Here is a 72089-nt window from a genome sequence, read left to right on the forward strand (position 1 = left end):
CAGAGGTAAAACCTTAGCAACTCTTAAATCTTAAATGTTTTCAATGACATTAAAAAGATATGAGCTAGCAGCTACAGTATAGAGCATTTCACCTGTTTGACAAGATACACAGAATTATCGTTATGACCAGCTGATGGTGTTTTTAATTAACCAATCATGTCACTTATTCCCTGGCCATCAGGAGGTTTAAAAGAAGTGATAATGGGAAGATTTTTTTAGATAAAATAAAGTGGATTACCATAACAAAAAGGAATTTTGTTTACTAGTTCAAAACCAATATTACCAAAAACATGGTTACATTTTTGAGCTATGTCATCAGGATTGCTAAAGAATGTTTCACCATCCAAAGATTTGAGCATAGGTCTTGTAAAATCCTTTCTCTCTGCATCAATTCATTAATAACTTTCCATGTGGATTTAATATCCCCTGAATGCCTCTTAAATTCTTCACTGAAATATTTCTTTTTTGCAGATCTTATTAAATGTGTATATTTATTTTTTGTGAATTTACAAATACTATGAGAAAAAGAGCAGAAGGATTTGCAACATATTTTTCATTTCATTTGTTTTTTTCTCTCCACAATTTCAATACATCAACTGTGAACCAAGGTTAATTAAATCTAGTACATTTTTTAGAGGAACTACTAACTGGAAAACATTCATTGAAATGGAAACTAAATATCTTTAGACAATTTTGATATGCAAGATTAACATTGTTCTCCCCATAAATTTCCTTCTAGGAATTACTGGCAAGCACTTCTTTACATTTGGATATATTAGATTTCCTCATTATTTTATATTTTATTTTTTTAATAGTTACATCAACCTTGACTGAAGCAATAATGTTTGCTTGTTTTGTAAGTTAACATCCTTAAGATTAAAAGATTATACCATTACAGCCATCTTTGCTATAGTTTATTAAAAATATAAAAAAAACTTTTCTTAGAAGGCAGGGAAAAAAAAACCCGTGTTCGGCTTTTTACAACAAATGCAAAAGCACTACAACTGTTAGGTAGAACAGGAATAGAACTGAATTGAATGGAGTTTAGGCTGAAAGAAGTCATGACTTTTCCCTGTGTTGTGTGCCATATTTGGGATAAAACCTAATGCATACATGTGCTGAGTTTTTTTCTTTTTTTTTTAACTTGTCCTGTCCAACAGCTAGGCAGGCAGATGAGAGCTGACGGCCTCTAGTGTTGGACATATTTTACTTTAACAAGAGGGGTTATTCATCTTCTGACAAACCAGAGGTATGTCTGAATAAACCCCTTTTGTAATTGAGGCCAAACTTTATTAATTTCAATCATGTTTGAAAATCTTTGGTGTTGGACCGGACGGAAAAGGAAAGAAGGGAAGAAGAGAGAGGGATGTTAGAGAGGGGGGGGGGGGTAAGAGGGTGATAATAGGAGGGGGGGATAAGACCATGAAGCAGCATAAAGCAACAAGTTTACTGGTTGTTTATCATTACGGTAAGGTTCAAATCTAGTAAAAAAAGGGCGGGGCTGTCCACACACACACTCAAATGTTATCAACACACCTGCTGGCTGAAAAAAATGTCCACATGTCAACATGTACACAAAACCGATAGTGATCACACACGCATACTTATGCCTTTGAACCAACTAGTGTGAAATATTTCAGTCATTCAATCATGCAAACTATTAGTGCAAAGGTGAACTAACACCTGTGCTCAGGTGAGTGTTTATGTTTTTCTAAAATGGATGGTGGAATGTGAAAAGAAGGAAGGAGAGTGCCCAGCCATCCCCACACCAAGACCCCCGCCGCAGCAGCAGCGGCAGCTGGAACCCCCAACGCCACATGGCAGCAGGCAGGGAACAACCGCCCCCCGGGCGACCCAGTCCGCCACCCAGGCCAGGGCCAGCAGGGCCGCCGCGAGGCCCCCAGAGCCAGAGAGCAGGGAGGCACGGGGGAAAGAGAGGGGCGCCCCAGCCCAACCAGGAGAACAGCCCCCCCGCCGCTGTTTATCGGTTCATGCCTTTCCAAGACCAAGAAAGCCATGGAACTGCCATGAAAATGTTCTATTACTGACAAAGCAAAAAACAGGAGCCACTGGCTTCTTACTTAACCCTTAGGAATAACAGCAAACGCCTGGCTTTTTGTAGTTGACGTTGGGTGGAGATCAAAGGTAGAGATTATGCTAGGGAGTGACTCATTCTTCTTCAAGCTCAGCTCCCTTAATATTTAAACAGCTTAGTAGTTCTGTCCAAAAAAAAGTGACTGGATTGAATTTTTTACATCCTGAGTCAGTAGTTACGTCATGTGAAGTAACCCAGGAAACACTTGAAAAGAACTTGGAAAAATAGTCACTATACAACATCCCTTTTGGGAATCCTGTTGTCTGAGATAAATGTAATGATCAGTGTCAGCACACATTTATGTCCGGCTAAAGGAGAGCCTCTCCCCTCATTTATCCAGTTACCATGTGAATCATTGTACTAAAACTGACAACAGTAGTAGTCTTTTCAGGGTTTATTAGCATAAAGATTAGAGTCTGTCAAACTTGCTTTGTGAAACAGACCCTAGAAAACCATAGCAAGACAGATGACAATTGAGTTTTACAGACCAAGTATTTGGAAAACAGTTACAAGCAATTTCATTTATTAAAAAAAATGATTCCTGTATGTCATACTTTCTTTTTTCTTGTATTTACTGGTTTTGACCATGTTATCTGTTTTAATAGTTTTAATGCAAAAAATGTAATGAAAGATAGATTCTAGGAGGTTATATTTTAAGACAATAAAACCACTGCTTTTTAGTAAAAGCTTTGGTGTGGCTGACGACGAAAAGCTGCATTACTTGTTTAAAGTGCAAATACATAATAGGAAATAATGCATAAGTGGGTGAAGGAGAAACACATTACAAAGCAAAGGACACCCACCGCCTACTTTCACACCAGTGAAGTCTTAGGAAGTCCAATACAACAGCTTTGCAACTAATTGGCTGTGGGCGGCCGTGGTGCAAAGGTAGGGCGGTCGACCCATGATCATAAGATTGCAGGTTCGATTCCCGCCTTGCACGCCCATGAGTCGAAGTGTCCTTGGGCAAGACACTGAACCCCACCTTGCCTCTGGTGGTAGGCGGGCGCCTGTGTTTGGCAGCGGAGCCGCCACCAGTGTGTGAATGTGTGTGAGAATGTGTGTGTGAATGGGTCTGTGACTGTAAAGCGCTTTGTCCTTGTAGGAAGAAAGGCGCTATACAAGTATACGCCATTTACCATTTAATCTAATTATTTAATGCTGATTATCATTTCAGGGAATCTTAAATAGGATACCTGTTTCCCTGGGGACACTTGGGGGATAAATCTCAATTTCCAAAATGAGCATTCAACACATGTTCCCTTAAATAAATACAAACAAATGAATGATGATTTAATAATTATCTGTATCTCCACTTCTATTTCATCCCATTGAATTCATTCATTCCAATCTAGAAAAGGTATTGATATTTCACTTTTCTATGTTTGAAACACCAATAAACTAACTTTTAAATTACATATTTTTAACAAACTTTGAGGTTTAAATGAGCAAGCTGTCACAAGAGCAGGCAGACGGCAGGATTTTAGCTCCGCCAAAAGTCCAAAAAGCTAAATCAGGGTCAGCAGGCAGGGGTCAATAACAAGCATAAAATCATCCCCGAGGAGAGAAAGGGTAGTCAGGATCCAGGCGAGTCGGGGCAGGGGGCAGAGTCAGATACAGGGTAAGGAGACAGATTCGGTTTAACCATCATGCTCGGTAAGGACTGCAGAATGGCACAAACCTTTTCTTCTTCTTCTTCTTTTTGTTTAAACGGCGGGAGGCACCAACGCCAAGGTGCATTACCGCCACCTACTGTGTTGGAGTGTGAGTCAGAATGGGGGACTACCTAACTACTAAACAAAAAAAAAACATATTCTACTTAACAGTCCAGTCCTCTTAAAAAAAAGAAACCATAACAATTCCGTTGACATTCTGCTCCCCTCCCGAAAGCCTCCTCAAACTGAGCAGCTCTCCCTCTGGCAACCGTATTCTATCATCTATCATTCATATCTTCTTTCTTCGCCATTCAGTTCACAGTGACACAAAATGTGCTCCACTGATTATTTCCTTTTACCGCAACAACACATACCAGTTGGATGCTTCCCTATTAAATGTAATGTATTGTTTAAAGCCGTGTGTCCCATCCTCAATTGTGATATTATGATTTGATCTGTTGTTTAATCTAAGATGCATACCTTTCCCTACCTTATCTTGTACACTGAATAGATGTCGTCCTTTCCTCTCCCTTTCCCACTGCATCTGCCATTCTTCCATAATACGCCTCCTAATGATTGTCCTAATTTCTGTTCTTCCTAATGGAATTTCTATCTCCACACCCCCTTAATGGCACAAAAATACTTCACATTGAACTTCACTCAGTGGTTGATGAATCAATGAGAGTCAGATGCGCGGCATCCAGGAAATGTTTGCTGGGGTTGATAGGAGTTGTAGTGTGGCTATAACTCTGGGGACGGCTCCCGGCGGTGATCAGAGGGGGAGACAGAGCTCTTACTTCTGACACAAACATTGATTGTATTTATTCTTTCATCAGTGTTTTGTAATTTTTAACCTTAATAGTGGGGCTTGCAATGTTTTTCTTGCGTTGCCATTTTATTTTGAAATTGCTATCGAAACTTTGTATTTCTGTAAAGCACTTAAAACTGCATTGCAGGTTAGGAAGTGCTTGACTGAAGAAGTACTTCAGGGTTTGCATTGGTGAAACAGATGTGACAAATCACTACATCGTTTAAAGTCTTGGATATGATTTTGTTGCCTCATCAGTCAATTAAAGTAGAGAAGCAAAGCTATATTTATTGACCTGTTGCAGTTATTTGCATGATATTGCGCAAAACGTTTATATTTGATGGTCTGTGAATTTAATTACAAACATTAATTGGATTAAACAATGTACCTTGACTTCTTTGGACAGATTCTGAAAGACTTTACTGCCTCATTGCTCCTTGTGATGAATTAAAGATCCACTCCAATAATAATTGGGTTTGTGGTGTGTTTTTTTAACATGTGCTTGTAGCATTTTTCTGAAGATGGACAACATATATAAAGAAAAATAGGGAAAAAAATTGTGTATTTCCTTATTCAAATTGGGGTGAATCAGGAGCAGATAAAAAAATGCTGTTGGAATAAAATTCGGATTTTTAAAATTTTATTTTAAAAAGTTTTGGCACGTATCTGATAAACACTGCCCTTTAGAAGCTATCTCCTAGTAAATGTTTTCTCAAAGTTTTTATTTTATTTTATTTTGCCCTTAAAAGCATCATAATCATAATCTGAAAAAAACACTGGGAATACTTTTAGGATAGTTTAAAAGATGACTGGAGTGGGACTTTATATATTAATTAATGAACACATTTTAAGGCTGAGATCTTTAACATGATTGTCACAAAAATCCTTTGTGTCAAAGTTAATTTGTGTTTGTGAAAAGTTTCACTGTGGACTTGTTGAGTTAAAAATGGCGTCAGAAACATTCCCTTAACCCTTGTGCTATCTTAGATGACCCCACCCTTGCATTGACGTGTTCTCCCTACCATGACAAAGGTGGATAAAGGTGGAAAGATTTCATGTAATCCATGGACACCAGTGAGGTTCACAAATCATTGAAGAAAAAAGGTTCAGAGCACTGTCTAGTGGGTCTAGATGACCCAACTCCCAATGTTAAAGTGCCTATAGGATAGCACAAGGGTTAAGTTGAATTCTTGTTTCAAACTCCTAGTTTGATCCCCCACTAAGCCGCCTCTCACTTACAATTTTAAATAGATTCAAATCTGGCTTTATGCTTCCACTCAGCATCCAGCCTGATGCAGTGTCCCTCGGGTGTCTGAATCGGCTCACCAGAGTATTAATCTTTTCAAACTGACATGTCAGTGGAGCCTGTTTCTGTCTGATGTGCATTGATTTCTCCTTTTCACTGGGAAAAGATTTTTTTTTTTGATCTCAGTGAAACTACCTGTATGAGAAAAAAAAGTAAAAAAAAAAATATTTCACACATCAAAAATATACTATAAGATTTTTTTTCTTCTTTTTGATAGAACTCCCACTGATTCTTCAGCTCATTTCTGGGCGAGTGTGAGATTCAGCTTCACCTAAGATGTCTCTTCCATTTGTCAGTGAAAAGTATATCATTCAGTTATTCGTCATGAATTCATGACTCTATGCCTGTTTATTCGGGGGGGGGGGTCTGCTTGTAACTCAGCAATCTTGAAGTTTTCTTTTTACTTATTGTTCTCTCTTCCATATAAGGAGATGATCTGCAGGATTTAAAAAAAAAACTGTCATGTCTCAGCACATCACTGCATAACTTTCCTGAGAGAGGTGGTGGTGGTGTGGGGTTGTTGTTTTCTGGCCCTGAGTCATAACCGCCCCCACCACCACCACCTACCCCCTTACCTCACCCTCCTCCCCAACCGTTTTTTTCAGTTTGGTCTACTTCCTCACTGCAGCACTAAACCTGTTATGGATCTCACAGATAGCGTCAACATGTCTACAGTTTCACTACAAAATGCTAAACTCTAGTGTGGTTTTCTCTTGCAGGACTCTTTTCATGAATTTGACCATTTTGTCTCTCTGTACGTGGGCGAGACCACACTGTGACATATGAAATCAGCAATGCCACCCCCCCCCCCCCCCCTTTTGCTTCATATACTGTTTTTAAGCAAGTATTGAACAATTTTAATCAGGTTTCATTTCTTCCCCAACTGTTCATCCAAATCAATGTTACCATGGGCTTGCCATTCCCACCCAGAACATGTGCTCAAGCATTACTGTGGGACTTACTTTCTGCTACTCCCCTCCCTCACATAAATCTATAAAATCATTTAATCCATCAATTAATAACAATCTTCACAGACTTATTAAAAAATAAAAACATTTTATTTTTGCGGAGATTTTTTTCACTATGACTCATATCTGAAGCAATTATATAACAAAATCATCAGTCAAATTCTAAAATCAAGGATATATGCCACTGCATGGAATTTAATATTAAATTACACTTGTTTTTCAAATTGAGTTTCTGTCAGGATATCGAGACATTCAGTTGTATTTGTCAAGACAGAACAGACCTTTTTCAAACCCAACGTTAAACTTTATGGCTGCAGAGTTTCTTGCTTAGGTGCCGTGCAGCATTCCAGGCAAGCTGAAACATGATTGTAAACGCTCTGTGTTTAAAGGAAATGAGTGGAATGGGTAAAAGCAGGGGAAAAAGGGTCACACTCATTCAACATTGTACTTTAGAAAGCTAAAAGAATGAATAAACGCTTCTACTTCAAGTAATTCAACTCGAGTTTCTTTCTTGCATGTCTTCTTCGATAAACTTTTTAATATTATACCTTTAAACAAGGAAACACAAAATGCCACTTTTAATATGCATTTTTTGTTGAAACCACTTTAGTGATTCTTTTCAACTGAAGGTGCATTTTTATTTTATTTTTTATCAAATGAGCAATAAGTCTTTAATACATAAAGTCTGAGGAGAAAGGAAAGGAAAGACAAGCAAAATCGGTATCACCAAGCCAATATAAGGGCTTATGACATTAGGTTTTCTGTGCTAATATAATCTGAGGGTACTTCAGGGATGTGTTTACAACTCCTTAAAAAAGGAGAAATGTGTTATTTTCTAAATATGTCTTAAGTTTAGTTAAGTCACATTTGCTGTTTCTGCAAGTTTCTGCTGGTCGCTGTGCCTCAAACTGATGTCTGTGTAATGCATGCAGGTTTTTTGCGGGGGAGGAGATGGTTCTGGTTAAACATTCAGTTGCAGCAGGGTGTGGATTTGCTTCAAGGCAGAAAAGGGCGAGGTTTATCCTTCCTGCTGCTTTGTCATTGGTGGACAGGAAGACAAAAATGCCCTTACCTGGTGCAGGTAGATAGACTGACAACAGACGTGACAGAGGTCTTAACAGGATCACCTGGTGGGATTTAGCTGTGTTTTTTTAGACACCTTCGAAGATTTACTCTGCTGTCTTTCTATGGGTTTGTATTTTACACATTTTCTTTCTCCTAACAAGTAAATGAACTGACTTGTTACTGGTTTGTTGTTTTGAGGAAAGTAAGTTATTTGTTTTTTGCTCTTGTGTTTTTTCACTTGTTTGAGTGTAAAGTTAAAACGTTTGATTTCTGGCTTTAAAACCACTGAGCAGTCCTGTAGACAAGCACAGTCTTAAAGGAATAAGAGACCTAATGATGCTTAGAATTTTGCGCCACATGCATTTATTTCACAGCAGCACGGGTCCTTTGGGCTCAAAAGACTTGCAGGATGCAGAGCAGAGGGAAACAGGTCCTGTCTTGTGCAAGGAGAGGCCTGCCTGGCACGCCCTTCAAACACTCGCTGAGACTTGAGCTTGCACTCCAGTGAAACCTGTCTTTTGTTTGTTTGTTCCTCTTAACATATCTGCCAAATCTTCCTTCTTGACAGCAAAGGAACGGCTCCTCTGGAAGCCGTCAAAAAGCTCATCGGAGCCGGCATTCAGCAATTCCTTACCAGTTGTGACGGCACATGAAAACATCCATGTCTTCTATCCTTCATTCCACCGGAGTCTGTATAGAGTGCCACTCAGATTTCAGTGGATTGAAGAGTAAGAAACATGGAATATGTCATCTGGGAAAAGCTTTTTGAAAGATGTTCTTGGTTCCAGCTGTGTGAAAAATGAATATTACTTTGTAGTGACACTTGTGACCTTTCATGTTTCCGGCATTGACTATATGATTCAAGCAACAGTTTGCACAAGCACAAAAAGAAGTGTTATTCTCACCTGCAGTGCGACAGCAGCTCAACAGCCCCACAGTGATTGCACTTAAGAGTCATGACAGGATTGCAGAGTGCTGGCAGCCCCACTTTATGTTTTTTAGGCTGTCACTCGCAAAGGTTATGTCCTCACCACTTCTCCTTGCCCTTGATTTGTCAAGTCAGAAAAATTACATAATGACTCCTAAATTACCAGCTTGCCACATCCAGCAGCAGACTGAGAGGTATAGTGCCAAAATCTACTTTTTGTGTCTCCTCATTTTATGAAGCTCTGACATTGTCAGCGTTGCATTGCATCATTTTTTTTCTTTAGTAATATACATCTTTTTTCATCTCACGGCTCTGCGCGAGCAATTCTTCAGTTTTCCATCAGACATTTTCTGTCAAGTACAATTTCAAGTACAAAATTTTCTGGAGTACAATTAGCGTTTGTTGTTAGCATTGTTAACATACTGTAACATTTTCACATAAATAAAATGGATAAAACATAATGAATAAACTGATAAAGCAACATGATGCCAGCAGAGAATATTTATAGTGGGATTTACATGAATATGAAACTACACTTATCAAGACAAAATAAATTTGTCAAAAAATATAACTTACATTTATTTATATTTCTTTACAACCTTTAAAAGAAATGCACCACATAAGAAAAAAATGTAGGAGGTCAAATTATCCTTGTGCCCTGCAAACAATCAACCTCAGAAGCATATCTCAAAAAGATGGAGCGTGTCTGGCTCTCTCTTAGGCAAGCTTCTGTGATATACACATCAGCCTGCTATTCACCTTCCTGTTAGATACAATGATAACCAAAGGGCTGAGGGCTGCATACATGGAGGCAAAAAATACACGCAGATCTGAGATCAGTGAAGAACTCATTGTCTTTTTCACAGTTAGGGTGTATACCCAAAGGCCACAGTCTACACCATACAGGCCCAAATACAAAGTCACAAGCACAACCACAACCTTTGCAGCTCGTCTCTTTGCTCCACATCTTCCTCCACTTGCGTTACTGTTTCTGTGAAGATCATTCATGTGTTGGTTGTGCTGGTAAAGAAGGACTAGAATAATCACACTGGTTAGAGTCATGAGGGCCATTGGCACCACATCTCTGCTTACTTGTACTGCTCCAAAGATCTCTTTGGACAAATCTGAAGGGAAGCTCACAAAGCAGAATTCTAAATTTACAGCGTTGTTTATTGGACTTGAATCATTCTTGGAGCTTAAAGAGAATAGTATTGCTCCTGAGCTCATAGTGGTGTTGAGCACCCAGAGGAAGAGGAATACAAAAACCAAATTTTGGGCTAACAGTACTCGCACAGAGGCCCAGTAGGATCCAGGAGGAGAGACGCTCAGACATTGGTAAGTACTCAGGAGGAAGGTGAGCCAGATTGAGAGGCCACGAGAGGTCCTGTAGATGAAGATGACCCCTTTACAACCTGCATCTCCGAAGACATTGACCACATGGAAGGAGGCCAGGGTCTCCGTTAGACAGCGTACAACCACCACAAGCAGATTGGCGCAGGTTAGGTGCAGGACGATGGCTTCAGCGGCAAGGAGACGGTTCTCTTCGTAGGACAGGAGAAGGAATGCCATGATTACAAGAATATTACCAGGAACTCCAACAATGGTAAGAGATGCATAGAGCCCTCTACGAACCAAATCGTCTGAAGGCATTCCTGCACAGAAGAAAGGCTCCAAAAAAACAAAGGAATGAGCCATAAAAAAATATTGAAATCCTGCAAAGTGTTAGCAGTGTCACAATTGCAAAGAGTTTGACCCTTACCTGTGAGCAGACCAAACGTAGCACTCTGAAGTGTGCCATGTCACAGACTGCAGTCCCCTTTTGAAGTAGTCAGGTTGTTTGTGTCCTTATACTTGCAAACAGGAGACAGCTGTTGGATCCATTTTGCACGGTCCATTGATTTCTCTTTCCTCCACTTCCAATTACTTGGGATCAATTCAGATGAGTGCTTCTGTCCCCTCACTTCCCAGACAAGATAACAAAGAAGGGAGAAGTAAACATAAATCTAGCCTCAACAAGAGCACATTTACAACACTATAAAGCTGATCAGTGGACAGGATGCTTCCAGTGATATTTTTATTATTAATTACCGTAGATAAGATGAATATTCTGAGTATCATTGATTGGATGAAAAGCATTTGCTTCCTGTGTAATAAAATGGTTTTAGAACGTTTTCATTAAAGTTATTTTTTCTTTTTCTTTAATGTTTTTAAATTTTGCTTTTATTCTTTTTGCTCAGTTTTAAAATACTCCAAAAGCTTGCTGTGTTTATGGTGACAACACTACAGTGCCCCCCAGTGGATAAAGATAAAACTAACTCAAAGCCAGACCCTGTTTTCTTCTCTCTTTTCTTCACAGAGTATGAAAGTTACTACTTTATGTATTCATCCAAAGGTTTTAGTGGAGAATGGCTGCAAAAATGAACTTCAGACAACACACAATCACAAAATTAGACAGATGTGTTTGAAAATTATTATTTTTAATTCTAATAATACATATTTTTTTTATTTTTCCTGAATAAAAATTTGTAAATAATTAAACATATTTAATAATAATAAATGCAAGTTAAAACCTATGTTTGACAACTTTTTTTCTCAAAAGGAAGAGCACTTCAAAACAAACTTAAAAGTACACACAGTTAAAAAAAACATTTAACAGATTTTAAATATCTTTCTGAATTCATATAGTTAATTGTTCGCTTTTCTCTATTTTCCTTTTATTGTTTTTGTCTTCACTTTTGTTTCCTTTGCTGTGTGTTTAAGCCATACACTTCCTTGAAAATCATTACATACTCTGGTATCTCCATATTTTTAATATTGTACTGAAGTTTGGAGAAGCAATTATGAATCTACTATCCTTCCTCTGTATGTACTGCAATAAGGGGATATCAGAATTATTCACCACACTTATTCACTTGGTAGCAATTAACTTTCAAAAAATGTGTTTTTAGAAATAGACGAAGGACGCAGATTAAGAGGAACATTGAATTTAGGAAAAAATAAACTTACAGGATTAAAATAATTCAGTAACCAGAGTAAAACTGTGGAGTGATCTAGATTGAGAACTAAAACTATGTCAAAATATTATTAAGTTTAAAAATAAATACAAAGAAGGGATTTTTAATCTTTACACCAAAACAGATAATGGCTATGGTCATTGGTTGTTGTCGAGGTATGAGCCCCATGGTGATTTTAATGAATGCCTGGAATTAATATTGTGATTGCTGGTGATTGGTAAATCATCAGCAATATTGTTTTTTACATTTTACTTTTTTGTGTCTACTTTGAATGGTATCCCGCTTTAATAAGCTACAGCTTCTGCTTCTGCCTCCTTCTAATATAAAGGCTTTTTTCTAACAAAACAAAAAAAAATGATTATTGCTGTCAGTGAAGGTATTGATTTATTAGCACAGAGTTTATTTTTTATGACATTTTGATACGATTCTCTACTTTTGTCCCGTTTTTTTTTTTACTAATGTTGGACTTTATAAAAGCAACTTGCCTTATTTAAAAAAAACATAAGAAGAAAACTGAGAAAAGTGGTGAATTTTGGAAATAAATGTGATAAAGGAATCATTTTAATTGGTCTGGTAAAGCTGAAAAACTCATTTAAAATCCATAAATATAAACAAGACATAAAAAATCAAATTAAAATCTCATGTCAGAGTAAAGTAGGTCTATTATCAAAGTTCCAGAGCAGCAAAGAGAAGAGAAGGCCTGGAATGCCCTGGGGAAGACATGCTAGAACTTGCCATTTTAATTAGTTCTCTTAACAGGTAAACATGCAAAAAAATACAAGGAAACAAATCGTCTAACGATGATTTATTCCACAGCACGGTCTCAGGAGAAAACGGGTTGTTCCAATAAGTGTTAAAGCATCTTTCATGAAGTTTGCAACTGAGAAACAAAACTGACCAACAGACCCCACTACCATCAGTGGCAGATGTGTCATTTGCAGGTTTCATTAATAAATAAATAAAAAGATGATTATGAGATGTATTTTAATGTTCTGTTGTATCTCATGTCATATCATCAGAAGTTATGATGGGGGCTGGTTGTCCCCTGTGCCACCAATTAATGCAGACAAGCATTATTACATGAGCTTTCTAATTGTCTTGCTCCGCTGTGTCTATTACCGTGTTCCCTGGAAATTCTAGAGGACACCAGTGGGCACCCTGGAACCAGCTGTGCTAATAAAAGCTCCTAAATGCCATCTCTGATTGTTACCCAAGATGTTAGGCATGAATCTCCAGGGGAAAAAGGATTTTAGTAGCTTGAACACTAAAAAAAAGAATAGTGATTCTGGTTAATTAAAAGAAATCATTAAGAAACATAAAAAACTTCATGAATTGTTCATAAATTGATTATTAAGATGTATTAATGCAACTTATTCATTCTTTTCAAACATTTTTAACAGTGAAACCACCTTTAGTTAGTATCTTTTGAGATACATTATTACATGGAAAATTCAATTCTATCCTTGTGTATGTGAAACAAACAAAAATTAAATGTTCCAATCTTTTTACTGTGGAGTCCTGTGAGAACTGTTCCTGTTGTCTCTGTCTTTTTTTAAATAAGACAAAAACAAACAAATCCACTTTGTCTGCTCTCTGACTAAATTTGAGTTTAACTTTTTATTTTTTTTGGTCAAAATTGTAAACTGCTGAGAATGTGTTGTTATTTTTCGGAAGACACTAACACCAACATTTTAAAATGTTCCAAGAACTTTAAATTCGTGTAATGTCGGGGTCTACCTCTTTGGTGTTTTGATTTGAAAAATGTTCTAAAAGCCAATCTAGACAATCACGTGATTCTGTTTTTTTCTCCTAATTGTCCTATGAGACAGTTTGAGTCTTTTTTTTTTTCAAATTAATTTCTTAAACGGGGCTGTCTTTACTGTTAGTCTTGAGGGGCAATGAGGTTTATAAACCACAGTTACCCTCAGAGTGGCTTTGTAATTTTCATCTCAGGTAAGAACCGTTTTTACAAAGTTGACACGAGTTGTTGTTTTCTGTTTTAATTTGATTAAATAATTATAGAAGATCCAATGTTGCATTCAGGGCACTCATAATAAATGTACTCCCTCATCTGCTTTGCAAGTTTTTGTGCAGGTCGCTCCGTCATGGATCTTTGTGTGACTATCAAAGGCGTCTCCTTCCTTTTGCAAACGGGTTTGGGCATCCTGGGGAACTCTGTGGTGCTTCTGGTGTACAGCCACATCATGTGCACCGGACCAAAGCTTCTTCCTGTAGACATGATCCTGTGCCACCTTGCCTTTGCCAACTTGATACTGCTTTTGACTCGTTGCGTACCCCAGACCATGACTGTGTTCGGACTAAAGGACCTGTTGAACGATCCCGGCTGTAAGGTGGTCATATACGCTTATCGCATTGGCCGGGCTTTGTCGGTCTGCATCACCTGCATGCTCAGTGTGTTTCAGGCAGTGACCATCGCCCCAGCTGGACCCTTTTTGTCCAGATTGAAGCTTGCACTTTCTTCCCTGGTCTTTCCAACCTTTGTGGGGCTGTGGCTTCTCAACATGGCAGTTTGCATTGCAGCCCCTTTCTTCTCCATGGCTCCTCGGAATGGCACTGTCCTGCCTTTTACGCTCAACCTTGGCTTCTGTCATGTGGACTTCAGAGACAACCTTTCATATGTTATTAATGGAGTGGCTGTGTCTGTAAGGGACTTTGCATTTGTTGCCCTGATGGTGGGCTCCAGCGGGTATATTCTTCTGCTTCTCCATCGACATAGTCACCAGGTGAGAAAGATACGTCGCTCACACAGCAGTGGAGCAGAGACCAGGGCAGCCAAAACAGTGCTAATCCTGGTGATACTCTATGTAGTTTTCTTTGGTATTGATAATGTGATCTGGATCTACATGTTGACTGTGTCAAATGTGTCACCAGTGGTGGCTGATATGAGGGTTTTCTTCTCCTCCTGCTACGCCTCTCTCAGTCCCTACTTCATCATCTCCTCAAACAAGAAGGTCAAGAGGAAAATAGTGTGTGCAGCTGAGCAAGACCAGCCTTCAGTGGAGACTCAAGAGTCAAATGACAAATGATTCCATCTCTATCTTGGTAGCATACTGACTCCCCTTTGCTGCAGCAGCGTTTTTCAGCATCATTTTATCGATTGATATGGCTGGTGTTCTGACGATCACCAGACCATTATATGACGAGAAGCTTGTGTATTTTTTTAAACAATCGTTTGTTCTGTGGTTGTTTTTTAAGGAAGTTTCAAATTAAAAATGTTAGTGCATAATTGTATGCATCTAAGACTGTGCTTGCGTTTGAGAAATCTTTGTGAGACTTTAACAAATTTTGCTTCAGAAACTGAGAGGGTGAGATGAACCAATTCAAAATATCATTTGGTTTCAGTATTCATCCAAAGGAGTTAAATTGCAACCACTGCCTGTTTCTTTTTTATGTTTTCCATTTATGATTTTTTTTTCTGGGATATTGGTTAAACCAGCATGATCTTCATGATGAATTTAAGACAGCTTGACAACAAAAAATGTCAAGGATCATTTTCTTTATTTATGTAATTATTCTGTGTAATGCTTAGGGAGCCGGTTTAGCTCGTGCTGGCTTTCGGCGCCTTCTGTCCGTGAAACCAGGGTTTGATTCCGGGCTGCTCCCTATTCCCTTCTCTGCTTCTGTGCCGGTCCCAAGCCCCCATAAATTGAGAGGGTTGCGTCAGGAATGGCATCCAGCGTAAAACATTGTCATGGGACTCATCCTCAAAACAGGGGTTGTTTCACTGTGGCGACCCCTGATGGGAGTAGCCGAAAGAGAAAGAAGAATTCTGTGTAATGCTTGCTTTTTTATGTTTGTTTGTTCCTCTGCAGAATTTAGTAAGTCTTGTAAAACCAGTGTTATTACTACATTTAATATCCAAACAGGTCTAATAAAAAAATGCTCCACTAATTATCAATTTGTGTGCCATTTGTTGTTGATTTTTTAGAGGGTTACACTGCTGTCTGTTTTCTTCTCCTAAAGTAAGCTAATTGTTGCCATTCCTTTGAGGACATGAGTATGAACAGCTTCTTTCAAAAATGCACAGTGTTGGCTAGAGTTAAAACTACTTTATTAATTTATGTCGTAAACATGTCAAATGTATTTTGGCAACAAATATTGTACTTTTTTATTAACAGGTGTGTGTATATTTTTAGTCCATGTATACAAATTTGTGAAGTGAAAGATAAGAGATACATATAAAAAATCCCATACACGAACAAGAGTATGTTGATAAAAAGGAAAATAAATCAATGTGGAATTAAATAATCATTTCTGGAAACCGTTCATTTCTCTTCCTGTCTTGCTCTCTATCATCTTTACCTTTGTTTGCATGTGTGATGCAAACAAACAAATGTTTAATTACAAACTTGCTTCTACCAAGGTGGAAGTAAAGTTTTTGCATGTTATTAATGTGATAAGATGACACTTTTAAAGTCTTTGCTAGTTATTGATACTAATAACTATTAGAAGATACGGATATTATTATTTCAACTTTAAGGGCAATAGTGGAGTGGTTAATAAAACCTTCTTTAAACCTTCCCTTGACCCATTGGGCTCAACATCCCTGGTTGTTTCATTGCCATCTTCATTGATTCACTCGAATGTTATTAAGCTGTTGGTTGTTATGGAAGCATAACATTATTCTACAATAAGCGTCCTTTTCTTTCAAGTCTGCTCACTCAAAATTCCTGAACTTCACTTAAATTGTGAACTTCTCTCAACTTTCAAAATGGGCCTTATAGAAGTAGACGGGATTGCTCCTTCATCTGGAGCCTGAGGCTTGCACAGGAGAACTTGTGTCTTGTATAACCAATCTGGAGTTGGGAGCTGGACAAAGAAAGAATTGTACATCAGGACAGGTTACTGACCGGGCGCTTTCAGGTCACCCAGAAAAATCCTGTTTTTACATCTGAGGTGGAGAGTAGGTCTACAAAGAAATGTGTGCTTGCTTGGCTCAAGTGACTCTTCACCACAATAACCTGACTGCTTTCCACTAATTTAATTCACTTATATTCACCTATGAGAGTTTCAGGGAAGGCTTCAGGAAAAGGGACAACTAATAGTTACTCACCCATAAAAACTACAAAATATTTGAAATACTAAAAATATATAAATTTTTATCACTGCAATATATGTTTTTGTACTGGAACTAATTTCGTATGTCGGTGTAAGCTGTGCATATGACAATAAATGAATTCTGATTTTTTTTTAACAATATAGTTACATATATTTGCAAAAATCTATTCCATGCTATAAAATTTCTGTTAATTTTAACAAAACAATATTGTGAAAATACAGAACTCGATCTTTTGCTGTTTTAAAGTTGAGAAGTATTCAAGTAAATGTTTATTTTATTGAACAAGCTTTTTTTTTTTTTACAGCACTTTACACTCTAAATTAAAAATATCCACACAATTTCCTAAATTCTAGTCCATTGAATAAAACACCTCAGCAGATTTGTACAGTACATGCAAAAACTCCTTCAATCATTTTGCAAAACATTAAACACAGTGATTTGTAAAACTCTGCACACATTTTCACACCTCAGATACGGATAACGGTTGTGAGATTACTTACGTGTCATTTTCAGATGACCACACTAATGAAGAAATTGAATAAGCACATCCTCCAGATGTGTGAAAGTGCATGTGTGCTAATTTTAAAAAGGGGCACTTAGTTGTGTTATAAAAGACAGAAGGGAAGTTCACATGTCTTCAACAAAAATGGTAGGAGCTAGAAGAAAAAAATGAGAATGAAAGGGGGAGCTCTAAGAGGAGATGATGGAAGTAGAGGAAGAGGAGAGGGAGGAAGAGAAGGAGGCCCAGGTAAGTGAAGAAGGAGATAGAGGAAAATGCCTGGGAAGAGGAAATGAGATACACTTGAAGAGTTGATAAAACCTAAAAACCGGGAATCACGATCCCCCCCCCCCCCCCCCCCCCCATATACTTTGTGTAAATTATATAAACTCAGTAACAGCTTTTAAACATAAAGCAGTAGAAAACAGTTTGTTGCGTTTGTGCTAACTACATGTGTTGAACAGAATTAGAAAGTCTGTTTTTAGTAAAGAATTAAAAGATTATTATGTTCCCTGAAATGATTATAAAAAGACAGTTGTATAAGAAAGCAAATAAAGAGGTAATACCATCCGCCATTTGGAATTCACAAATATAATAATAATAATAATAATAATAATAATAATAATAATAATAATAATAATAATAAACTGTTTTAAACTATCTATCTATTAATTAATGGGTCGTTTTGTACGTGCCAATAAAAGGGAAATATGGACAACAGTATTTTCTAAAGTAATCGCTGCTTGGTCGCACTCGCACATTTACGCCAGCCAATGCCTCCGGACAACGTGCCGTGACGTCATTACGTCTTCCTGAATGAAGCGTCATCCTTTCTTGTGTGGAGCAGAACGGCGGCCTTTCATCGCTGCTTTCCATTCCCCCTGGTCTGGCCGCTTCATCCCCTGTTTTGTTCTAGCTCTGTTTACAAAACAACTATGGCAGGAAAGTCTCTGCTCTTCGGCGTTTGCACGCTGCTTCTGGTGGCTCTCGGTTTGGAAGTTTACGCAGACGGGCTGGTAAACGAGGACGTTAAGAGAACCGTGGACCTGGGCACTCATTTAGCCAAGATCACTGCGGAGATCGTGTTGTCTAACCAGGGACCTTCCGCCGTCCAGAACTTTATATTAGCGGTGGAGCCTGACCTGGCACCCCGCTTGGCTTACATCGGAGCTTCGGTAAGGAACACGTAAATGACTCAAGTAGGGCCACGAAGGTGTCCTGCAACCGGCTAGTTAGCTTTAGCATTTTAGCTAGCTACAGATCTACATTGTTACGACAATGAAAAATCTAACAGTCCACACGTGTTCTTTATTATTTCAAGTTAATATTGCAAAATAAAAAGCAACAGTCTGTATAAGGCAATTACACAATACGTTATGATTATTGAGGGCATGACAGCGCTCTTGTGCTAGCTTAGTGGTCAAAGGAACTCTGATTCAGAAGTGAAACGGTCGGTAGACGGCTAATGTAGCGTCTGCCAAATGTGGTTTGTTTAGTATTACGTGGCACTCGTACAAACTTTTAGAAATGGAGCAAATATTACATTTACATCGCTAAAGAAGCATGTAAATAGACTTCCGCAGGACTCCACGCTCCTTCAGTGGCTGCATGACACGTATGCGCAGCGCAGCTCACTTCCGTGTATCTGCTGGAGGGCCCGCCCCTCCGTTCTTTGAATGAAACCTCAACATCTGCGCTCATGAACAAAACACCAAGCTGTGATGCAATTGTCATGTTTTATTATTACATAGCTGTGCATCTCGTGGTTAACATTCCTTTCTCAAATAAAAAATAAGCAGAAAAAAGTGCCCTGATATAAACTTGTTTTCACAGGTTAAAGGAGATGAAGAGGAGGATGGCACTCTGGAACTCCAGCAGACGTCCATTCAGGGCCAAAGGTATAACGTTAATTTGCTATTGCTGGTAGTTTATGTTACATCTTTGTTGTCATCTCAGTCAAGACAAGACAAGACAAAATAAAATATCTATCTATCCTTTTATTAGTATATGTGTTTATCCATTTCCTTGTCTGTTTGCCAACAGGGGAGACTTCTACAAAGTGCAGCTGTCCTCAAGTCTGGCTCCAGGTGCACAGCTGAAAGCGAAGGTGGAGATGGCCTTTAGCCACGTCCTCAAGCCGTTCCCCTCGCACATCACCCAGGCCGAGCGCCAGCTGGTGGTTTTTCAGGGGAACCACTACTTCTACTCCCCATATCCCACCCGCAGCCAGACCACACGCGTGCGCCTGGCCTCCAAAACTGTGGAGAGTTACACCAAGCTGGGCAACCCAAGCAAAACTGATGAGGTTATCGAGTACGGACCCTTTCGAGATGTTGCACCATTCAGCGAGGTACATTTCTGACAAGGCACGATATCCGAGTATGGCTACGAGAGCGGCTACTAACATGTAATGTTCTCTGTTCTCAAATATTCAGGATACAATGAAGATCCATTACGAGAACAACACACCGTTTCTCACCATCACCAGCATTGTCCGCACTATTGAGGTGTCTCATTGGGGCAATATCGCCGTGGAGGAAACCATTGACCTGAGACACACAGGAGCCGTCCTCAAGGGTCCCTTTTCCCGCTACGATTACCAGCGTCAGTCGGACAGCGGCATCTCGTCTGTCAAGTCCTTCAAGGTTTGAAGTTTTACACTTTTTGGAACAAGTTACTGCTTTTGTCGTATACTTGCAACACTTTTTCTCCATCCATAGACCATCCTTCCTGCCTCCGCTCAGGACGTCTACTACAGGGATGAGATTGGAAACATCTCTACATCCCATTTGCAAGTTTTGGATGACTCTGTAGAAGTTGAAGTCAGACCTCGATTTCCCTTGTTTGGAGGCTGGAAGACCCACTATATGATTGGCTACAATCTGCCAAGCTATGAGTATCTCTACACACTTGGTGAGACCTTGTTAGGATAAGAAGAAACACTCGGATTATTTAAAAAAACAAAACAAAACGTACAGATCTTTCCATTTTCAAAAACATTTATATGCGTTTGTGGTACAGTCCAAATGAAATTTCAGTAATTCCGCATTTTCCTGTCAAACTGTTAGTTTATTTTCATTGTGGAATATGTCTCTTTAGATACATGTGAAAGTTAACATTTTGTTGAGTTGTATTCAACCCACAGTTGAAGACAAAGCTACAGTGGTTGAGAAGCTGATACCCAACAGCTGTGCAATATTGAAGTTTTTTCCGTTGTTTCTCACTTAGAAACATCTAAAACAGATGCACTTGATAACAAAAAAAACTTTACATCCTAGGTGACCAGTATGCACTGAAAATGAGACTAGTTGACCATGTGTATGATGACCAGGTCATTGACCATATGACAGTAAGGATCATTCTTCCAGAGGGGGCCAAGTAAGTGTTTACAAGCAACCTCATTATTTCAGACTGTTGGTATTTATAAAGCTTTTTTTTTTAATTACCCTTTTCTGTTTACAGAAACATTCATATTGATACACCTTACAAAATTGATCGTATGCCAAACCAGCTGCACTACACTTATCTGGATACCTTTGGGCGACCAGTGTTGGTGGCAACTAAGTCCAACCTTGTGGAACAGCACATCCAGGATTTAGTGGTAAAACCCACATTTCAGCTTACTGCGATAGATGCCATGTGTTCAGTGTTTACCAGTGATTGTATTAATAATTTGATCACTGAGTCTTTATACTTGGTAAATAAATTATTAGCAAAGATATAAAGGTTTTGTAATATTGGCTATTGCTATAAAATATGCGCACAGTTAGACTATTTTTTTATGTCAGGTGTTTTGTAATCATTTTATTATTTAGAAATCGTACTAATTTGGCCGGTTATCCTAATATGAAAATGAGCTAAAGCTTGAATATTAGTCTTCTGTTCTTCATTCATTTTTGTTGCCCCAAGCAAAACAGATTTTTCTTTATTTTAAGGTTCATTATAATTTCAATAAAATCCTGATGCTGCAAGAGCCTCTGTTGGTTGTTGGGGCCTTCTACATCCTCTTCTTCACTGTCATAATCTACGTCCGTCTGGACTTTGCCATCACAAAGGTATGAAGTTAATTGTTAAATGTTTCATATAGACTTGTGTTTTACTTTAACATGTGCATTTAGCCCCGTTTCCTGCTGTCAGGTGTGTTTTTTTTTTTTTCACTCTCCCACATTTCTTCAGGACCCTGCTGCTGAGGTCCGGATGAAAGTGGCCTCCATCACAGAGCAGGTGTTGACTCTGGTCAACAAACGTCTGGGTCTGTACCGTCACATGGATGAGGTGGTCAACCGGTACAAGCAGTCCCGGGATACGGGGGCGCTAAACAGCGGTCGGAAGACGTTGGAGGCTGAACACCGCACCCTTACCAATGACATCAGTACGCTGCAGGCCCGCCTCAAGGCAGAGGGCTCTGATTTGGCTGAAAAAGTGAGTGTTGTGGGTGTAAAGCTGTGTGACCTTGTTATCTTTTAGAAAAGTGTTGCTCATCGCCTTTTTTATTTTATCAGGTGGCGGAAGTGCAGAAGCTGGATGGCCAGGTGAAGGATCTGGTGTTCCGCTCCTGTCAGGAGGCAGAGCGGCTGGTGGCTGGCAAAGTAAAGAAGGAGGCTTACATTGAGAATGAGAAGTCGCTGACCAGCAAGAGACAAGAGCTCATTAGCCGCATCGACAGTCTGCTGGATACCCTTTAAACTGCTGCTGCTGCTCTAAAGAACACACCACACCCACACTTCTACATTTACCAGCTGGTTCAATTCAAATGCAAAGAAATGTGACATATGATCAACTTTTTTTTTTAATCGTCATTTCATCCAGATATGGCTTATTAACATCTCATTTGACTCAAGTGATGGGTTTATCCCAACATGTGCCTTTGTGCCTGGTGATAAACTAAATCACTGCGTACTCGCAGAGCAGCAACATCACAGCTTTAATCAATTTTCACAGCCAGCTCAGACTTAATGCTTCTTGTGTTGTCAAGGCTGGACTTTTTTATTTTCTTTTTTTTTCTCCCCTCTTTTTCACCATGAAATGTTTTTGGTAAAGGGACCGTTATTAGAAGGAGTAACAGAAGTGCCCAAATCTTTTTGGTCTCATGTCTTGACCCACAAAAACTGTATTGTACATTTGAAAGAAGTGTGAAGGTAATGGTTTCTTCTGATCTTACATCTTCTGCCCTTTTTTTTTTCTTCTGGCCCTTGACTGACAGTTATATTTGAAGCTCTGATTGCGGATCAGCACCAATTCTTATTTTTAATGTTCCTCCGTCATATTTTCTACATTTTGTACCATTCAGGTGTTGTTTTTGCGTTATATTTTTGACTGTGAGATTAAAGACTTAGAGATTAAATTGGATGTGAGGAAAGACATGGAAGATGTACAACAAAGATCTAAGGAATGGGCAACAATGTGGAACTTTTTCAAAGTTGAAATAAAGTTTGGAGAAACTGAACTTCAGTTTGTTTTGTCCTATTATCCGTGTGCAGTAACTTTAGTTTGTCAGAAGAGGGCGTGCTTGTAAAGAAAATCACAATAAGAGACTTTGAAAATCTGAGGGCTGGAGCAGACGGCTGAGAGGGATAAAACCAAATCTCATTTAAAGGCTGAAATGAATATAATCAGCACTGGTACCTTTTTAAACTCAGAGGGGACTTTCCTGCACATTGTTGCATTTCTTTAACTCCACCTATCATGCCATCTGCGGGGAAACCTGTCTCGACTGTAGTTTGAGCCCAGGACAAAGATGAAGGTCAGTCTGAGGTTATAACTTTCCCTCAGAGGTCACCAGGGGTCCCGACAGGTCATTTCCTGCTCCACAGTAACAGCCTGGCTCCTTTCACAATGACGGCGTTCACATATTGTATGCAACTTACAATAATCATTCTGAAAATACACAGAAGCGAGAAAGAAAAGACAATGTCCGTCAGTGCCGATGCTTACTGGTGGTGAAAGGCTCCACAATACCATTTTTGTTTGTGTTTGAGTGTAGTTCTTTTTCAGTCACATTCTTATAATTGAAAACACCATGGCGACATATACTTCAACACTACTGTACAAATCTAGTGTGTTCTCTTTCTATATAATCAACATACAAACACGCTTTATTAAGTACTGGCTGGGCAAATCCCTTAGCAATACCTCTTTGCATTTTGGGCCTCTAACAATGCTGATCTAAGGGCTTTTTCACACCTATTCATACTTCTTGATGTTAAAGCCACGTGGACAAAAATCCCTCACTGACATTGGAGGAGAACAAGCGCGATGATTTAAGACAGGGGTCCCCAAATCAAAGCCTCGAGGGCCGATGTCCTACACGTTTTCCAACCAACCTGCCTTTGAAACTCCTTATTGGCTAAACACACCTGATCCAGGCAATCAGCAGGAGATACGGCAGGCTTTCTGGAAAACTAGCAGGACACCGCCCCTGGGGCCTGGATTTGGGCACCCCTGGTTTGCGAAGATGATGCGACGATGGCTCAACAATTACTTGGTACAACCAGGAAATGGGAAACAAACCCTGTTTTCCCATGTGCCAGTCTCAGACTCACCCAACTGAACCATCCAGATGCTAAGTGATTGTTCAAAACGTATTTTAAAATTGTAATCTTTAATTGGCTTTCTTCAAAAACATCTGAGATTAAGACAATTCATAAAAGATCAAATATATTAAACAATTTGTAAACCTCTTCAATGAGCATTTCAGAATGTTTATTATGACTGACAAAGAATTTGGGCCAAAATATTAACCCCTTGACGCCTATTGATACAAATATGCATCAAATCACTTCTGCTCCAAACTTAACTTAATTTAGCATCTACTTGAAAGTAAAGCAACATGAAGTTCAGTGTCTTGCCCAAGGACACTTTGACACATGGGCAGGCAGGCAGGGAGGGAATCAAACCTGCAATCTTCTGATCAGAGGTCAACCATTGTCTCTCTACACCATGGCCACAAGCAAAATTGCAAGTGATTTATATATATATATATATATATATATATATATATATATAGTTAGAAATAAGTTCAGGGGTCAAGGGGTTAAGCGCTGTCAATGTTTCCAGCTCCTGAGCAAACAGATGCATTGTCTGAGTAATTTAGTTAACTTAAAATGAAATGTTTGCACTGTACAAATACTATGGGAAATCAAAGTTAACCACACATACAGCTGATCATTCACACTTGTGAGCAGATCAGATGCTGCTTATTTCTTGTTTTCAGAGGTCTCAATCAACCCATGCTACTTATTGTAATCCAGTTTAAATGCATCCTGGCTCACACAGAGACGTCATTGAAAATGAAGACTACAGGCTTTTGTCCCACATCGTTTCTTTTCTGCATTTGTCTCAGCACATGGCTGCTGTTTCATTGACAGGCCCTTGTCCTAGTGTAGCTGACTGGAGGCCTGTCAGTCTTCTCAGTTCCGGCTCAGGATATGATTACTGGTCACAGAGGAGCTGCGGTTTATCAGTTGGTGTAAACCGAGCAAAATACTGTTGGAACCGGAATTCGTGTGCAGTACTGTATCCTGATGTGGCAAACTGTTTAGTGAGTGTTTGTCTGAGGTGAATGCTGGGGTTTGTGCAGGGGTTGGATGGGTTGGGTCATGTGGTTGAGCTGTCATGATCCCCCTCAGGCACAGGCCTAATTGTTATCTTTCCTTTTTGAAGTATAGAAATTAATTCACTAAATTATTTCTTTATCTGCCAAGAAATAATGAAAATGTAAATATATATATATAATGAAATAGAAAAGAAGAAGTGGAGTATATCAGGTGAAGAGGTAATCTGAGAGACATGGTTGTGATTGATTACATTAAGGTCTCACCTACAGTAGTTTTCCCACTTTTCGTAAAATAGTCTGGCACAATCACACAGACAGAGAAAGAGGCAGAAGTCACCAGTCAGGGAACAATATCCTGCTCAGAAGACCTCTCACAGCACACTCTCATAAATCACAGAGACAGAGCCACCACCTTCACTGTCAGCCTGTTATTATGCACACACTCCGCTCCACGTTCCACATGCACTCCCTCAAATCCGCCAGGCCTACGATGAAACCGAGCCATCAAATACAAGAAATTTGAGTTGAATTTAAACACAAGACTCCCCCCTCAAAGATACACCTCACCTGCACTGATTCCCTCTGGCTCTGCATAAAACGCACTGCTTTACAACAGAAGCTCTGTGCAGTTGCTCTGCCCCGGCCCTCTGCCCCGGCCATTCCTCAGTGACAGGGTGCAGGCATGAGGGGATGAGAGGCTCTAAAAGGCGAGGCGATGGCTGGATGAAAGCCCCGCAGCTCAGGTCCCAGGGCTCTGCATCTCGTGCAGGTGGCAGGTGTGATGTGGCCGGGTGCAGAAGCGTGAGGGCAAGGAAGAGGAGGACAATGAAGCTGTCTGTGGCCCTTGCTGCAGCTGCAGCCGGCAGGGAGGAGCACAGCTGACAGATGAGAAAGTCCGACAGGCAGAGGAAGGGAAGGACAGAGTGGAGATGGAGATGGGACTTCAAACAGGATTGTGTTCTGGGTGTGGAGAGATGCATTCTTGTCTGGCATGAAGTAGGTGAGGACGGAGGGTCAACAGGAAAGATGGATGACACAAAAAAGGAAAGGAGCAAAGCCATCGTATACGTTGTTCCTGGATGGACGTTTACATGACATGGTTTAGCTCATTTTTTGTCTGAGTGCATATTGATGTCAACCACCATCTCTGTGTGGATTTTAACTGATGAGACAGTAATCCTCTTCCATTGCTGCCCTTGTGAAAAACTGTCCACAGCTCCCACTAAAACCCAGAGATCTCTCCTACATGGCGCTCCATCAAAGCATTGATGGCCATGCCTATCGTGGCAGGTTTTAGCCCCCCAAAAAAATCACCCACAATGCTCATGCGTGACCCTCATAGCAGAGGATAAGCTTCAGATGAAGGTCTAACACCACTCAAGCAAGACTTTTTATCATGGATCACAAAAAGGACAAGTGAAACAACGCTGCTCTCTGTTACAGCGAACTCTCCACTGAGTGTGTGCCCAAAGCACACACAGTGTTACACACACACATTTCCTACTTTCTCTATTGGACCTGATTAGAGTGACAGGGGCACTTCCCATTGGCTGTGAGAGTGGCCCTCTCCTTCCCAGGGCAGACAATTTCCCCTACTCCAGAGCTGATAGGAAACTTTGATTGTCCACTCCGCTCAGGAGAGACAAAGAGATTTTTCCTCTTGCAATGCACATATCACTCCATCATATCTTTGCCTGCAATATCCTTACTCACTTGCCTTTTCCTCTTTTCCTCCACAGTCTCTTTCCTCTCACATTTTCTTATCCCATTTCCATTTTCTGTTGTGGGCTGCAGCTTGTGAGTCCATTAAGCTGGCACAGATGGCTTTGATGGGCAGGAAGTTTTACTTCATGTGGTGACATCTGCATCCTGTGACACAATCCTACCCTCTGTACATGATTTACTCTTTTGGCTTACCACCGTCTTCTAATAGTGTTCCTAATAATATGTGAGCATAAGCAGGTGCTGCTAAAAGCACTTCCTTTAATGGTACAGATTGATGGTAAAGACTAAGTAAATTGAGAAAGGGGGGGAGGTCACAGCAAGTGTGGCTTGTGAGCGTGTGGAAGGAACCAACAGGAAACATCCTTTTCTTTCTCCATGCAGGGCTGACCCTCCCTGAGTACACACTTCCTCACAAAACCTCTCCAACTTCCTGCTGTGCAGCCACCAGGAGCCCCAGCGAGAGCAATCCAGCTGTTCATCTGCCTCCCCGTCTTTGATTGCAGTTTCTTTATTATTCAGTTCTGCAAGTACATTTATACAAATGAAATGCTCTCAAAAACTATTAAATCCATCACCTTTTTCACAATGCAAAAAGGAATCTTGAAATTAAAAAGAGCCTTATTTCAAATAAAATTGTCTTGTTTTCTGTTATGCAAGAAAAATACATGTTTCAATAGTTTTTCAATAGAAAAATAATCTTAGTTTGAGAAAAGATTTCTTAGTGATTCAAATATATTTATTAAATAATGAATTCTTAGTAAGACCAATTTTGTTTGCAGATTTGTTTTGCATATTTACAAAGAAATTCTCAAATTATAAGAATTGTTGACTTATATCTATCAGGGGTAAGCTTTTGCACTGCTTTATACTGATAAAAAAACAATTGTTCAGTAGAAAGTACACTTTATGGTTCATGCTTTATATCATAATTTTGTTGTCTTTAGTACATTTGATTTTTTTATTCCATCATGATTTTGCTGCTTGTGTTTTTGAAGCGTCCAAATCCAAATGAAGAATTCTTGAAGTAAACTTGATGTATAGAAGATCCCATGTTTTCTGCTTGAAGACGAGAACTGATGTAGTGAAAAGTCTGAGTCCTCATAGAGAACATTCAGCGACGAGTAGAACATAGTTACATTTACTCATACTTTTACAAAAATGTCTCTTTATAAATTTGTACTTTTAACTTGTACTTTTGTTAAGTACTATACTTTTTATTCAACACAACAAAAATGAGCTTTTTCTTAGGAGGGTAAACATTTTTAATTTGTAACATTTGTATTTTAATTCACAGAAAAAAAAACTCAATTTTGCACACATGTTGTCTTTGTCTGCTTTGTTTCATAGGCTGTGAACATTTAATTAGATGCTTGATTCAAACTGTCACTCAGTTTTAAAGGAGTTTTCTTTAGAAGTTACTTTTTTACTCCTATTTAGATGTTTATTTCGAAAATAAGTTTTTCTCTAATTAAATAAAATAAGAAGTCATTATATTCTCACTTGACAACAACTTGTGGCTAAACTATCCACTAATATGAGTATCTAATCTGATGAGTCTCCTCCACAGTTTTTAATTGTTTGTGTTCTAATGGGGAGGAGGGAATCTTCAACAAACATTGACATATTTGGAGATCCTTCAGGAAGCTGGTGTATGAGTATCTGCACACACTGGGCTCTACATAACGGAGACTTCAATAGTAACCAAACAAAAGGTCATTAGAACACTAACAGGATGAATAGCAGCTTCAGCCAGGTGGAGGTCAAACAGATCTGTGTTCAAACTCTGATGAGTAAACTTGATTTTGCGTTTTTTGTGGTCCTAAACTTTTGCCTTATTAATAGAAAACATTTGCAATTGTTGTTATTCCTTTAAATTATGAATTACAACGTAAACGATAAATTGAAGTTGTGTGATACATCAAAAATAATGTGTTATGTTAATAAATAGGCGTGTAAAGATTTCACTCTCGACTCAAGACCTGCTCCTGAGTGAAGAGCAACGCTCACTCCTGTCACCAGGGGTCGCTGTTTGACAGCAAATGCCCTGCACCTCTATGAAGTCTTCAGAGTGAAGTCCTTATGCGCTCTGCAATTTTCTCACAGGGTTTTTATATACATCGCAGTCGGTTCAAATGTGCGCTGTTATTAATCTAATGACATTATGGGTAAAATGGCACGTGCATGCTTATGAACCAAGCCTATATGACGGGGAAAAGAGCAGGATTGGTGACTTTGTGTCTGACCTTTTCGGAAAGAGAGCTAATCCCGAGCCATAATAGACTCCGGGACCGATATGGAAAACTGCTGCACCGTTATCTCGGTTGTCAAGGAGACCATCAGTGCACCGGGGCCGGTGGAGATGCCTTGGTATTAAAAGAGGAAAGTGCGCTTGCGTGTTTTCTATTGGAAATGTTTTTCATTTTCTTTTTTCTTTTTAAAAATCATAAATGCTTCATCATGTCTTGTGAAGTGTGGACGTACACCACTTTTACCCCCATCAGCTTAATAATAATATTTTTATTAATATCTGCGAATGCAGTAGAATGACAAATTATTTGACAACATAAAGGTCAGCCATGAAAAAGTATGCATGGGTGCCTCCCCCTTACATTATTTGTTCAATTAAACTGTCTGACATCAGTTCAACAAATTTAGAAGATTTGCTGTGTTTTTGGTGTTTCAGTTCAACAAAATGCCTCAGCAGTCCATTTATTTCATAAGATGGGCCTGAAAAGTGAGGAACGTCCGCTGACGCAGAAATCACGGTCAACTAACGGTGCGTGTTAAGCGTCTTTATTCTGTTGGGAGGCTGGATATGATGCTATCATCACTTTGCAAGTTATATTTCATAATTAAATGTTATTTCTTTATTTATTCATCTACGTTTTCACAGTCAATCAAGTCTTTGTGAACTTTAAATCTTAATCTTTGCGAACTTTAAAAATAATTTATTTTCTGCAAAACTAAAGCATCTGAAATAAAAAGAAAACAATGAATCTTATCCTAGATTATTCAAATCTGACTGATAGATCAAGTATTGCATGTAATATATCACTGTAATATAGCCTGCATTGATATGTAAAGTGTGTGTACCGACAGTCTAGCCAATAAACTCCCTCTTAACGCCAAATAGAACCTATTGGTGTAAAACGTGTAAATATGTCTCATTCCGTGCGCCTATCTGTCACTATCAACCTGCAGGATCTCCCCCCACCAATGATGCATTAGATGCATTGAATGTATTTGTTGTGCAAGTTTGAAAAGGAGGCGATAATCTGGGAGCGAGAGATAAGGAACACCAATTTATTCAGCAGCACTTTGGACCCTGCTTCCAGCCTCGGTCGGTGCTGAAACCCCCAGCAGTTTGCTGATAACGATTAGGCCATTTATTATCTTCACAGAGAACAAAGATTGTGCGGTGCCGATGAAATATTACCCCTGGTAATAATCAGAAGGAGAGGGCCCCGAGTATCTAATGCAGTGTGCATATAATATCATTACGCACACATGCGCACGCGACGCGCACAGAGTGCAAATGGAATAGACAAAACGAATCAGAAAAATACACAACAAAACATGTGACTGTTGCGAAATTATTATTATTATTATTATTATTATTATTATTATTGTTATTATTATTATTATTATTATTATTATTATTATTATTATTATTATTATTATTATTATTATTATTATTCGTATTATTATTATTATAGACAGCCTTCAATTCTGAAATCAGATCAGAAAAAACATTTTTTGTCTCCTAATTAAATTACATTTACTCTTTAAATTACTTTTGATACCTACAGTAAAAACCTTTACCAAAAAAAAAAAAAAACTGAACAAAGACATAAACTGACTGAATAGACTGAACAAGAAGACTATTTTAACACTTTGAGGAATCTATATTTTTAAAACCAAAATAAATAACAAAAAACCCGAATTAGAAAAAATACAGAAAAAGTATGAGAGACCAATATACACAAACTGCATTGCCTAACCGAGACCATGAGTTCCTTTTTATAGAAATACTTTCCCACATTCTGTGAAGGTCTGTGTCATATCTGGAGCTCTCTCAGCAGTTCTCCGGATGGTTTATGAACATTAAAACACGCGTCACTGATCCAGTCAGACTTTACATTTCTTTTCTTTTCTCCCTTTGTGTGCGTGTGCACTCTGGGGAGCACGAGCCCCGAGTTGCAGAGGTCCTCGCAGGCCCTGCACCTGCCTGGCTCCAGCGCCGCGCACGAGTCCAGGTCGCGTGCAAGAGATTTTAGGAGCTTTGCATGTTTAAGAAAGCTGTTTGTCACTGTGTGGCGATATAAGAAGCCAAAAAAATATAACTGGGGGGGGGGTTAAGGTGTTTAACGCAGTGGTGGGGGAGGGGCAACGGATGAGAGTCATAAAGCAAAAATCTTAGGACGTTAATTAGGATAGGATTTCAGGACTCATTTAGAAGATGCTTAAAAGAGAGAAACTTCTACTAATAATACTCTTGAATTTGGGCATGCTGGGTTTTTTTTCTTTTTCAGAAGTGATTCTGGTTTTGGCCTAAAAATCTGAGTTTTCTACAAAATATTTCTGTGCATTTTAAATTGCAAAACATGTCTTGGCATCTTTACAAATCCTGCAACAGCTTGGGTACATATTTTAGTTCCATGCTTCTCCTTTGATATTGTAAGTTTGCACACTTCCTTCAATAAATGTCAAACTTAGATGATAAACTATTTTGGGAGCATAAAAGGTTTCATCCCTTGAATGGCATTTTTGTCAGATTGTTTAATCGACACCCGGAAGACAAGCTGCTTTGACGTGCCTTTACGTCGCCGCGAGCCCCGCAGTCTCCACGCAAGCTTCTGAGGTATTCCCTTCGCTCCTGTCCAGAGAGCTGTAGCTGCAGAGCAACAGAGGAGGGAGATCCGTAGAGATCTGCGTCCAGACGCGCACCGTTCCCCACCGGTGACCGGCGAGCGCAAAGCACCGCAGCTTCCAGACTCCACAGAGCATCTTCAGCTTGACAACCTCTCTGTCCCCGTCATTAATTCAGGCTCCTCTTTTTGGGAGAGAACAGCTGCAGTTGCGCAGTGAATCAGATGGACTCACTTTGCTTGGATTCTCGCAGACTCACCAGATCAGCCACGCATTCAATGTTTTAACCTCGGGTGGGTAAGTCAATAACTGTATCTTTAAAAATATTTATGATTATTATTAGTTTAAGACTCTAACTGATAAATAATAATAAGTTTAATGTTCGGGAAATTAAAAGAAAAACTCAGAAAATTACATGATGTCGAATTGACAATTTTAATAACCAGTCACTCAAGTTTATTTGTGAATAAATAAACTTTCGAGATTTACTGTTGCAGATTATGTGCATAAATTGAAAACATTTTTAGGGGAAAAAAAAACAAAAGGGAGCACGCATATAATTCGTTTTATTAATTAATTTAATTATTAATCATTAGACATCCTTTACGACGGTTTTCGTTTGCACATCAAACTGTTTCAAAAATTCTAAGGATGGAAATGTAAAGTAGTATATCAATAACAGTGCAGTAAGAATCGCAGTGCGCATTGCAAACGTGCGCACTTGTAACATTTTCGAGGAATCTTCCCGCGGCCGCGTGTAAATGCTATCAATAATCCCTTAATGCTGCCCGCCTCATGCTCCCGCTGGCAATGTGCCTCCGTCCTGCAATAAAACTCTCGATCACGAAATGGCCCAGTGTGTCATCAGCGCAGTATTAGTGACGACAAAAGTATCCAATTGTCATGCTTTAAGGTGCATAATGACTGCAGCGATCCTCTTTCATCAGCTGAAAGAGCAATCACACCAGCACAATGGTGGAGCAGAGACAGGGGCGGGCTGGGGTGTCCACAGGCATGCATGAGCTGGAGTGAATGCATGCTTCACCCCCTCCTCTTATACCCCCATGTACCTGCGGAAATGTCTGACTTTTTGTAAACCCCAAGAAAAGCAGATTTATTTCACATTGTTTCATCGTGATGAGCAGTTTTAGAACTTTTTGGACCATTTTCGGTTTGTAATTAAATAATTGTGCACTGATGTCCTCCTCATTTTTATGACATGTTTTTATTTTTCAGCACAAAATGTGGAAGTGGGTGGTGCTACATAGCATCCAAGCACCCCTCCCTGCATTTATACGGTCTTGTGCTGGGCGCTTGTCTCCATAAAGTTCCCCCCCCCCCCCCCCCCCCCGAAAATGCCCCGGCTCGATCTAATTAGCTGTAAGTAAAGGGGACAATAATGCTTCAGCTGGTTTGTGTCATCCTCCTCTCTCGGGCTCTGCTTATCTTCACAAGCCCTACTGTGGCTCCTCACACCACCTTCCTCCAACCCCCTGAAACACACACACACAAGAACACACACAAACAAATGTGGGCACCGCAGTCACGCACCCTCACATGGATAAAGATGGATGACCGTGCCCAATGGGAACAAACAGGTAGATAAAGCCAATCCCATTTAATAACAGCATGGATCGGAATGATAATCTTGTTGTTCATTAGCCAATGTAGCTGCACAGCTGTTGCGCACGGTCTCCACTACACGCAGAAGGTGTTGTGAGGAGGAAAGGTGTTCTCCATCCAAGGAGCATCCCCGAGTGGGACACACCTCTGTCCTTGACGACGGCTACTGGAAAGCAAAGCCCCCCTTATTCTTAGCCGTCCGTCACACTCCTCCATCTTTTGTTCCAGCACAGATACAAATGGGATTAATGAAGGTATAAATTACAGAGCGCCAAATCCTGCTGAGTAATCCATTTGGCAAACATGCAAACAACACGAGCCGCGACTCTCCTGAGCCTGCCGTTGCAACCGTCACAATTTAACCACAAGGCTGTGGGACAGTGCGCAGTAGACGTGCTTTCACTGCACATCAGAATCAGCGGCTGCACACAAGCCCAGACAGAGGGAGTCATTGTGGCTTCGAAGATGTGTGACAGCAATTATTTTACAGCATGAAACTTCTGCATGTAATGTGCTATTGGTGATGGATGAACTGTGAGTTACAGCGCAGTGCTACCGGAGAACTAAAATGTTAAGGTGAGCACGTGGTTCTACTACCCACCTGCCAAGTGGGATTGCCTCTTTTTTTAAACTGGAATTTCAGTTATTCCATCCGCAGCTCCAGTGCTGGTGCACACAGACACTAATTTGTTGATTTTAGACGCTGACAGGTTCAAAGAGCTCATCAGCTCACTGCTCCTGGCAGCGTGCCTGTGATTTAATGACCGATGACTGACATGCGCACTCACATGCGCATGCACACCACGTCATAGCAGTTTGGGATTGCAGGGGCCTCCTCAGAGTTTCATACCTGGACGTTGGTTCAGGTCTACGCGCACCACGTGTCGCCTCTTTTCCCTTGGGGATCTGGTGACGTAAAGCCCCGGCGTCAGCGTGGCGGCAGGCTTTGAACCACCTGCAATTAGGTCTTGTCAGTCATTCAAACGCACGCACGCAAACGTGCACAGAAACGGTGAATTTGGACTCCATTTGAAAGCAGCTTCATAATCCGGCGTCAAAATAGTAATTGTGAATTTCTTTATGTTCGTTTTGGCTTTAGCAGTTTCAGGAATTTTAAACATGGGCGTCAAATGGTAATCACCCACTATAGGTGAGGGCCTGCATGCGCCCCTCCTGGTCTGAAGGCACCATTAGCATGCAAACTGTTTGACTGCCCTGTCCCCCAGACAAAAAAAAGCCTCTGTTTTCACAAGAGGAATGTCTCGCTACCAATTAAAGACAATTAGGCGCCCCGAACAATGGGGCCAATTTCGGGGTCATAAATCGACTCCTCCTCTGTTGGTTTTGGAGGCGCTGGAATCGCCGCTTGTTTACATAGCAGAGGTTTACGAAAGCAAACGGACAGTTGATAAAGAAAGCAAAATATGTTCCAAAAGCAATTTTCAATTAAATGCGAAATACAAACATTTTAAAATTATGACAAAATATTTTGAAGCATTTATAGTTCAAATTTACAACAGTTTAATGATACAAATTAAATAATAAAAATTGTTTTTAAGAGTAAAAATCTTATTAAATCTAATTAAACCAAATTTAGATTGGTATTCAGCATTATGCAGGTGTCCTTAATGAATCTTAAACATTTAAGTGTTTCTGGGTATATTGCTTATTTAATTTAGGATTCTGATTGAGAAATATTTTGTTTTTTTCGGTGCCTGGAAATGGAAATTCTATGAGTGAGAGCAGGGATGCAGCAAGCCAATTGTCGCAAGGAGCTCCGTGATTGGTTGAAACGGATGCTCCGCCCTGCGAGGCTTGATATGGGAATTTACTGGCGCCAGCCGCATCAGTCTGCGCCACATCTCATTAATGAGCCGCACTGAACGGATCAAGAGGTTTACGCATCCATTCAGCGTTTGGCCGTCAGCTGATCCCAGCTGCAACAGGTATCCCCCCCAGCCAAACTTAGATTTTTGCGTCTTTGTTTCTTTTTAACTGACGACACCGGATTTATTTACTTCGACACGGAGACAGCTGCGTTTTTTATTTACAATCACAAGGATCTAAAATGATGTAAATTTTATTTCCCGTGTTATCTGATATGATTAGATCAATACGGATAAAAGACGCACGGACGGAGAAGGCTAAATTAACATTTTTGTCTTCGTTTCTTGCAGGTTCAACCGAGGACGGGGAAAAAAGCACCGTCTTGTTTAAGGATTCTACTTGCAAAGTTAATACTCACAGTCAGGTCTTCACAGCCCGCTGGACTTTATTATACCAAGGACTGAACTTCCATCAGGAGTCAAACAGAGTCGCCCTCAAAAGGGAACCAGCGCAGTCATGGAGGTCGCAGCGGCAGACCAGTCTCGGTGGATGGCGCACCATCATGCAGTTCTGAATGGCCAGCACCCGGACTCTCACCATCACAGTCTGAGTCACAACTACATGGAGCCCATGGCGCCTTTGCTGCCCCAGGATGAAGTTGACATGTTTCTGAACCACTTGGACTCTCAAGGGAATCCGTACTACACCAACTCCAGGGCAAGGGTTACATACAGCCAAGCGCACGGTGAGATTCACGCATTATTTTACGCACAGCATGAGGAATGGATAAATGAAAGGAAAAGTGGAGGATTCATGCTCTGCATAAGTCATCTTATGGATGTGTATTTAATTTTTCATTGTACCATAAAACAATGTAAAGCAAATTACAGAGAATACGTAACGTATGCAGTGTTTTTAAAGAAAAAAGAAAAAAGGAAGAGTCGCTATGACTTTTGTGAGCCGATTCACCAACATAAAAGGGATTTCTAGCAAATGACAGCGAGAGGAAAGGGAAGTATGTCACTTAACCCCTCTCTGTTGGGGCAGGGGTTCTGAAGGGGGAGAGAGAGACACTTCCCGGATATAAAATAAAACCCGCAAATTTACTAATAACAATCTTTAGTCTGTGAGCTGCAGTGGAAGAAAAGATACTTCTCAGACGAGAAGCAACTTTGCAGGAATATTTAAAAAACTGTTTTAGGTGAGCTGTGCAAGGCTATTATTTCAGAGAAACGATTTAGATCCAAAGCTTTTTTTATTTTATTTTTATTTTGGTTCTATTTGTCTGCATCTGGACATAAATGTCGGGTTCGAGTAATTTCGAATATTTTCCTGGTAAGGTCTTTTTATAAGGTCGTATCTTAGATAAGAAATATGTTTACTATGAAGGCAAATGAATTGTGATTATTGTGGATTTCAGCTCGCCTCACTGGGAATCAGGTTTGCCGGCCGCACCTCATTCACAGTCCCGGTATCCCTTGGCTAGACCCCGGGAAAGCTGCGCTCTCTGCGGCGCACCACCATAACGCATGGGCGGTCAGCCACTTCAGCAAACCCGGCCTTCACCCCGCTGGCTCCGGCTACCCGTGCAGCAACAGCACCGGCACAGCGTCCGTGTCTTCGCTCACTCCAGCCTCGCACTCAAGCCCGCACCTCTACAGCTTCCCCCCAACCCCACCGAAAGACGTATCCCCAGACCCAGGTCCCACCTCCCCGACTTCCACCTCGACCAGGATGGACGAAAAGGAGTCGGGCAAGTATCAGCTGACGGACGGCATGAAAATGGAGAGCTGTAGTCCGCTCCGCAGCGGCCTGGCCTCCATGAACAGCCAGGCTCCAGCCACGCACCACCCCATCCCAACGTACCCGGCATACACCCTGCCTACACCCCACGAGTACAGCGGCAGCCTCTTCCACCCCGGCAGCCTGCTCGGCGGCTCTTCCTCCAGCTTCACGCCCAAATGCAAAAGCAAAGCCAGGTCGAGCTCAGGTGAGTTGCTGAGCATCATGACAGATCAAATGTATAAGACCTAATTAAACGGACCGACCCAAGCGGTGTAGTTTACTCAAATTACGCACTGTGGTTTACCTAACACCAGCAGATAAATCTTTTACTTTTTAACTATTTTAATATTAACGTTGTCACTGCTTTTCAGCTTGAAATGTTTATTTTTGCGGTTGATCTTCTGCATAAAATGTTTTGCAAGATTTTTGCTGCATACAAACCGAATTACGACCACTTCTCCTTTTCAAAAGTGAGAAATTGTGTCTTTATGTTTATCTTTTTTGTAACTATTTTTAAATGACTATTAATTGTGTTTTTCTTTTTCTTTTTTACTGTGGAGCAAAAAGTACTTACAAACTCTATATTTTTATACTGATTCAATGTCTCATTCTGACATGATTTCACAGTAACTCAAACCTAGTTTCTCCTTCGTGCCACAGGCTTGTTTTCTTTCAAATGTGGCCTTTATTGCGCTTAGAAAATAAAGGAGTCACGACGTCCTGGCTCCTGCCATATCCTGTATACCTCCAAGTGAACAAATCACGACCTCCACCCCGCCCACCTCCCTCCACAGTACTAACAAAGCACAGGCGACAGAGCCCTGCTGTTTGTGTTTTTAAAGCCTGGTCTTGGCCCAGTGCGCAGACACGAAGCTGAACAACTCCATGGCGGAGTTACTTCTCTGTAAAAAGGAAAAAACAAGCATTTTGGAGAGTGCTGTTTTGGCCAAAAAATGCATATATTTATTTAACTAATGGTCCAAAAAAGTGCTTCAAATAAAGCTGCATATTTTTGTTCAGTCTAGAATGGTACCTGATTCTTTTTCCTTGTGTTTAGAAGAAACAGCTGAGCCTTAAGCTCATGAGAAGCTCGTTAGGTTTTAAAAAATTAAAGAAAACCTCTGGCTGGTCATGAGTCAGTACATTCCCAACATTGTTCCAGCTTTTGCTGTGAAGAAGAAGAAGAAGAAGAAGAAGAAGAAGAAGAAGAAGAAGAAGAAGAAGAAGAAGAAGAAGAAGGAAAAAAAAACACAGATTGTTAACAAGTTGTTTCAAATGCACGCCTACAATTATCATCATGATCATCCAATGTGGCAGTCTGTTCAAATACAACTGCTAAAAGCTTGCAGTCTGATCATCTGAGTGAGTTTTTGTGGTGTAGAAATGTTATTTTGTGACATTCAAAACAAGCTTGCAGATGCATTTTACACCACAAAAAAGCTTCTTATCTGTCAAAGGCGATGCCCAGTGCAAGGGATGATTGGGTTCGGACAAAATGCCACAATGACATTTCAGCTGTCGGCACATATACCTTGGAATCCTGTGGCTTTCTGTTTAACGAGCCTCACGCCTGTTCTGTGTTTTTACCTTCCCATTTCTTATTTCAACACTTAATATTGCATAAGAAAAAACATAGCAGTCATTGTTGTTGAATATTTCAAGAATTAATGAGTTCTCTTCAGTGTGCCAAACTTGTGAAACAGGGACAGAGAAGGAAGGGATTAAAAACTCACAGAGATGCATTTCAAAAAGAACCTGGCTTTTGACTCGGGTCAGATTCCATTCTGAAGCGAGGGTGGGACTTTGGGTGTCGCTGCCTTTATAACAGGAATAATGAGATGTGGCTCAGGGGAAAGAGGAATCTTTGAAATAAATGAATTGTCAGTTAAGCAATAGGCAGTCTTAACTCTGTCAAACCTGTATGGGAGAAAGCTCTTTGCAGTTCAGAGAAGAATCAATCAGCTGGAATCCAGCTGTTGTTTAAAAAGAATTCAGCTTTCAATGAGAAGATGCTTCTTTTGGCTCCATCTTGATGCACATATTTTCATCAAACCCTATAGAGCAGGAAACTTTTGTTTCCGCACATGGGTGCTGATAAATAATGTAATCCTAATTTGATGGTGTGTCTTCTTCTTGTTGGACACCTCTGGTCATGTTGTGGCTGTATTTGGTGTATCAGTTTACACAGAGGTGTCTGTGACAGCCATCCATCCTTGCCACACCTGTGCACCAATGTAGATTTTGTCTCTATTATGCAAATTTGACTAAATATTACAGGTTTTATTGAGCTCCTCAGTTGCTTGATTACATGGCAGCTATGTGTTTCTTTGAACAGAAGGTGAATTTTTTAATTATATAAAGTTTCTCCTTGCCTCCTCTTGAACTATACACAGAGGGTCGTGAATGTGTCAACTGCGGTGCCACTTCCACCCCTTTGTGGCGGCGGGATGGCACTGGTCACTACCTGTGCAACGCCTGCGGACTGTACCACAAGATGAATGGCCAGAATCGACCACTTATCAAGCCCAAACGAAGACTGGTGAGTTGCGTTTTTTTTTTTAATAGAAATTCTTTTTTGCTTCGTAGTTTCACACCAAAAGCAAAGTACCCAAATATGAGCACAAAGCAGATGCAGGCAGCACAATTCCAGGAAAGTTATATTTTCCCTATGATCTTCCTGGAATTGTTTGTCCTGCTCACCCCCCGATGATCCGCCTTCATGACCCGTTACAATACTGCTACTATTGCCATTGTTCCTGCTATCATTATTGCTGGTACTTCTGATACTGTTACTGATACCAATGCCCAGGCCGCTTTAGTTTACACCATGCTCAAGTAAATGAGAAGAAACGAGGGCGCACGTTTTGCCATGTGGGGAACAAGCCTCATCACAAAGATGCTCAGTTACCTGTGATTGATCTATCTATCTATCTATCTATCTATCTATCTATCTATCTATCTATCTATCTATCTATCTATCTATCTATCTATCTATCTATCTATCTATCTATCTATCTATCTATCTATCTATCTATCTATCTATCTATCTATCTATCTATCTATCTATATCTAAAATGTGTATATATATCTGAAATGTTTTAATAGAGAACTTAAAGTTATAAAATTCCCAGTTTATGTCTATCTATGCATAAATAAATAGAAAGTTGGTTGAGATATAACTTTTTTAAAGAAACATATTTAATTAAATAAAGAATAATTCTGAGTTTATTTTCTGCCATTAATGTTGTTATTCTTTTTTTTTTATTTCGTCCACGTTTTTTTTTGCTTTGTTTTAAAATGATCAAACATGGTGGCTTATTTTGAACAGCAAAATATATGAAGTACTGTGGTATTAATATAAAAAACATTTTTATCAGTAATACACAACAACAATAATATAAGCATATTTTTTTGTGCCACATTAAATCATAACATCTGGGTCAAAGTGTCCGCCGAATGTAACCTGGTGATTAGACCAGGTGATAAATTAGAGTCCCACTGTAAAACTATTTCAGGTGAACTTAAAATAAATAAATAATAAAAACTCATGAGGTCTCTTTACGGGTATTCCTCGTGTGGTTCCCGGGTCGTTTCCACGGCCGATCCCTCTCGTGTAATGTGCAATAGCCCACATTTTCCACTCGCTCGGCCCGCGTGGCAGGGACTTTGGCATTTTCGGCTCAAGTGTTTTTCAGAGTTGTGTTCAAAGAGGCATCCAGTTGTTTCCTATCCGGATATCTGGCCGGCCCAGATAAGGAAGTCGGGCTCCCGGCTGTTTCCGCCGTGAAGCAGCGCGCTGCATTCTGCGCGGCCGGAGTGACACATACTGTAAAGAGATTATCACAACAGTGGAGGAGCCGCGTTTACGTGAGGAGACGGGAGAGTGAGGGGCGGGATTCGGAAAATGCGTGGATTTGCAGCGTTTCTTTTACGCTTTTACTCATTTGAGTTTTTGTCTGGAGATGCTATAATAGTTTGCAGACCACCTGAAAATAGTTATAATACCAGTAAATGAAAGCTGCACACAAAGCAAAGAAACAGAGGGCTTTGGAAAATAAAGCTTCATGTTTGCTATTAAGAATTGATCCGCTATGGACAGATATATAGGACAGCGGGTTTTTACACAGGTTTTCATTAAACACAAATTAGTCTATGAATTTCAACTAAAAGTTTTTTTTCTTTTTTTTAAATATCATCAAATGAAGACAGGATTTTTTATATGTTTATCATTATTATTATTTTCAATTATGTGGTTTAAGTGTTACCCAGAAAAAAACACGAATTTGTATCTGCGCGGTGTTTACTGGCAACACGATGTTTGCGGAAAATGAGAAGCCTTTATTGTTTTTTACTTTTTGTTTTGTTTGTTTGTTTGCAATAGTTCATCAGGTTTAATTACTTTTAATGTGAAGTTTTTCTTCTCCCCGTCAGTCCGCTGCCCGGCGCGCAGGCACCTGCTGTGCAAACTGCCAGACCACCACCACCACTCTTTGGAGGCGCAACGGGAACGGAGACCCGGTGTGTAACGCCTGCGGCCTTTACTTTAAATTGCACAATGTAAGTAGCCTGAAAAAAAGCACATGCACATTATAAAACGCTGCGCCACAGCGCATGTCTTTGGGGGTGAGGGTGGGCGGGGGGGGGGGGTGGCTGCTGAACTGGTTAAGTGGGCGGACAGCGTGTATCGATTTAAAGACAGAAACTGAGAGTGGAGGTAAAGCCTACTTGCCCTGCAGAGCAGAACCCACCAGACCTCCTTTTTTTTTGTTATTATCAATCCATGTTGTTTGAATGGGGGGCGTTACTCCCCGGAGAGGCGGGCCGGTGGGGGTGTCATTCAGTGTAACGGCGTCGGTTACGTTGATGAGGATTTGTCTGAAGCGGCTCCTTTCAGACTTAGCCTATCCTCATCCTCATGAATTCATATTGACCATGATGGTTCTGTTTGGTCCAGACAAAAGCTAAGAAAAAAAGGCGCTCCTGACAGGCCTGCTGATGCACATATGCAAAACAGATGCTCATTATCAACGTTTTTCCAACACTGCTGGGATTCATAATAGGCAAGTGGCCTGACATGACAGAAACCATAATTGGCAGTGAAACATTTCTGTTGACATTTTCAATTATGAGCCAGCGAGCAAATTGGAATTAGGAGCACAACAAGCTCATAGAACCACAATGCAGTATTCACACTGTCACTGTAGCTTTTGTCTGGCAGGCGTTGAGCTAATGTGCTGATCTCTACAGGTCAACAGACCCTTGACCATGAAGAAAGAAGGCATCCAGACACGCAACCGCAAAATGTCCAGCAAGTCCAAGAGGAACAAGCGGGGAGGGGACAGCTTTGACGAGCTCTCCAAATGCATGCAGGACAAGGCCTCTCCCTTTGGAGCTGCACCCAGTCTCACCAGCCACATGACCCACATGGGTCACCTTGGCCCCTTCAGCCACTCGGGACACATGCTGCCCACTCCCACGCCCATTCACCCTTCATTTGGTCACCCCCATCACTCCAACCGCTCGCCTGTCTGGGCTGAGCCTCACTGAGGCAACATCCAGAAACCCTTGGCTTGGAGGAACCACCACATTTGCCATAAACACTAAATGACTTCCGCATCGAAGCTGAGCAGACTTGTGTCGAGTACGGCGGAGGGAGGGAAGAGGCCTTTGGTTGGACTGAGTAGCTGAGGGTTGCGTCATGTCTGGCCTCACTGATGGGACGCTGCAGAGTGCAGGACTTTGTGAGGAGCTGACTGGGGTTTGCAGAAAAAAAAGTGAATCAAGATGCTTGTCATTCTTTTTGCTTATTTTTACTAAGTCACTTTGGTACCCACCTCTCCCTGACCCTGTAAGAGGAGACTCAAGAGAGGTCCTAAAAAACCCGCTGTTTTCACCTCATAAGCATATCCTTATATTCTGAGATTTGTGCACCCTGTTGAAGACCAGACTGCCGTCCACAGCTGCTATGGACAGACAGGCGGACTGCTCAGTGCTGAGGGTCTTGAGACTGGATGAACAGAGACAAATAGAGACGCTCTGTTATATTCCAGTCAAACTCGCAACACCAGGAAAACCTGTGCTCTCCTCACATGCTGGATTGTAAAGCCACCACAATGTTCCCCTGTTTTTGATAACAGAGTTTTATGAAAAAAAGGAGAAAGCGCAGTAAATAGAGTGTTTATAAATGCTTAATTGCTATTATTGTTGTTATATTTGATGTTATAATTATTGCTACGATAATTTATTTTCACCTTTTAAGCTTTCATCGGACACACTCGGAAACATATGATTTAAACTTCATGGTTATTACGTAAAAGAAAACACTGACCTGTCCTAGATGAAACGTTCTTGAGCTGTACGTTTTTTTTAATCATTTTTCCATCTCACAAAAAAAGGAAATAAAGTTTAATACTGAAGTAAAGTCTGCCTGTTATTTGTATCAGTGTCCGGAGGGTGAAACCTCCCCCCAAAAATGTAAAAATTAGGAATATACAGTGCTTCACAAAACTCCTTTTTCTAAGTTTGGGTTGGCTCTGATTGATTCAATAACTGTATTACATACAGAAATGACATTAAACTCCACTTTTTCCAGAGGAGTGCTTGGTCATTAAATCCAGAAATGATATCAGATGTATTAGAGGGGAAGCTCTGTGATCCTTAAAGCGTGATAATGCTTTGGTCAGGCTCCTCCTCTATCTGTGATGGCTCGTTGTTAAGAGAAGGCCTCTTTGTAGAGCTTAGGCCCCAGGCTGGACCATTGTGCCCAGACAGCAGGCTCCAGCAAAGGGCTCCCAAGTCACACACAGTCATGCATATGCACATACTCAATTGCTCACGCATACACATGCTCAAACCTCAATATACACCCTCATATATATTCCTTGCAAGCCTCTAAAAAAAAGTTCTAATAGCTAAGCCTTCATTTCTGAACTTAGACATAAAATGTTCTAAAGCCAAGAGTACAGCTCGGAGCAGCTCTTGCTCCCAGTGTCGATTGGAGTAGCCTTTTCTCTTTTGGCCGTGGTGACTGGAGTGAGAGGAAGGACAGCGGGTCTTTAGTGGGAGAGAGAAGAGGAAGGAAAGGCAATCATGCGACCTGAGCAAACACATGGGGGTCTGCTCAAACCTTCACACACAGATGTGCTCGCAGCTGAGGCGGCCAGGAAGCAGGCGTCGACTCTGTTTCACCCTCATCTCGCCCTCTTTTTTTTCTTTCTGTTGTTTATTTTTTATTACTCTCTCTCTCTCTCGTTTGTGGCTCTTTCTCTCTGTCTCTTTTTGCCTTTGACTTTCCCTCTTTTTGTTTTGGCCATTCTGTCTGCCTCCCATTTGGACGATTACTGTAAAATAAAAGGGGCTGAGAAAACTTTGAACACAGTCAGCCACTAATGAGTCTGCTCGATTAGGGCCAATTTCAAGTCATCATCTGTGAGTTCAGCCTACCCTCATGCACCCACGGCACAGACTGTCCGATTACACCGTCTGAGCAGAAAGTGGACAGCTAGCCTTTTCTAAACCCTCCCCCATGTTCACATCTGCAGGGGTTTCCCAGATGGTTCAACAGTTGAACATGCTTACAACAGTTATTGAAAGCTTTGTATTTGTGTTAAAGAAAGTACAGATGTATTAGGAGTGTTTGTGCACACGTGGATGCAGGATCAGAGGGTTGCTTTTGACTGCTAAAGGGGAGGGATTCTCTTGATCCACTTGCTGAGCACCAGTTCTAAAGTAATGCTCGACCGCCAGTGAACAGTCTGGCCATCTGTGTGCTGTGCAGAGTTGTGGGAGCTGGGCCGAGTTCAGGCGACGACTCCAGTGGGTCGGGTGCTTGTGCTGCCAGCGAGCCCGCTCGGCTGGGCTTGGCCAGGCTCCCAGAGCCGGAGAGGAAGGCGGGGGGGTGGTCTACACAAAGAGCAAGCGCTCCTCAATGAGGCCCTCCAGAGGGAAGGAGCAGCCCTCCTAAAAATAATACAACAGTCTGCTGGGCCAGAAACTCCTAGGTCACATATGAGACATGGACAAGCAAGTGCACGTGTGAGGTTAACTTGATCTGTGACGGTGTAATTCACTCTCAGTTCACTTTCGTTGCAAAATTTTCTCCCAGTGTCACAAAAGTTCAAAGTAAACTTGCTTTTTAGAAATCACATTCACTGTCAATAGAAAAGATAACCAGTTATTACGGCATCAATACATTTAGTCAAACACATATGTGTTAAAACTATGAAAATATATAGGGTTTTTACCACCCAATATATCAACCATTTGTATTCAGTGTAAACATTGACTGCACGAGAACCAGGCTAAATGAGCTGACGTCATCCATAGACAGTGACTTGCTTCTGGTTCCAACAAAATGAAGTCAACTCAGTTGCCATTTTTTTGCGATAAAGACATCACCATGTTGGAACCAAAAATTGTCAGTAAGCAGCAACTGGTCCGGGTTGGTCTGAGTCAACATTTCTATGGCAACTACTCTCACCAATCAGGAGGTTGCTGTTAGTCCACACCCCTTTCTCTTGAAAGCAAGCTCTGTAGAATCTGTTAATCAAATGTTTTGAACGTTTAACATGAGAACACATACTTTTATTGAGGCATCTTATTGAACTTGAACACCTTGTAATATAGAATATTTATCATGAAAAAAAAAGGATCAGCAAGAACACGTTAAAATAAGGTATCAGAGCAAGAATGGTTATTATGACAAATATAATGACTGCATTATAGATGTTTATTTATCAATAAAGCCTATAGGATTTTGGCATCTTGGAGCCAGCAGGTACTTCCTGTTTAGAGCGCCAGAGGGGAGGGATCGATCACTCATTCTAATTCTCATATAGAGTCAATGAGTGTAACACAACATGTCTATAAAAAACATATTGTCAGCACAAAAGGCATTTAGAAGGGAATGCAGAAATAGAATGAAAATACTCAAAGTGGTTTTTCTTTTCTAATCATCTACTCTTTCAGGGGTCTTCCCAGTGAATCGTCTGCCTTCATCTAACCCTCTACTCTGCATCCTGCTTTCATATCAACCACCCTCATGTCCTCCTTCACTACTTCTTCTTTGGTCTTCTTCTTGGCCTCTTTCATACAGGACCAACCTCAGCGTACCTCAGATTAGTCAGAATAGGTGAAATTCTGAAAAATTCAAGTGCAGAGACTTAAAAGACAAGTATTATTTTTATTAAATAAGAGAAATGATCTAAGCTCAGAAAGCAGCTATTTGAGACGTGAATCTGGAGCCAGAAAACAAGGAAACATAAAACAGCAGGATATCTGTGAGGAATAGCAAAAATCTTAAGTATGTAATTGAAGTTTCTTTAGTCCCCCTTAATAAATAATCTGACCAACTGATACAGAGGCAATTTATCACTAGATTGATGTTATAAGAGATGGTAGTGAGAATAGAGAAAATTGCACTGTGTTATGAGAAGGTCTTTAGGTGACCTTTAGCATGAATACAATAAAAAATAACATGTTGTGGTCAATGAACAGAAACACAAGTTAAAAAGATGTAATCAGGAAACAGTTGAAAAACGTTTGTTATGATTGTTTTGTGCCTTTGGGATTGTTAGCCATTTTATTATCTGGAGGCAGAAACAGCTGAATGTTCACGTGATCAGTCATGTACGGACACTTTGTTACATCAGATGATTTGAAAAGAGTTCTTTTATTTTCCCTAACTGGTTCTAAACAGGGTTTCTTGTTTTTTAAATCATCTTGGTCTTAAACTGTACATAAAACAAATGACAGAGATGACATTACATGCAGCAGCAACACAACACTTAAGTGAATGTTTGATTGTTTCCATGTTCAGCCTTCACCACTGTGTCCACCCGTTAAATGCTGTGTTTCAGTAAAGTGATGGCTCTGTATACCCTATCCTCATTAGGTCTCCCTACACCATTAGCTTCACTGAGTGAGACATCCCCTCCTAACTCACGTCCAGAGTTATGTGGCCCAAAAAAGCCATAAAGTAGGAAGTTACTTATCTTCACTATCCGAGCAGCATTCCACAGAAAAGATGAAGAGAGGAGATCTCAGATGCGTCGGCGGGGTGAACATGGTGGCCACCTAGATCAGAGCAGCGAGAGGTTTACGACTTTAACCTGGAACTGGATGTCTCAACTCATCTCGACTCCCTATCCCCCCCACCCTGCTTTCCCGTTAGTGCTCACCAACCTCCCTCAGAAACCCCACTCATTCCCCCTCTAAGCACCATGTTACTATCTTTCCTCTAACTGCACCCCCCCATACTCCCATTCTTTTCTTCATCTCCCACTCCTCCAGTTTATTTGTTTTTCCATCAAATTGAATTAGAGGAATCAAAAGGTATTCCGACTATCCCCTCACAAACTTGAGTTAGGGAGAATGAGACGCAGAAGATGAAAGGAAGTGCAGTGCAGTTCAAATGCAGGTCTTGCTATGAATGTGTGTTGTAGTGGGAGGGGGGTCTTGACCTCTGTCTGGGCCTAGCTAGAAAAGCATCCCTCCTTCCTCAGACCCCAAGAAGGATATTAAGGCTGGAAGACGGGACAGAATTTAGATAATGCAAGATATGTATCTGTGCCTTTAGTTGCCATTGTAGCTTACATTTAACTTTGAAAAAAGGGAAACAATGTGACGTTATATTAAACAACTTTTTATAAGACCTAATTTTAATATCTGCCAAGTGTTTCTGCTATAATGGGACTCAAATGTGAACTTCCTTTTTTTACGGATCAAGAAAAATTCATAGAAGTAGCCCTTCTGACAAGTCCCTTAACAGGAAATGGAAAAAGAAAGGTAAAACACCTTCAATGCTTGAAAGAATCCTCAACACAAAACAAAAAAACCATACCACACGATGATGCGACTGGCAAAGCTCTGGCAGAAAAATGAGTGTTGCTCAAAAAACGCTGACATAATCAGTGATGGCCTCTGCTGACAGGAAACAACCGCATCCTGACCTGTCAAGGTACCAAATCTGCTTATGATCTCTTCAAAGTCTGCTAAAATTGATCTCCTGTGATTTCCCTCGCTTTTTCTCTGCCCTTAACCTGCAGTGAAATGCTACTAGCAGGTTACAGCTGCACAGCAAGCTTGAGTGAAGACAAGGCCTCTGCAAGCAGTAAAAAAAGAAAAGAAAAGGAGAAGTGAGAAATTCAAGCAGGAAGTACTTGTGTTGTACTATTAAGGCTAATAAAGTCTCAGTGAAAGGAGAATGACAACAGCAGGTAGGTATTTATATTTAATTCTAAAGAAGTTCTTTGCTATACATTAAATTCTGGTTAAAATAAATCCACAGCTGACCACTCCATAATTGTTTTACATGTGTTGAATACAGGGAAACAAGAGCTTGGGAATATGTGCACTGTTTACGATTCAAATTGTTTAATGCTTTTGTGGAGTACAGCTCATGCAAAAAATGCTTGGTATATATTTTGAACTTTGAACAAAAGGAACAATGCAAGAAAAATAGAAGCCCCAAAATGTGGTCTCTCACAATAACATTATCAATGAGGATGTGAAACCAGAAAAATGGAAAAAGGGGAAAGAAAACGAACACATTCATCCATGGCTGGAAGTAGAACTTGTTGTCATAGTTTGTGGTCTTCCAAAGGTTTCTAAGTAAAGTGAACCAGTAATGAAAGAGGCATGTAAATAGGCTCACAGGCTTTTTTGTGGTCGCTAAAGTTGTGTTCCCTGGTGAATATCCTTTCTGTAGCTTACTGTTTAATCATTTCACCCAAGTGTTGGACATGCCATTAATCCCAGATACCTGTGGATATCCCTTCACATTCATGAGTGCCATCTGCTAAGACAAGCTGTGTAATGGCAGGGTGTGGACACCTCCTCTCGCCCTGAAAAATCAGGTCAGGCTCCTTTCATCGCGGACTGTGAGCATTCAGAATGTCCACCTGGGACAGGTTGTGTTCAGGTCTTATTCACGTGATGTTCTGCTCGGCTCGGGCCCTCCTGTTCACCTGCTCCAACAGACAAATTCCTCCCTGCCGCCCGACAAATAAGCCTATTCACATGGAGGCTCCCATTGACACACTGAGGAGCAAGGACAGTACTAATATCTGGGAGGACTCATGGGAGTGGGTGTCTGGATCTGCCATCTTTTTCCGCACCGATATAAGGTTACTCAGCATTCCCTGACTCCCTTCCCTCACTTTTACTGGCAAGTAACAGGAGACAGGTGTTAATGGGTGAGTCAATGGTGGAGACACCTCTGAATGGATCCTTTGGACTCTCCCAGAGGGAATGATGACAGAATAGCCGCGGTTACATGGGCAAAATATCTTGATCGGATCAATGGTCGGATTAGAATTCAACCGTGCACATGGGCCCAGAAAAACTTTTTCCGATTAGAAAGAACGTTCACATGATCACACTTTTGGTCGGAATAATTCATTTGGGCATGCGCAGTAGTATTGAAAATACCTGAAGAGGAAATGAGTTCCACTGTAAACAAAGTGAGCTGCCATAAACATTTGTGCAGCAGCTCAGTAATATACAAGATGAATGTGCTTTTCCAAATGGGCTTTTATTAATGTTATGAATATTATGAAGCGCATGTTCGCTCATCATTTTAATTTTAATTCGTGTGGTCAGTGCTTTTTTTTGAGGAAGAACGGAGCTGGAAGAAGCCAGGGTTATGAGAACGCTAACACGCGCTAACAACATTAGCCTTGTTTGATGAACACAAAATTCATGCGGGAAATGCCACAATCTGCATCCTGGCTGCACGTAAATATGTGGGAATAACATCAGCCTTGATTTTGTCGGGACACGACTGGAAACACAAATCCACATTGATTGTTTGAACGGTTTCTGAGGACTGAGCTGCATTTCTGCTTTGAAAAGCTCACACACCGCCCTAAAGCCGCTGCGTGAGCTGGCGGCCCAAACTCTGCTCGGACACACAGTTCTCCTGAGTCCGGCAGCCGCTAACCCAGAGCGGCAGGTCGCACACGTAAAAAAGCACCACCGCCCTGTCCGCAAACACAAAGCTACAAGTCCGGCTGCTCTGCTCACAGACACAGTTTACTCGCGTGGAGCAGCCGGTCGGTCCCTTATGCGCTTCAAAGCTTTCTCTGAAGCACCTTCTATGCGTGACGTAAACCAGAGCAGTAGTGACACACGATGGGAATAAACCGTTTACATGCAACACGATCGGATAAACAATTGGCATAACCCACCTATCTTGATCGGAAAGAAATTTTTATATTTTTGATATATTCTTGATATTCTTGTTTTTCGAGTATTCCGAACGGCGTGTTTAAATGACGCATTTTTCTTCCGATCAGGCGTTCTTTACGATTACTTTTGTCCATGTAAACGCAGCTAGTGTGGTGCTCTGCTCAAGGGCCCAAGCTGTTCTGCAGTGTTTAGGTTTGGGGGATAGCAATCTGGATAGAACCCAAATATCTCTTTTTTAGTTGATTGTACAAACAAGTTAATTTCAGGTTGAAAACCTTTACTGCCTCATAGATGCTTGTTTACACTTCAAACAAGGAATGACGGGACCTGCACAGGAGCCAGGCCCCATTTCAGCCCTACCTACAATCTCCTTCATGCAGAAACTTCACATGAGGTGAGGGCATTCCTAGATTGGCACTTTGTTTTGTCTATTGTTTTGTTTACCTGGCAAAGAAACTTAACAAGGCACACAAAAAAATGTGTTCAGTCTCTCTTGTACAAAGATTTTCTAACAAAAAGAAAAAAAACAGAATTGAAGTTGTAGAAGAAGAAAAAATGTTTCCATGTATTTATACAACTTCTGGAAGTTAGTTTTCAGCAAACAAGCACAGCAGCAGACAGTAGTTATTTCCACTAAATTTATATTTTAAAAATATAACAAACATTGCTAACAGTACAGCTTGTTGCATCCTTCACCTCAACCCGCTTTCTTTGAATAAGAAACCTGCTCCTTAACTTTCTCTGGCCTTTTTTCCCCCTCAAGAAGTGGTTCAGGACAGGAGTCGTGTGCAAGCCTGCAACCGTACAGTGGTTGTTGCCAGAATTCAGTGGAGACAGAAATTATCAAAGGCATCACAAATGCACACGCTTACTCATCCACTGCGGGCCTATCAGTCGAGGATCGGTATGAAAAAGAGGTTGTGCTCACTCATTGGCTCTGTGGGATGTTGCAACCCCAGCACCTAACTGGTCCTTATCTCTTCAGAGCAGACTGCAGATCTTGATATGCATCTGTCATATTTGTCGGAAAGAAAGACACAGCGGTGAGAGAACGATGAGTCAAAAAACGGGCCACTGACATAAGCTCTCTTCCCTGCGGTTTGTGCATGACCGTGTTCATTTACTTGGCAGTGTTGACTCTCAGATTGAAAAGATGTTAGACAAAAACATTTCCAATGCAGCCAGGAGTACACAGTTTTAGATCCTTGCATTACCTGTCAGTTTGGATACCGTTGCCCTGAACACTAACTGTTTCAACATGGTTGCACACAGGTTCATTTTTGCACGCCAACCATTGCATGAAAAAAATGCAGGAAGTAAGAAGTGGATTCTCATCATTTCATCTATCACCATAACAACCGATAAGGCCCTATCCTCTTGTCGTCATAGTGGCCTAGGATCAGCTCCATCAGTGGATAGTTGAAGATCCAACTGTGTGGGCATATGTGAAAGCCCTCCAGAAAGCAAAGCGACACTGCCACCACTGTGCTACTGAGCCAGAACTAGCAAAGAACACAGATGAAGATGAGAGGTTTGCTAATCCTCCCTGCATGTGTTCCTGACACAATGCAGCTGTAGTCAGCCAAAAAAAGAGAAAAATGCTCAAAGCACTCCGTTGTGTGACTCCTGTCAGGTCAGACTGTCAGTAGAGCCACAATTCTTATCCCTGCTTTCAAATCCTCAATTTTACCCTAACAAAACATCATAAATCTGACTTATCAAAACACAAACACATTACACACACTAAGCCAGCTTAGACACCCAGCCCGTTCAACAATTGGTAATATGGTTAATCACCCATGCAAAAATAAAGACAAGACTAAATTGACTGATAGAATTATTCCATTTACCCGCCTGATTAAAACATTTCACCACTGTCATGGTTCACTGCAGATCATTCTGAAAAAAGGGAAAACATGAAAATTAATTAAAAGCCACTGCAGCAAACAGCTTCATTCAATTATTGGTTCAAAAACAAGCTTTGAACGCCAATAAATGGTACGTTCAGATATGACAATTAGGAGCACTTTCCTGAAAGAGAAAAATAAAATCTTTTAGATGGTCATTGGACGGGGGACACTTTACCCAACAGCCCATGGTTTGAGAGGAAAAACGTAGAATGTGGCCAGTCAAGGTGAAGTGCTTTTATACAGCAGGGTGTATTCCCAACTACAAGCAGTCAGAAACAGAATGAAAATTGTGGTGGCAGAGGGAGCTCTCTGATTGGTTTCCTTGGCAGGATGACAAAACCGAGCGGAATGCAGGAGAGAGGGGAAAGAGAAGTGATCAAGAGCTCAAGAACAAAAATAAGGGAAAAAATAGACGACAGACAGGGGGAGACCGGCCTGCTGAATAAGCCAGAATGGCAGTTGCTTCCACTGATCCATTTCCTTTACATACTCTGCATCTCTTCTGGAACTGTAGAGCTTTTGAGCTCACTGCCCACTCTGACTGCAGTGTGTCTGCACGCAGGCACAAAGACAGTCACAGAAAAGTTAGGCCAGTGCCCAACCACGCTGTAAAGACAGAGGAAACAAATGAACAAACAGAAATAACCAGCATCACATGCACACACACAGATCTACATGCACATATGTAAACACAATTACAGATGAGAGGGCAACGGGCCTCCACTGTCAGGCACATTTCACAGTGGCCCATCAGGGCCAAGCACGCCAGGCCTGTGGCCAACCGCTGCTTGTGCCCTGGGTAAGCACCACCACCTCGCACGCAGCCTAACACACTCCCTCACTGCCACCCAACCCCAGTCACACATGCAGGCTGCGGGATTAATGGAGTGTGAGTATTGGATATGACAGCGTTACTAAGCCTCTGTGATAAAGAGTCCCATAAAGTGACTGTGGCTGCTTTTGGCTGTGTATGATTTACCAATTATTTGTGTCCATCTTTTGTTGAGAAATCTCGTCAAGCCTAGCAGGCATTTTGCTCAGAAACACAATCTTGGAACAATATTCATCTTATAATTTAATGGTGATGAAATGTTCTGGAGTTTTTGTCTTTTCCCAATACCAACACCAACATAATGGGACTACTGGCAAAGGATTGAGTCTTGGGTGAAATAAGAACACAGTCACACATATAAGAGGTCAGGCAAATGTAACTACAAGGTTTTTGGAAGCTTGAAGTCGCACTCTGATCATCTTTTGATCTATTGTAAAAGTGTTCCCCGTGGTCTTTCTGTTATGATTATGCCATCTTTAGCTAACTATAAAAAGAAAAAAAGACTTGTGTCAGAGTTCATAAAAAATTAGCATCTAAGTTGTGGGGGGGACTGTTGCCATGGAGTAACCCTTCCTTCCACTTCCCATCATCCCTATGTTAACCCTCTTTTGTACTAGTTTACAGCCCCTCACAACTCCAACTTAACAGTACCGCAATATTGGTGGTATAGTTTGAAATATGAAGGATCTAGTGGATAAATTAGAATGGAAAACTGCATTTTTGCCTCTTCTACTTATTCCCAACAATTTGAAAAATGAAATACTCAGAAATGCAATTTTGAGCTTAATTTTTTTATGTCCTCCATCATGAGAAAATGCCACAAGAAGTTAAAAAAACGTTGTTTTTTTCAGAGTGATTCTTTAAGACTTTTGTAAGGTGTAAAGCTCTGAACTTTCAATTGTTTTTTCTTAAAGTCAACAGAGGTCTTTCCTTTGCACTATTCAAAAGACTGAACCAAGGCCACATGTTTACACAACGCTAAGTCAGGTCATGAGTCATTTGCACAGTTATTCAACAGTTTGAATGTAGTTTGGCTTCGTTATATGCCCATCATGTGACAGAAGTCAGCCAGAGTATCCCCCCCTTCAAGGCTCCATAGCTCCTCTTCCCCACTCTGCATCTTCTTAGGCCCGTCTCTCACCCCCACCATCCCATCTACTGGCGCCTGTACGGTTAGTTAGAGAACGCCACAGGACATCATGTGACAAACAAGCAAACACACACACAAACACTCTGCCATGTGCGGACACACACAGGCACTCTCTGAAACACGTCAGCAGATGTAAACTACAAGCAGCAACACATTCATTCGTCATTCCCCCTCCCATTGACTTCTTTCATGTGGGTTGACTTGAATGAAAGCTGGAGCGCTCCGACAATAGAACCTATTCTACTGACAGCGTGGAGGCTGTGTGTCCGTGTGTGCTGATCCTACCACTGGCCAGACGCACCTTAAGGCAAAATGTATTCATTTGGTGGAGTTACAGCCTTGTAAAATCATGAATTTGTTAGCTGTTTTTTAATGTGCTGTGTTACATGATGCTACTGTTTCCAAAGTACTTATACGGCATGTCCTTGATGACTTTATGCCGTTAATATTTCTAAGAAAGAGGTCAGACTTCAAGCAGTTTGCTTTATTTGGGGGATTTCTGTACTTTGTGAGGAATGGATGTCAGAAGAACAGGAAATAATATTTGGAAACATAGTGAGGACAACCCCCTGTTGATCCTCATACTCATTACTCGACCTCCATACCTAATGTATCCGAACCACTATCCCTTGAATGCCCCCCCCCCCCTCACTTTCCCTCCTTGTCTGGCAGACCTCCAGCGTCTGAAACTCTAGACAGTGCTGGTTCTGCCCTTTCTGCAAAATTTAGGAAGCCATTAGCGACATCAAATCATTACTGGAGGAAAAAGGAGAGAGAAAGAGAACGGGAGGAAGAACAAGAGCCGCACACAAAAACAGACAGAGAGAGAGATATCAGATTTCTCCTGTTTTCAGTCACTCAATTACATTAATGTGCCAGGACGATTTTACTAATACATAATGGAATGATACTCGTACTGCAAAGTAAACTTAATCATGCATGCAGAAGACACAAACTGTTATAAAAAGTGGAGTACCAGTAGTTAGTTGCTAGTAGTGGAGAAGCTAAATATGCAGTGGAAGACCAAGTACGAATAATACATTTTTTGATATAAAACACAATGTCTTTAACTTTCACTCTCATTAACTCCATCTCAATATTGCACTGTCACCCTAAAGCTAATCCAGTTCTAATGTAAACAGGCTTAGGTCTTCATTCCTTACTTAAACCATATCAAATGTATCAAAGCAGAGGCTCAGTGGTGTCCCTGGCTACAGAGGGGTCAGATCAGGGCCACACAGGGCCACACACTCTACTCAATTAGCCCAAGAGCCGGTTAGTCTGTCTGACCAACGCTGTGTGCGTATCAACTCATGCCATGCTGAAACAGCCCCAGAGGGTTTGGTGCTTCTCCACAACTTCTTCTGTGTACACAGAACAACTTATGAGTGTGCAGTCATACTTGTGTGCGTGAAGCTTCATGTAAATGGCAGTGTGCACTGGGTTAATAGGTCAGTTCATGCTTATAAGGGGCATGAATGTGTGTTTATAATCAAGTGTGTGTGTGTTAGTGTTTACGTGTGTCGGGCAGAGACACAAAGTCTCAAAGCTCCATCAACGAAAACAGAAAATATGTGAAAGGTTATCTGCAGGCTGAGAACAATAATGCAGTCTGTGTGCAGAAACTTTATTTCTTTGGATTAGTCAGAAGCTCCAGTCCTTGATGGCTTGGAGTGTTGCATTCTGAACTAAATGTCCCTTTTTTTCCCTATAGGAGTCTCAATTTGATTTTTTTTTTAAATCTCATAAAAACACACTTTACCTTACAACAGTACCTGGACCAATAAAGAGTTATATTTTTAAGATTTCTATTTTCATTCTGGTTGGTAATGTTCCATAAAACCCTTGAAAAACTGCACATGACCTGTTGTGCAGAGGTGGGTTTTACAAACTTTGTGCTCATAAAACACTTTCTTCAAAGCAGACAAAGCTTTTTTAAAGAGCTTTCTTCTCTTTAAAATGAACAAAAATAAACATTATAGTCCACAAACTGTCAAAGGCAAAATGTTAGACACAACTCAAAAAGACGTTAAAGACCCACTCCGATGTAAATCATGTTATGGCTGTTTTTAACGTACTTGTAGCATTTTTCTCATGATGGAGGACATATATGAGGAAAATTAAGCTCAAAATAAATTAACTTTCTTCATTCAAATTATTGTGCATCAGCAGCAGACAAAAAATGCTGTTTAAAAAATTCTTAATTTTTGACGTAAAAAATACGATGGACAGGCCACAAGCTCCCGGCTCTGCTCCATTTTGATGCATCTGCTTGCAGACAAATAGATTAATGCACGTCTTTGCTTTCCTTGTCTGAGCTGACATCTTGTTCAAATCTGTACAGATGGATGGCTCCTATATTTCTCGCCAATTTGGTTGTCATTTTGTTCTATTTTTGTTTGTTCAGTTTGGGGTTCAAGGGCCTACAGGACAACTCATAAACAGAAAGCTCTCATAAGGGAAGGGGAGGGGGTGTGTGGTTGCTCCACGCCAACGGTCCCAGCAACAACTCAGAGGCAAATTTCTAGTGAATACTGCCACTCTGCAGAAACTATGTCTCAGAAAACAACAAAGTTTTTTATTGATTTGGCTAAAAATGGCATAATCATAATTAAAATACTACTGGGGATACTTTGAAAGCTTAAAGGATAATCAGAGTGGGACTTAAAAGGTAAGGAATGGTAAGACATTTCTTGGTGTTGATAGTTCAGATTCCAAATCTATGGAGATATTTACCAAGTGTTTTTTTTTTTCTCATAAAGGGCTAATGGCAATATTTATTGTAACTGTATCAGTCCATGTTTCTGAACCGCTTCCATGCTGCATGGATGTCTTCCCAAGCAGAGACAAATAATCACACACCCAGTAGTTTAGAGAGCCTTGAATTCTAACAAGCTATTTAAAAAGTGATTCCCTTCCACCAAAAAAGCTACCTTTGTCCATCATGTTGCTGATCAAAATCTACTATTGAAGTCTCACTTGGAAAAAATTTAGCCATGTCTTGTTTTTGGCTAGAGGGGCATTCTTACAACTAACAAGGAATTGTTTTCTCAAGATAAAATCCTTGCATCCACCCTTTGACCCCTTTAGAGAACATGCAGCTACAGTCATGGTTGATACATATGTGGGAATCAAGCACAACTAAAGCTCTCATTTCTTTGTATTTTGTTCAGCCTCAGAACAAAAGAACAGAGAGAAGAGGCATGACTGAGGGATTTAATTAGAATCCGTTGTCTTGTGAAGCTTTAATCTACATCTATCCATCCATCCCTATACGGTAGAGACAATAAAAAGTAAATGAAAAGTATCTAGGAAAGCAAGTTAAGAATATTTCAGCTTTACAGACAGCCAGATGATAAAACTCTTAGAATCCAGCTAATAAAGATATTCTGGTGCTCACCACTTGTTAAAGTAATTTCTCTTCAATCAAGCATTTAGCACCATAATGGTCAACATATTTTGTGAGCCTTGAAGTCCCAGTGGGGGACTTCAGCATAAGGGATCCTCCTTCCAATCGGAGTCCCAAGCCCATCACTCTTCCCCGGGCCCTCAACTGTCAATCCAACCCTGATCTGGGAAACCTGCCTTATCTGATCCCTCAGGGCTCCCAGGAGGATGGGTAGTGGAACATCCCAGCCAAGCCAAGCCATCTACGTCTCCCAATGAGCAGCCATCACCTCATGTTTAGTCTTTGACTGACAATACGTCTCTATGTCGAGTGGCTCAGAACCAAAGCCATGAAGTTATGCCAAAAAGAGGAATAGCTAAAGTTACTTTTCATTTTTAAAGAGACAGTAGCAAATTTAGCCATTTAGTGGCCTTACAAATAAAGAAAATATGTTCCTTTTGAAAACATAAAAATAAAAAGTCCTAACTTAATAAAAAAAAAATGAACCAAAGCAGCAGAAATATGAACAGTGTGAAAAGGGTCCACACTGTGTTTTTTCACCCGCAGAAACACATTTCTTATATTTCAAAGTAATCCCAAATAAGTTACAATTGGTTATTTTAAACAAATCAAACATGTTTCTATATCTAATGCCATTTGTTTTCAAATCCTGATAGTGTTTTGTTTTCAGAAAATAGGATTGTGTTAATTGGTGCCTTGTTCATGTGTTTGTCTTATTTTATCAATATTCTTCTTTGTTCAAAGTTGAGATTTATGTTTAGATTAAACTGTGTTCATCGACTCTGGGTCTTCCTGCTTCCTCCTTTTCTTTAAAACAAACAAGATTCCAAACAAACTATACTTGTTCAGGAAATTATACACTGAAACACAACAGGTTTCATATGTAACTTGTTTTGTACATTTGTGGGCAATATTGATAATTTGCTGAAACCTATACTATAAAAATCTTTACATTGAATGTATCATGTAAAGAATGATTAACCAAATTTATATATAAAACAAAAAAAAAATCATAACTAAACGTTGTTTACTGATTACATTTTGGTGTGACCTTATTGTTTAGCAATTATAATGCAAACTTAAATTTGTCTGAAATTATTTAACAACCTCCAGGATTATTAGAAGATTTGACAGCCACTTGCAAAAATAAAAGGCTATAAACACTATCACTGAACCAACATTATGCCGGACCACAAATACACTGCTACCAATATTTTTAAAGTAGAATATATTTGACATCTTCTTGTGAAAACTTTTGTCCAATGTTAATTTCAAATATTCAAAAAATTTATCAAAATAAAAGACTTGAATAGATGTGGTACAGTGCAGCATGCTCATTCACCATTTCTGCAGATGCACTGCATTCCCGTGGGGTCAGCTTTGCTTTCTTTCTCCTCATGATGTTATTATCTTCAAAGTTTTTAAAAATATTATTGCTACTTATTATTTAAGCACATGTTCCTTCCTTAATACAGAGTCCCTCTCAGGAATGTTGTCTACAATAGCCATCTCTATACACAGGCGCATCAACGCAGACTGTTTTCATTTCTGGTTACAAGATGGTGGAACGGACCACAAAACAGTCGGAGCAGAGACAACTTACTAGTTTATCTTACATAATCTTTTGAAAACTTTTCATATCTGGGAACATTTAGTCTCCTTTGTATGCTCATGGGCTAACATCACTGAAAAATACTCGCCATTTACTCCTGTTCTTTTACAGTATAAATAAAAAATATTCAAACTCGCTCTGCATTTATGTGCAGTTACCGGTAATCAGATTTAAGCTTCACTCAGAAGTTTCATACTTTTTTCTAGGTCTTATGCGAACACTTCCGTTTGGAGGACTGCATTTCAGCGCACGTAAAGCACTTAATGTTTTTTTTTCCTTCGTGTTTTTAATGCAACTTTGTGTTTTTTTTTAATTTATTAATAATTAAAATAAATAACCACCAGTGTTTTCTTTTAATGCATTATTTTTATACCATTTTTTTTTGTTTTAGTATTTTGGTGAGATTTTACATTAAGACTTTCAGAGATCCAGACAAGGATATTAAATTAAAACTCTACATATTAATAAAAAAAAATTATAGTTCTTTTTTTGTGCACATAAATTAAAAATGTATTTTTAAAAAATGTATTAAAGCTAACTTAATGTGATAATTCTCTTGACTTTTTATGTCAATTTTGAAAGTCATCACAGCTGGACTATTGTGGAATTTCATAAAACAAAAACAAAATGATAAAGCACAAAGCACAGAGCACATTTTGTGTTTTTGCAGTGAGTCGCTCAATGTATGACGTCAGATCTTTCAGTGATTGACGTCTTGGTGAAGCACAGATAAAATCTTTTCTGCTCCTCTGAAGTGCACGTCAAGTTAAAATCACAGTGTTTTGTGATTCAAACCGAGGAGTATCTTAGTAAGGTAACTTCAGATACATTTCTTTGCTCCAACAGCCATACAGGTAAAAAATCCCCAAAAGGCAATGAACAATCCCATTCTGATTCCCACGAGGAATCTTTTTTGATAATGGCAACATGACAAAGAACCATGGGACAGAACTTTCCCTCAATAGGCTTTGTCGGTTAGTTTGTTCATTTCTTTGAGCATAAAAAGTATCAATGCGTTGACCTGCCTCCTTGTCTTTTATCGACAGATTCCATCATGTAGAAATAAGCTTTGTCGGTTCTTGCTGCTAATCATCCAAAGCCTTGTCCATCAGGCACTGATTCAATTCAAGTCTTTTAATTAATAATGCTGTTTATCGAGGGGGACATCAGGAGTTGTGTAGTAGGAGGGGGACATTGGGTGCTTGTCTTTGTAATTGGGATGCCTGATTACGCACCAGAGGAAGCTTTTAAGCCTGCAAGGTTATCAGTGCTCCTCCCTCTGCTTGTCATCACCTCCTCAACGTGGGCTCTCAGTCTGCTTTAGTCTTTTCATTTGATTTTATTATCTTCCTATGTTGCTGTTTCTCGTATTCTTATCAGAAAAACTCTTAGCTCCCTGCAACAGGTGTACGATTTCAAAAACCATCACCAAAGTGCGACGATACACTTTAAATGCTCCCCAATATCTGAGTCATCCACAGTGATGGTAAAGCTCAGCACTCAGACATCTGGACAGCTCCTGTGCAGCCTGATTTGAATAAAGACGTATTGATCCCAGTGGGCTTTGGTTCCCTTTTGCACCACACAAAACCCCTTCTCTGCTTTTATTTGTCACTTTTAATTACAGCTAAACCTCATAATGGATACAAACAACTCCCCTGATATTTCAAGCCTTCTTGTCCCCTTCCACATTTTATTTCCCCCCATTCACTCTCATTCCCCCAGCTACCCTTGCTACAGTCCCTGGGGTTTTACTTTTAACGGCAGACTTCGTGACTCAGACCGGTGCTGAAGAGGTTGATGATTTATTTTTTAACATGCAATGATGTGTTTTATGATTTTTGTTTGTTTGTTTTTTAATAAATTGACATATAGTAAAACTCCTACAGATTCTAACTGTAGGTAACTGTTATATCTTCCTGGAGGTAATTACTCACATTAAAAGCAAATCATTTTTGTTATGAATTTTGATGCGATTTAAAAATATGTAAAGCTGGAGCTGGAATCTTTTCAAAGCAAATTCATAATTGTTTGTGTCTGTGTGTTAGTAAAACTGTATAGCATATATAACTGTTCAGACCCAACAATATTTACAGAAACACAGAAAAGTGCAAAATTAAATTTCAGACAGACATCGGTGAATAAAATCAACAGAGAGTGGTCTTTTTTCCTGTTTTTGTAAAGTTATTTTGCATTTTGTAAACTACTGTGATAAATAGGGTCTTGAGGTAAACACTAGAATAACTTTACCACAGTTTCAATTTCAGAGGATGTTCAGGAAACTTCAGAATGTGATAAGTCGTGCAGACCACAGGGGGGCAGCACATCAGAAACAGGGTTGGCTGTCCAAACATTAACTTGGTAAAATTTGAATTGTGTCTCCTGTGCTGCTTTGGAGTTATACCACTGGTTCATCAGAATTTTCTTCTTTGAAAACCAAGAACCTTTACTGAGTGAAGTGAATGAAGAAAGTAACTGTAAAGGACAATCCAAATCAGCTGATTATTAAGGAAAGGATGTCTGGTGTTTTCTTAACTCGGTCAGCATAGGAGCCACTGGGCTATAATCCAATCCTACAATTCTTTGGAATCACAACACTCAATCCATGAATCAATTTCAAATTACACTAAGAATCATCAAGACTCGCCAACCAACTTGTTGACCAACCAACCTGTAAAGTGGTTTCATGCTGTAAAACCATGTTTTGTCATCCATCGGTTTTTTAAAGATGAGCTTGACACCTTTTGAAAACAAATTGTTGAGCAGCAGAACTAAACTTACTAGAGTGATCTTAAGTAAGAATTAACATTTTTATTAGATTTAGTTTGATGTGTTTTTTTGTTTTTAAGGATTATTGGATTATATTATTTAGCATTTGGCAGCTGTAAGTGCACATCTTCATACGATTGTAGAACGTATGGAACGACACATCTTTCTGCTGTTCTGTCAATTACGTAGTTGTGTTGACAGGTTGAGTCAATTTCTGTAAATGCAGGGATGTCCTTTTCATGTTTCCTTTTGAATCTCTTCTGTCTCCTCTCTTTCGAACCATGATGTTTGTGAAAGAGGTCGAGGGTAAAGAATTCACCCCACAACGTCCTAGGTTTATCAAGATATTGAGAAAGTGTGTAACTGAGTGTAAATGAGTTATTAGTCTTTGTCAAATGCCGTTCAGGCAGAAGTGGAAGCAGTTTGTATTTCCCAGATGGCAATGTGATTCTTAAATTTTTAGATTACTTTATGAAGGAAAAGCTTCTGTAAAAACTCAAAACTGCACAAACATTTTCTTAAATCTGATTTAAAAAATAATAATAAAAACTTCTGATTTTGAATGTGTTGCCCTTTCATAAACTGTATGTTTGAACAACTAAATGTCCTACTATCTATAGACTCAGACAATTTTATCGTTCTAAGTCGCTCCAGTGATGGCTTGTAAGGCTGTATTACACACTTAACCCTTGTGCTATCTTAGATGACCCCACCCTTACATTGACGTGTTCTCCCTACCATGACAAAGGTGGATAAAGGTGGAAAGATTTCATGTAATCCATGGACACCAGTGAAGATCACAAATCATTGAAGAAAAAAGGTTCAGAGCACTGTCTAGTGCAGGGGTCGGGAACCTATGGCTCGCGAGCCATATATGGCTCTTTTGATGGTCACATGTGGCTCGCAGACAAATCTTTTATTATAGTTTTTTTTTTTTCATTAGACCAGTCCTTCTCGGGCGCGATGCGATGTCAGAGGCGCGCAGTAGTAGCAGTGCTTAGAGAGAGAAATCTGCGCCAGCGCTATCAGTTACTATTATCTATTATTTCACAGAGTTTGTACCAGCTGGAAACCTGTGAATTGACGTGCCTAAAACTGCGCGCTCCCGTCTCTGAGAAAGAGCGCGCAGATGCGGGGACGGGATGTGTGAGGGAGAAAGCAGAGGGCGGGGGTGGGGGGGTTGTGGGGACAGGCAGCAGGTGAATCGCGCAGGGATTGTAAAAACGTAAAACCCGCTTCCCGTCACTCACTGCAGTGTGTGAGTGTGTGTTTGGCTCCCCGTCTGCATGTGAGCAGTCTTTGTCACATCTACAGAACATTCAGACCTACGATGACGTTTAAAGTCTCAACGCCTGAACGAAGCAGAAACTCACCACGTATCAACCAGACTAGACCATCAGCAAAACTACCACGAGAAATACTCATCATTTATTAGCAACAGAATAACAATGTTATTAAAAAGAATCCACAGACTTATTGTACTTTAAAAATTTTGAAATTAAATCAAATGCACACATTCATTTGTATATTTAGTTTTAAACATATTGTCACGGACTGAGTTGGATGGCTGTTGGGCCGCGTTAAAAGTTCTGGAGTTCATTGAACGCGTCAAGCAGAGATCTGATTGGCCCTCAGTTCTGTCGCTCAGCCTGTTGTTAGGTAGTTTGGACCAATGGGGTTCAGCTATGGGCCGAATAAGGGAAATGGGAGGGCTGCAGCGGGAGCAGGTGAATATAAAGTTGGGAGAAGCGCTCTCGTGTCGGCGGGAGAGATTCAGGAGTTGCTGAATTAATTGAAGGGCGTTTGTTGCGGTCTGCAGTAATCGGAATAAAGAACTTTAAAAGAGGTTAAGTCTCCGTGCCTCAGTGTGGGGAAGGGACACTACATTATTGTATGGCTCTTTCGAAATTACATTTCAAAATATGTGGCATTTATGGCTCTCTTGGCCAAAAAGGTTCCCGACCCCTGGTCTAGTGGGTCTAGATGACCCAACTCCCAATGTTAAAGTGGCGAGGATAGCACAAGGGTTAAATTATGTTTTTACAAAAAGAGGCACACATTTGTCCTTGTCTAATATTTTTCATAGACTTCACTGCAAAAATAAATTATACATGATAGCTTGTTAGAAAAATTGGATCTCATGATAAACTGGATTTGGGAGTCAGACTAAAAAGAAACTAGAACTGGGGGAATAGAAAAAAGGAGTTAAGTTTTTCTTAGTGCGGGACTAAATCTCCCAAATGTCTTCCTTCAAACCCCAACTTCACCTTTAATCTCTTTTTTCTTGAAAGATTTTTTTTCCAGAATTTCTGTATCAACACTGTTACTGGGTGATATTATGTCACTTTGGTTTGTTTGTTTTAAAAGGTCAGCTGTGGGAGCGCTGAAGTGCTTTTAAGGCCCAGATGAAAAACATTAAATACACAAGAAAAATGTCTCAACCTTTTTGCAGTTCAACAGTTTTTATGAGGATGCCAATGGTTACAAATGAGTAAGAGCAATAATAAATTCATCAGTACAGGTAAAAACAAACTACAATTCTTTTCATGCAGTGAAATATGCTGGGGAGTTCTGTGATCCTTGTCTTTTTGTTTAGAGAAGAATTGTAAATTTTCAGAGAATAGTCCTAAAACATGTCACTGTGGACAAAAGAGCAAAAGAGGGGAGGAAGAGTCTGAATCATAAGAGGGGTACTTACCTTGTTCTGATCATGCAAAGATTGAATCCTACAGTCTCTATGCATTAGTTGAAATAAAAAATCGAATGACATTTGCTGGTTAAAATTTCACCAATTAAACAAACTATAACAATTGAGCAGCACAACTAGAAAACCGGAGAGAACATGCAAGAGAATCAGATTATGAGTAAAACTGAAAACATTAATTTAAACAGAGTCTCTTAGAGACAAGACGAGCAGCCGTATTAACAACAGACTGAAACCAGATGTAAATATGGCACATGCAAGACCTAAAAAACAAACAATTGAATTTAGAAAAAACTGTTCAAAATTCAACTAAAAACATAAATCAAGAAAACCAAACCTTAAACATCTATAATAACCTCATAAATGAGTTATTGTTTGTGTTATGATACCTGCCTTACAGTTTTTTCCACCTTTTCATATTCATACTCATATATTTGAGCTTAAAAGTGAAGCTGCTAAACTTAGATGTTTTTAGAGGCTACATTTATTATGCATTTTTAGTATCAGCAAAATGACAACTCCAAAGAGGAGTACCAAGTCCCCATTACACATTTCAGTTTGAAAATCCAAAGCATTATTCTTGTCTCAAGCCTTGGTCACATGAACCTGTAAGGTGCAATCACCTCTCCTTAAACCTCCCCTGTGCACCCACAAATCTGCAAACAATGCGTCATTCATGTTTGTTGAAGAAGGAATATTCCAGTTTACATGTTTCCTAACAAATTCTGAAAAGTTCTAAATTAACTGCCAACACTGCACACTGCTAGCTCTCCGTAAACAACTTCAAATTCAGAATTTAAAATACATAAAACAGTACAACACAAAAAAATCTACACTTTCATCCCATCCAGAAATATGACCACCATATTTATTATTTACTGCCAATATCATATGATATTTCCATTTAATGTAAAGCAAACAATCAACTCAGTTAGTTGACTGGCATTCCTAAAATTATTGAAAATCCCCACTAAGTACTCCCCTGCTTTTATGCCAATTATTGACCAGAATTAGTTCTTACATCTGCTTTCATGATAACCTGTGATGGTATGCAGTGTCTGAGTCATGGAAATACATGTTCTACTGGGCAATTAGAGCTAAACACGATTGGTGGCTTTAAATGTATTTTTGCTAAATAAAACCTTTCTGTTTTGGTAGTAGGAAAAGTTAAAAGATGACAACCCGACCAGCTCTCATTTGTTCTCTTTCTACTCATAGAGGCACGTGTTTTGTGTTCACAGAACTGGTTGCCATGAGTTGTGTTTGTAAGAAAAGAAGAAAGAGGGTTTCCCTTCAGTTTTCTCAAACATCAATTTCTCTTATGCCACCGATGTGACTCCTCTGTAGAGACGAGGTGAAATTCACAAACAGAAGACTGAAGCTTCAAATCGTTGCACCTCAATTATTGCCATGAAATCAGCAGATCTCTGTTATATCTCTGTGCTGAACCATTAATTCAACCTTTATTTTAAAAGTCAAAACATGAAGAGGAATTTCTTAATGCAATCTTGGCCCAGTGAATGCTAAGAAAGCACTTGCAGAAGGGCCAAAAAGATAGTGAAACATGAGATTCGTCAAGAGATGTGTGAGCAACAAAAGTCTTTGAAAATTTAAAAACAAGTCAGATTACAGTATTACATTTACAGGGCTCAATATAAACTGTTCTCAAATGGCCTTTGAAAACAGAAAAGGAAATTCAAGCCTTTAGTTTTAGAATTCAGTTTTGGTTATTTGACAACATATATATAAATATTTGACATAATATTTTGTTGTTGTCTGGGACAATGTCAGTTTTCACAAAGGTTTTAGTTCAACACAAATTCCCAATTTGTTGTAGTTTTCTTCCACTTTGTTCTACATTGAATGGGGTGTGTTTTTTAAATAAATGGTGTTTACACGAAGAAATAGAATAGAAGGATGAAAAATGTTTACGAGGTAATAAAAAATTGGAGATATATGAGCCATGATGCAACAATTAATTTTAGATTTTGATTTAAAAAAACGTAGAAAGGACTTGGTTCTTCTCATACTATCCTGCTCTGTTTTGGTTCAGCCTGGTCTTTAGTGATTGGACCGGGGAGTTCTGTCCCGCGGCCCATCCGTTGGCCAGTTCTTAATCCATTTTGGACTGAGAGGGTCTGGCGTTTCCCCATCTTGGACACACAGGCTGTTCTAAATGATGTTTTCACTTGCCCTGGGGAAACTGACTTTAGTGGATGTTGGTCAATGCATGAATGAAGACGAGAGGCGGGCCGGGGCAGGAAGGACTGCTTGGATGACAGGTGAACAAAAAACAGTGACAGAAATTAACAGGTGACGTGATCAGTCTGTCACATGTGATTCTATCAGTTTTGCTTGGACAGTCCAAGTTGCGTCCTACAGACATAAAAGTAAACAAAATCTTTATTGTGCACAGCGGGTAATAAAATTTGAGTTTTTAGATTTTATGACACACTGAGATTAGGCATCAGTGTTCTACACGCTGCTTAGTTCACTTCCTTTCTCTCACTATTGGAAAACAACACTATTGCCTGTGATGTGGATGAAGTCCTCTTGCTTGATCCGCATAGAGATAAGACAGTGAAGTGAAACAAATGAGAACCTGGGCTTACAGTAAAAAAAAAAAAAAAAAAAGAAATCCTGAATATTATTTTAAACTTTACATTTTGTGGCTGTTTCAAGTGTTTTGTTGTGTAGTGTGTTTGTTTTCTGTGTGTGTGATAGTTTTGACGACAGGGTATTCATTGTGACCCTTACAGTAAGCTTTTGACTGAAGAGTCAGGTATTTTTTTTGTCTAAATACTTTTAGTATGTGTTTTTTGCTTACTTAGATATTTAATTAGTTACATTTTAAAACATTTTTTTCATACCAGTAATCTCATCTAAATTATTCATAAACATTTTTTAAACTAAACTAACATTTGTTAGAATGTAAGCACATTGAAAGCAACCTAAAAGAAAGCTACAATTGACATGAATCCAGATTATAAAAAACAAAACAAAAAAATACGCAAAAAAAGTTTATTTTAATGAAGCCCTTGAGCAACAGAGAAGAACTTTTTCAATGGGGTGTGTTGTTTAAATAAATGGTGTTTACATGTAAAAATAAAAGAAAAGGATGAAAAATGTTTACAAGGTAATACAAAATTGAGGATATATGAGCCATGATGCAACAATTAATTTTAGATTTTGATTTAAAAAACACCTTAGAAATGACTTGGTTCTTCTCATACTATCCTGCTCTGCTTTGGTTCAGCCTGGTCTTTAGCGATTGGACTGGGGAGTTCTGTCCCGCTGCCCATCCGTTGGCCAGTTCTTAATCTATTTTGGACTGAGAGGGTCTGGCGTTTCCCCATCTTGGACACACAGGCTGTTCTAAATGAGGTTTTCACTTGCCCTGGGGAAACTGACTTTAATGGATGTTGGTCAATGCATGAATGAAGACGAGAGGCGGGCCGGGGCAGGAGGGACTGCTTGGATGACAGGTGAACAAAAAACAGTGACAGAAATTAACAGGTGACGTGATCAGTCTGTCACATGTGATTCTATCAGTTTTGCTTGGACAGTCCAAGTTGCGTCCTACAGACATAAAAGTAAACAAAATCTTTATTGTGCACAGCGGGTAATAAAATTTGAGTTTTTAGATTTTATGACATACTGAGATTAGGCGTCAGTGTTCTACACGCTGCTTAGTTCACTTCCTTTCTCTCACTATTGGAAAACAACACTATTGTGTGTGTAAATGTATTTATAAGCTGTGGTCAGTGTTGTGGCTGCTCAGAGCCCTTTGCTACAGTAAGAAAATAGCTCCTTCTATAACCCTATTTCTCCCTTTTGCATTCACACACAGCAACAAACAGCCCTCCACTCCACCCTTTCCCACTGGGTCCATGGGATGGGCAGCGGACTCAGGGGAAATGAGGTAACATGTACACACACATACTCTGAGCACACATACACAAAAAAAGAGAAAAATCCAGGGGCAGAGTTGCTCCATTTAGGACTCTGTTCTTCTTTCTCCATCGGAGCTGTCAATCTCAGGGAATTTCTCATTGCAAACCCCCCCATACACACACGCCATTCAGAGACCTCGACCCACCTTTTAAGGCCTGGCATATTTGGTTTTACCGATTGTCATGGCAACCATCCAGATGTTGGCCTCTGATTAGCTGGCGACGGTCAAATGAAATCAGAGGAGGTGTGATAAGATCGTAGAGCGACAGAAAGTGGGAGAGTGGCGGCCGCGAGCGAAGGACAGGAGGCGGTGGGGGAGTTGAGAAGTCATAGAAAGGAAGGGAGATGGGCATCGGCGGGGGGTTTGCACACACATTCACATGATTTAATGCAATTCAATGAGAAATGCCAGATTTCCTTCAAAAAAAACATTGCTACTTTTATGAATTTTGCACCTGTCTTATACACAAACAAGGTTATTTCTGAAAGTGTTTTCTAATAAATTACCTTTTCTGAGCTGAAAAAAGAGCCAGATTAAAACAGGAGCCACTTGTCGCTCTAATAAATGTGTAGATCTTGACACTAAATAAATAAATTACATCCTTTTTCCTTCATGATTTCATGAACAACAGTTTTCACATAATTTCCAAACCGTACTTCTCTTTTCCTCTACCTTTCCAACAAGCATCTAATCGCATTCAGAGCCCCATTTCCTGTCAATGAAATTACATTTAACATTTCCCTCTAGGTCCTTGTCCAAAGTGACCCCAAACTCACTGTGACTGATAAGGGTGCTAACTAGGTAAAAGCAAAAGAGCTTCCCAGTGAAAAGAGCTGTAGCAGGGAATGTCGAGAGTGCTCGGCCCTGCCCTCACCACTCCATTTTCCAATAAACTACAGCAATCAGATCAGCTCTGCTTTAAATGGATGACTTGATGGCAACAGGCAGCATTTGCCGCTGGTGCCGCTCCCAATCCGATTAGACGGAGACAGTGACAGTTTCCAGCTAAAGGAGGCAGGTAACACATGTACAGACACCCACATGCACTCAAATACAGAGCCACGACTTCAGTGACATTTAAAGAAACCTTCAGGTAAAACAACTTATAGCAAAGTCAGAGTGACACCTTCATGTAAAAATGTCATCCAGCCATGGGTTTGTCTCATCGGATGGTCAGGAGCAGATTTTAGTGCTGAGCAGTAGGTCACTTGATGTTCTTTAAACAGTTGGACAGTCATTTAGGTCTATTAGCAGTTCCTTGAGGGCATAGGTCATGCCTTAAAGCTACATTATAAGTCTGTTGGTGCATGCATGGATGTTTGCATAATTATTGACGTGTGGTGATGTGTGAGTCAGTTATTTATGAGAGCTTAAAAGCTCTCTGTCTTCTTTTCACATCTTTAAGCAATAGCTTTTTATGATCACATAATTGCCCAAATTATTTTATGTTAAAGACCCATGCCAAAAGAAAGTTGTGTTTTTGGTTTCTTTGACATGTTCTTGAAGCCTTTTTCTCACAATGGAACACATATATTAAGAAAATTAAGCCTAAAATAAAAAAATTTCATTAAAATATTTGTGAATCAGTAGCAGATGAAAAGATGCCTTTAGGACAAGCCTGTAGCAGTGACTTAGGTGCTACAACTGGCAAGCTTTGCTCCATTCTGATGTATCAACTTGTAGACTAGATCCCCGTACGTCTTTGTTTTCCTAGTTTGTACGGCTGGATAGCTTCAATAGTGCTCGCCATTTTTGTTGCAGTAAGAGAAATAGGCAAAACTGCAGAAGAAGCTGCCAAAGCTCTCTTTATGACTTGCAGCAAGAGAATGGTCCTTTAGTCTGCTTATCAGGTAAAATAAGCCTCGATGAGGCACAGCCATGTCTGGGTTACACGAGAATGCATGTGAGAGGTAGAGACTGGAAAACCTCCTGCCCTTTATCTAGACAGGAGTGAGCAAACTTAACAGATTTAGACAGTTAGTGAAGCCAAACACCTGGATAAGAAGAGAGAAAGGAGAAAAGTCATGTCTCAAATTGAAGAGCAAAAGTCTCCCCCTGTTCAGAGGGAGAGAAAGTACCAAGGAGGTAAAAACGAGGAGTAGTTTCTTTTTTCATTTATGTAAGTATAGTACTTTTGCATTCAACAACTTGGCATTTTTTTGTTCCCATTCCTGTGTAATAAATCCTTCCAGCAGTTTATGAAATAGATGGAAAGATTCATAACAAGCTCACTCAGCACAAGCAATAAAAGCGAACCATGTTTTTCTTTTTTTAATGTTTGAGACATATTTGCTCAGTGCTGTGCTAAATGACGCTTTCTGATCCTGTGGCTGATGATGAACTCTAGATCAGTGTGCTAATTTAGCCAAGATAAAAGCCTCTCATCTCTGCTGCGGTAGATTACGGTAATAGTAGCATTTCTCATCTTTTGATCTTTTTTACTGCTGTGTTGTTTCATTTGCATGTGTCAGGGATACAGCTTTATTTAGGGCATGTTTTAATGGAAACAGGAGGGAATGCAGAAACTGAAACCTGAGGCAGATTAGCACTGACCCACCCCGGATCTTCCATGCTGTTACTTTGCATAGATTCATAAGCACATTATCTAGGCACAGGTAAACACATATTCTGGGATTCTGGAAACGCACAAACATTAGCAGGAGGTGTTTAAAGTCATAATCGAATGAAGTTGCATTCGTATAAAGTGTCAACAGGAAAAAATAAACCAACACACGGATATCCCTCCATACCCACCCATCAATAACAGCTTGTTGGACTTGTAAGCACTCTCTCAGGCCTCAACCTGTCATCCTCATGTCTTTCCCTGGCTGCTTTTCTCTGGCAGTTGTGGTCGATGTGGACGTGTACTTTGTCCAGATCAGCCGTGAGATGAGATGAGAGGAAGTAGGAGGTATTGTTCTTCCTGTGGCGCTAAGCCTCTGGGCGATTACCCTGTCAGGAAGGCAAACTCAGCTCCAGCGCCGACTGCCATAAACCAGTGCTAAATCCCAACTGATCGCAAAAAGAGGCCGATTTTACACTTTAGATTCCTCCCATCTCTTAATGCGGCCGATGAGGCAGAGGATCTTCGCCTCTCCCTCATCTTATCCGTTGCTGCTATCCTCCTCAGCCGTTGCCGTCAACCCCTAAGCTTGCGCTGTGGGGATAAGACTCAACGCCTTGTCAGGCCAGATCAATGTGATTTTATAATGCAGTCCGAGAGAGGAGCCCATATAGCCAAGTGTAGCTGCTCGACAGCACATAGTCCCTAAAACAAGCTCAAGCTTTACCCAGACGGTATTCCTCAAAAAAGATGCTGCAATCTAACATCAATCTTGTGCATTTAACCTGCCAACTGCATCTCTTGACCACCTCACACATACCTGTGCTGTATCTCATCCTTTGCTTTCTCAATCTCCTGGTTTATCTTTCTGAATACCTCATTGAACTGCTCCATCTCTTTATCTTATCTGTTTTCTCAGAAACACTCCTCAGGACAGTTCTTCAAATTCCTCCTCGAGTTGTCAAAGCATTTCTTTTCTTTTTTTTTGTGTGTGTTTACCATTCAGAGAACACCCCGGGATATGTTCTTTAAAATGTTACTATCACCATGTGAGTACGTGTGTTAACAGCAGATCTTTATGTTAACGGGAACTAATGAATCTCTGGAAAATATAGCATTAACACAACACACAGAGAAATACACTCTCAATATTAATATTATTATGGTTATTGTTTTTATTTATAGATACAATTAA

The 72089-nt window shown here is 40.1% G+C and overlaps 4 protein-coding genes across 10 annotated transcripts; 3 read left to right on the forward strand and 1 right to left on the reverse strand.

Moving 5' to 3' along the window:
* Positions 1-7936: 7936 nt before the first annotated feature.
* Positions 7937-10802, reverse strand: LOC101160895 (vomeronasal type-1 receptor 4). The gene has a single exon (XM_023954981.1). It carries the CDS (start codon positions 10518-10520, stop codon positions 9543-9545), a length of 978 nt encoding a protein of 325 aa, XP_023810749.1. The 5' UTR covers positions 10521-10802; the 3' UTR covers positions 7937-9542.
* A 2703-nt stretch (positions 10803-13505) lies between these two features.
* Positions 13506-15356, forward strand: LOC101161142 (vomeronasal type-1 receptor 1). Its single transcript, XM_004068841.3, has 2 exons — positions 13506-13792; positions 13923-15356. Exon 2 carries the CDS (start codon positions 13945-13947, stop codon positions 14884-14886), a length of 942 nt encoding a protein of 313 aa, XP_004068889.1. The 5' UTR covers positions 13506-13792; positions 13923-13944; the 3' UTR covers positions 14887-15356.
* Positions 15357-18234: 2878 nt separating this feature from the next.
* rpn1 (ribophorin I) lies at positions 18235-22864 on the forward strand. Its single transcript, XM_004068956.4, has 10 exons — positions 18235-18593; positions 19252-19316; positions 19462-19768; positions 19854-20063; positions 20139-20331; positions 20697-20796; positions 20881-21019; positions 21354-21473; positions 21595-21840; positions 21921-22864. Exons 1-10 carry the CDS (start codon positions 18354-18356, stop codon positions 22101-22103), a joined length of 1803 nt encoding a protein of 600 aa, XP_004069004.4. The 5' UTR covers positions 18235-18353; the 3' UTR covers positions 22104-22864.
* Positions 22865-31559: 8695 nt separating this feature from the next.
* Positions 31560-43223, forward strand: LOC101161391 (GATA-binding factor 2). Of its 7 annotated transcripts, none has more exons than XM_011475051.3 (6): positions 31560-31864; positions 35368-35762; positions 36438-37007; positions 39184-39341; positions 41234-41359; positions 42050-43223. In XM_011475051.3, exons 2-6 carry the CDS (start codon positions 35534-35536, stop codon positions 42347-42349), a joined length of 1383 nt encoding a protein of 460 aa, XP_011473353.1. In that variant the 5' UTR covers positions 31560-31864; positions 35368-35533; the 3' UTR covers positions 42350-43223. The 7 variants fall into 7 exon arrangements, with proteins under 7 accessions (XP_011473353.1, XP_020558928.1, XP_020558930.1 ...); XM_020703269.2 differs by having other exon boundaries at positions 31560-31860; XM_020703271.2 differs by lacking the exon at positions 31560-31864 and adding an exon at positions 34939-35136 and having other exon boundaries at positions 41234-41320.
* The last annotated feature ends 28866 nt before the right edge of the window (positions 43224-72089 follow it).

The sequence above is a fragment of the Oryzias latipes genome, chromosome 5, assembly GCF_002234675.1.
Source record: "Oryzias latipes chromosome 5, ASM223467v1".
Lineage (NCBI taxonomy): Eukaryota > Metazoa > Chordata > Actinopteri > Beloniformes > Adrianichthyidae > Oryzias > Oryzias latipes.

Coding starts and splice junctions, on each gene's coding strand:
- LOC101160895 (XM_023954981.1), bottom strand. CDS start 10,520: ATGGCTCATTCCTTTGTTTTTTTGGAGCCTTTCTTCTGTGCAGGAATG.
- LOC101161142 (XM_004068841.3), top strand. CDS start 13,945: ATGGATCTTTGTGTGACTATCAAAGGCGTCTCCTTCCTTTTGCAAACG.
- rpn1 (XM_004068956.4), top strand. CDS start 18,354: ATGGCAGGAAAGTCTCTGCTCTTCGGCGTTTGCACGCTGCTTCTGGTG. Junction 21,474..21,594: donor TGGACTTTGCCATCACAAAG/GTATGAAGTTAA, acceptor ACATTTCTTCAG/GACCCTGCTGCTGAGGTCCG. Junction 21,841..21,920: donor GCTCTGATTTGGCTGAAAAA/GTGAGTGTTGTG, acceptor TTATTTTATCAG/GTGGCGGAAGTGCAGAAGCT.
- LOC101161391 (XM_011475051.3), top strand. CDS start 35,534: ATGGAGGTCGCAGCGGCAGACCAGTCTCGGTGGATGGCGCACCATCAT. Junction 37,008..39,183: donor CAAAGCCAGGTCGAGCTCAG/GTGAGTTGCTGA, acceptor TGCCTCCTCTTG/AACTATACACAGAGGGTCGT. Junction 41,360..42,049: donor TTTACTTTAAATTGCACAAT/GTAAGTAGCCTG, acceptor TGATCTCTACAG/GTCAACAGACCCTTGACCAT.